Source organism: Lotus japonicus, chromosome 4 (genome assembly GCF_012489685.1).
Source record: "Lotus japonicus ecotype B-129 chromosome 4, LjGifu_v1.2".
In the NCBI taxonomy this organism is placed as follows: Eukaryota; Viridiplantae; Streptophyta; class Magnoliopsida; order Fabales; family Fabaceae; genus Lotus; species Lotus japonicus.
The window spans coordinates 52167298-52239386 of record NC_080044.1 but is presented as its reverse complement, the minus strand read 5'-3'; the positions used below and the strand labels follow the sequence as shown (position 1 = coordinate 52239386).

At 41.5% G+C, this 72089-nt stretch overlaps 1 protein-coding gene across 1 annotated transcript; it reads right to left on the bottom strand.

Annotated features, from left to right (window-relative positions):
• Nucleotides 1–33167: 33167 nt before the first annotated feature.
• Nucleotides 33168–57464, bottom strand: LOC130712926 (uncharacterized). The gene is made up of 3 exons (XM_057562738.1): nucleotides 56947–57464; nucleotides 33931–34122; nucleotides 33168–33729 (listed from the first exon to the last, which is right to left on the bottom strand). The coding sequence occupies exons 1-3, from the start codon at nucleotides 57462–57464 to the stop codon at nucleotides 33168–33170; spliced, it is 1272 nt and encodes a 423-aa protein (XP_057418721.1).
• Nucleotides 57465–72089: the final 14625 nt, after the last annotated feature.

The window sequence follows — 72089 nt, the reverse complement described above, 5'->3', positions numbered from 1 at the left end:
GTGATGGGAGAGGTAGGTTCTTCTGACCTAGAGGGTTGGTTCTGAAGCAAATTCCAGAGAGGTGCTTCAGTAGGGGAAGGGTGAAAGAATGAAGATCTTGGGGAATGTGGTGGAGAGGTGGTTTGTGCAGCTGGTTGGGATTCAGGAATAGGAGTGAGGGGATTTGAGGAGTGTTTGAGCATGGCAGATATAGGGAGTGCATCAAATAAATTCAAATCATCATCAGAAGCAAGTGCAGGCTTACTTGAATGTGCTGATGATCTAGTCACTCTGGCAGGAGGTTCAGTCCTTCTGACCACTTCAGCAGCTGGTTCCACCCGAGTAGGCTTCACCACGATTCTGACCTGCTTCTTCTTCTTCTTAGGAGGACCATCCTCATTATCACTATCATCACCATCATCAGGCTTTCTCTTCTTCTTCTTGACCAGAGGGACATCGGATTCCTCAGAAGATTCGTCCAGTATCATCTTCCTCTGAGCTTTCTTCTTGGGAGGAGAAGGAAACTCTGGAGCTGGTGGCAGTCTGCTGACGAAATCATCAAGATCAATTTCGAATCCTTGAGCCCTTAGGTCATCAACATAGCACCTAATGGCGTCAGGATTGTCTGCCTGAGTCCATAGAGGATAGTCATTCAGAGGCATCCTTCTGCTTCTGATCTCAGAAGATGTGTCTTCACGAGCAGGAGCAATCTTCTTCTGGACCAAACCCATCTTCTTCAGAGAATTTGCAGTGAAGACATCACTGACCATGGTGCTCAGATCCTCTACACATCCAGCATTGACCAGATCTTGCACCAGGTTGCTTTCAATGAGAAAGTCTGAGCGCAGTCTCCCAAAGGGGATATATTTGATTGCTGACTTGATGGAGGCAGTGGTGCGAGACTTCCGGATGCATTCCTTCAAGTAGGAGAACAGGAAGTAGGGAAGGCAGATCTTCTTCTGGTCTTGGATGAAGAACAACATCACCTTCTGGTTGAAGTTGATGTAGTCTGGAGAACTGCCCTTTGGTCTCTGGTTTATGCAGTGTAGCAAAATTTTGTGCCAGATCCTGAGCTTGGGATGAAGGTCCATCACCTTGTAACTCGTCTTGCCCGGTTTGAAGGTGGTGTACAGGGCCTGGTTGATTGTATCCTTGGTGCTGGGTTTCAGCTTCGATTCCGTGAGTTGGAAACGATACCCATAAGCAGTGTCTGCACCCAGCAAGGTCACGAAGGACTTCTCCGTGATGATGATCTTTCTTCCAAGAATATGAGATACCACCTGAATATCATCGCAGTCGGCGTGCTTCCAGAATTCCTTTACCAGTCTATCATACACCGGTCCTCGAAGTTTGTTGAAGTAATTTCCCCAACCTTGAGCTTGGACTTCAGGACGAAGATCATACCCATTTGTAGCCAGGTTGTCGAGGTCGAATCTCCATTCTGCCAGGACTTGGAGTTCCTCAGGAGCATATACACAGTGAACGGCACAGCCCCGTTCTGCAATTGGAAGAATCTGCTCTTGAGCTTGACCTTGATCTGGTGTCGGATTCTCAGGGCCCCTTTGACCCGTTGCTAGACCAACTACCATGTGAGGGAACTGAGGTGCATCTGCAGTAGATCTTCTGGTTTGACTCACCATCTTCGAAGCGGTTGAAGGTTTGAGGTAGAAGATGAAGGTTGAAAGATGAAGAGAGATCGAGAGAGAAATCGAGAAAAGCGGTTTTGAAAAGCAGAGAGAGCGAGAGTAAAAACCGGAAGTGAAAGAGATCGTGTGTGTATAGTGGGTTTTAACAAATAACCGTTGTTGATTCAAAAAGCACTTTAAGATCAACGGTTGAAAATTAAAGATAGATAGTAATAGTAAATACACAATCACACACAGGAGAGAAGCATATCTACACGCAATCATAACAGACTGTCACACGGGCACAAGGAACTATGCATCAGAAATACTGACACACGTGTTGTTGTCTCAGCTTCAGAGTCAGTACCAGTGGGTACACACACTCTGATTGAGTTACCTTCTGGACTAGACATCTTCTGATCAAGAAGTATCATAGTCAGAGGTTCTGATCCATCTTCACTCTGGACAAAAGTCCATGTTTAGATTTTTCAGAATAAAATTAAATCTATCCTCTGCTAAGGGCTTTGTAAAGATATCTGCCCATTGATGGTCAGTATCAACAAACTTCAGAAGAAGTACGCCCTTCTGTACATAATCTCTAATAAAGTGATACTTTACCTCAATGTGCTTTGCCCTTGAATGCAAGATAGGATTCTTACTCAATGAGATTGCAGCAGTGTTATCACAATAGATTGGGATATTGCTCTCAAGGATCTGATAATCCTCCAGCTGATGTTTCATCCAGAGCATCTGAGTGCTGCATATTGCTGCTGAGATATATTCTGCCTCTGCAGTTGATAGTGCAATGGTTGATTGCCTCTTGCTTGCCCATGAGACTAGATTGCTTCCCAGAAATTGACAATTTCCAGAAGTACTTTTTCTCTCTGTTCTATCTCCAGCATAATCAGCATCACAGTAACTTGAAAGCTTATACTCTGATGTCTTCTTATACATCAAGCCAAGGTTAGTGGTGCCTTTCAGATACCTTAGGATCCTCTTAACAGCAGTTAAGTGGGTTTCCCTTGGATCTGATTGGAAACGAGCACATAAGTGAACACTAAATAATATGTCTGGCCTAGATGCAGTTAAGTATAGAAGTGAACCTATCATGCCACGATAGAGCTTCTGACATACTTTACCACTTTTATCTTCTTTCTCCATAATGCATGTAGGATGCATTGGAGTCTTGGCCACTGTAGATTCCAGCATATTGAACTTCTTCAGAAGTTCTTTAGTGTACTTGCTCTGATGGATATATGTTCCTTCTGGTGTTTGATCAACTTGTATTCCCAGAAAGTACTTTAATTCTCCCATCATACTCATCTCAAATTCAGCCTGCATCATCTCAGAAAATTCTTTGCATAGAGATTGATTAGCAGAACCAAATATAATATCATCAACATAGATTTGCACAATTAAGATATCATCTTTATAAGTCTTGCAAAAAAGAGTTGTATCTACTTTACCCCTTACAAACTCATTCTCCAGAAGGAATGAGCTAAGTCTCTCATACCATGCTCTGGGAGCTTGCTTCAGACCGTAGAGTGATTTCTTCAATTTGAACACATGGTCTGGTTTCTTCTCATCTTCAAAACCTGGGGGTTGATGAACATAGACTTCCTCTGAGATATAACCATTTAGGAAGGCACTCTTTACGTCCATCTGATGTAGAACTATGTTGTGATTTACTGAGAAAGAGATCAACAGTCTGATTGCCTCCAGTCTTGCTACTGGAGCAAAAGTTTCAGTGTAGTCTATTCCTTCCTGCTGGCTGTAGCCTTGAGCAACTAGCCTTGCCTTGTTTCTGACTACATCTCCTTTCTCATTCAGCTTGTTTCTGAATACCCACTTCGTTCCAATAACATGGACACTCTCAGGCTTCTTCACTAAGCTCCAAACATCGTTCTTGGAAAATTGATTCAGTTCTTCTTCCATGGCCAGAATCCAATCCTTGTCCTGAAGAGCTTCATCTATGGACTTGGGTTCAATTAAGGACACCAATCCTTTCAGACTGAGCAAGGTCTCTTCAGAAGGTCTGAAGGCAGATCTGGTTCTGACTGGTTCGTCTTTGTTGCCCTGAATCAATTCCTTAGGGTGAGCTGCAGTGATTCTGCTCTTCTTCAGAGTTTGTGAGTTAGAGGGACCAGCTTCTTCCTCTGGTTCATCTTCCTCTGGCTCATCTTCCTCTGGAGCTTTGCCTTTGTCAGAAACATTAATGCTTAAATCTGCAAACTTTTCAACTAGCTTTGACTGGTCAGAGTCAAGCTTATCGTCAAATCTAACATGAATAGATTCTTCAATAGTCTTAGCATCAGTATTATAAAATCTAAAACCTTTAGATCTCTCAGAGTAACCGAGTAATAGACACTTAGAAGACTTAGCATCAAATTTAGGCAATCTATCCTTCGTATTGAGAACATAACAAACACAGCCAAAAGGATGAAAATAAGAAATGTTGGGTTTTATGTTCTTCCACAATTCATAAGGAGTCTTATTCAGAATTGGTCTCACAGAGATTCTGTTCTGAATGTAACATGCTGTATTTACTGCCTCTGCCCAAAAGTGCTTAGCCATGCCAGTTTCTTGGAGCATGGTTCTAGCCATCTCCTGAAGAGTTCTGTTCTTCCTCTCAACAACACCATTTTGTTGAGGAGTTCTGGGACAAGAGAAATCATGTGCAATTCCATAGGAATCAAACAGACTCTCAAACTTATCATTCTCAAACTCTCCACCATCGTCACTTCTGACACGCACAATCCTACAAGCCTTCTCGTTTTGCACTTGAGCAATGAAGGTAGAGAACACAGCATGAGACTCATCCTTGCGGGTTAGAAACTTTACCCATGTCCAGCGGCTATAGTCATCAACTGAGAAGGTTTAGCTTGCTCAGCTGAGAAATCTTTCTCATACTGGCATGCCCTAACCGTCTATGCCATACCCACTGCTCTTCATTAACAGACAGAAGGCACTTCACATTCTGAGCCTCCAACTCAGATAATCTGATCTTATAAATGTTGTTCTTCCTCTTGCTGTTAAACAGAACAGAGCCATCGATCTGACTTACAGCCCGGCAGGACTTTTGATTGAATATAACATCATAACCCTTGTCAGCTAATTGACTTATAGACAATAAGTTATGTGTTAAGCCGTCTACCAATAACACATTATCAATGCATGGACTACTATCTACACAAATAGTACCAGTACCAACAATTTTACCCTTTTCATTTCCTCCAAAGCCAACTTCGCCTCCAGGCTTAAGTTTCTGCTCTCGGAACATACGCCTTTCTCCCGTCATGTGACGCGAGCATCCACTGTCCAGATACCATGATTGGTGTTTCAGTGGAGCTATCAAGGATATCTGCAACATAGATAATCTTGTCCTTAGGTACCCACTTTCTGGGTCCTCTCTTGTTAGTTACCCCAGAGGTTCTGATCACCTTGGGTGTCTCAACATGATATTTTAAAGGAATATTTGCATGATATTTAGTCATAGAGAAAGATCCCTTTTTAAGAGGGTGTTTAGCAACTTCAGCAGGTAAAGGATCAGGCAATATGGTACCAGAGGGAACAAAGCATTCATACAAGGATTTAGCTTTAGATACAGAGGGCTCATTTCTAATTGGTTTAGAATAGCCAATGCCATGCATTCCATTTCTGCTTACGCCATAGATCATTGAAGCCATTAAGCTTCTATCCACGCTTTTAGTTAGGAATCTTTGAAAAGACTTTTCATACTTAGATTCATTTCTACAATCAGAGGCATCACAGGCAACAATTTCTTCTAACTTAGCAATCTGGTTCTTAAGCACAGAGTTAGAATTGATCAAAGCATGATTATCATTTTTCAAATCAGAAATAATTTTCTCATGTTCGGAAGGAGTTTTGGAAACAGCAGATAAGTTCTTTTTCAGCTTCTTATGCTTAGACAATAAGGAGTTATACTTATCCATGATATCAGACAATGCATGTTTCAGTTCAGAGGTAGAGAAAGAAGCGAATACCTCGTTTTCATCGTCTGAGTTAGGATCTCCTTCTGATTCTGAGTCAGAGTCAACAGCTTCCTTTGACTCTGCTTCCTTGTCTTTGACAATTGCCATGAGTCCTTGGACTTCACCATCAGAGTCAACATCCTCTGACTCTAATTCATCAAATGTCACCATCAGACTCTTCTTCGTCTTGAAGTGCTTCTTTGGCTTCTTGTCTTTCTTCAACTTTGGACAATCACTTTTGTAGTGCCCAGATTCTTTGCACTCAAAACATGTGACTTCCTTGATTGAAGACTTCTTCTGGCCTGAGGACTCATACTTTCCTTTTGCCTTTCCAGAGCCTTTGAACTTGCTCTGCCTGTGCTTCCAGATGCGGTTGAGTCTCTTGGAGATCAGAGTCAGCTCATCTTCATCAGAATCTTCTGATGCTTCTTCAGATTCCTCTTCTTCAGCTTGAAGAGCCTTTGACTTCTCAACCTTAGCCTTTTCAGATTTGGATTTCAAGGCTATGGACTTTTTCCTCAGATCTTGCATCTCTGAGCGCTTCAGCTCATGGCATTTCAAAATGCTGATGAGTTCTTCTAAACTCATATTCTCAACGTCTCTCGTGAGTTCTATTGAAGTCACCAAAGGCATCCAACTTTCAGGAAGACACCTGATGACCCTTATGACATGATCTTTTGTTGTGTAGCTCTTGTTGAGAGGTCGTATGCCAGCTACAAGCAACTGAAATCTGGAGAACATTTCTTCAATGGACTCATTTGGCTCCATGATGAAGGATTCATACTTTTGGATCAAAGACAATGCCTTTGATTCTTTGACTTTCTTGTTTCCTTCATGAGACATCTTCAGAGATTCGAAAATGCCTTTTGCAAACTCACGATCTGTAATCTTCTGGTACTCTTCATAGGAAATAGCACTTTGAAGAATTGCTCTTGCTTTGTGATGTTGTGAGTACAGCTTCTTTTGATCTGCAGTCATCTCTGACCTTGGGATCTTCTTGCCATCTGCATCAACTGGACGCTCGTAGCCATCCACAATAATATCCCAGAGATCTGCATCGAAACCCAGAAAGAAACTTTCCAGTCTATCTTTCCAATATTCGAACCTTTGACCGTCGAACATAGGAGGCTTTGCATTGTAACCATCTCTTTGAGTTTCACTGGTGGTGGCAGCCATTGTTTTTCACACCGGCCCGGATCACTAAACACTGTTAGGTGTGGTAATCAGAACTTGCGCTCTGATACCAATTGAAGGTATGAAAAACGGTAGAAAGGGGGGGTTTGAATAACGTTTTCAGTATAAAACTTCCACCTTAAAGATTTTGACAAATCTTTCGAGAACTTAAGTGCAAAAGATAAGAGATAGAAAAGCACACAAGGATTTTATCCTGGTTCACTTGATAAATCACTCAAGCTACTCCAGTCCACCCGTTAAGGTGATTTCTTCCTTCTTAGAATGAAGGCAATCCACTAATCAGGTAAGAGTTACAACTGCACTTGAAACCTACAAGTGACTAACAATTACACTGACTTAGCTCACACTAAGATTCACTCTCTTAGTCTTCTCTAGGATCCGATCAACCTTGATCTCCTAAAGGAACTAAACAAACTGTTTATCAAAGAATCGTTTACAAGAGATTTGCTTCTAAAAAGCTAATAGTAAACTCAATGAATTTCAGATGATAGAAAACTTAGAAGATTTTGAATATGTCTTGTGTATGTGAATGCTTCTAGCTTCTAGCCGTTTCTTTCAGTCTTCAGCCTCTTTATATACTCCAAGGATTAGGGTTGAGCGATGCATGGGAAATGCTACCGTTGGAGGGCAGTTCTGGAAAATCCTGCTTCTGCTGTGGCTGAGAACGTTAGGTAGGTCGTCAGGAAGGTACAGTTGCTTTTGTACTTGGATAGCGACGCGACCTTTAAACCTAGGAGACTTCTGATCAGAGGAATGCTTCGTATTGGAACTTGTGAAGCCGGTTGATCAGAGTCAGAGGGAAAGCACAGATCCTCTGACCATTGTATCTTCTGATTCTGAACTCAGAGGGAAGAACATGGCCTTCAGAGTTTCTTGCTTCTGGACTTCAGAGTTTCCACTATTCAGCTTCTGGATCTTCAGAGTCTTCTACACCATCAGAACATCTGAACCTTCAGTGTTTCTTGGTTATCAGAACTTCTGGATCTTCAGAGCTTCTAGCGACTGAGTCCACATCAGAGTTTGTATAGCTTCAGAACTTCTGAAGCTTTTCCACTGTTCATACTGAACATGGTAAATGCGAAAGCGTTGCTTGGGTCACTCTTTATACACAGTGCTTCTGATTTGTGTGAGATTGAGTTGAGGTCAGAACCTGCAAATAGCACACTCAGAAAAACACGTTAGAGTACCACAATTGTTCATATCAAAAGGTTAACTTGTAATCATCAAAACATAGAGTTGTACTACTAGATCAAAACTTGATCTTACATTCAATGGGATGGTTATCGTTGATGACTATAGCCGCTGGACATGGGTAAAGTTTCTAACCCGCAAGGATGAGTCTCATGCTGTGTTCTCTACCTTCATTGCTCAAGTGCAAAACGAGAAGGCTTGTAGGATTGTGCGTGTCAGAAGTGACCATGGTGGAGAGTTTGAGAATGACAAGTTTGAGAGTCTGTTTGATTCCTATGGAATTGCACATGATTTCTCTTGTCCCAGAACTCCTCAACAAAATGGTGTTGTTGAGAGGAAGAACAGAACTCTTCAGGAGATGGCTAGAACCATGCTCCAAGAAACTGGCATGGCTAAGCACTTTTGGGCAGAGGCAGTAAATACAGCATGTTACATTCAGAACAGAATCTCTGTGAGACCAATTCTGAATAAGACTCCTTATGAATTGTGGAAGAACCTAAAACCCAACATTTCTTATTTTCATCCTTTTGGCTGTGTTTGTTATGTTCTCAATACTAAGGATAGATTGCATAAATTTGATGCTAAGTCTTCTAAGTGTCTATTACTCGGTTACTCTGAGAGATCTAAAGGTTTTAGATTTTATAATACTGATGCTAAGACTATTGAAGAATCTATTCATGTTAGATTTGACGATAAGCTTGACTCTGACCAGTCAAAGCTAGTTGAAAAGTTTGCAGATTTAAGCATTAATGTTTCTGACAAAGGCAAAGCTCCAGAGGAAGATGAGCCAGAGGAAGATGAACCAGAGGAAGAAGCTGGTCCCTCTAACTCACAAACTCTGAAGAAGAGCAGAATCACTGCAGCTCACCCTAAGGAATTGATTCAGGGCAACAAAGACGAACCAGTCAGAACCAGATCTGCCTTCAGACCTTCTGAAGAGACCTTGCTCAGTCTGAAAGGATTGGTGTCCTTAATTGAACCCAAGTCCATAGATGAAGCTCTTCAGGACAAGGATTGGATTCTGGCCATGGAAGAAGAACTGAATCAATTTTCCAAGAACGATGTTTGGAGCTTAGTGAAGAAGCCTGAGAGTGTCCATGTTATTGGAACGAAGTGGGTATTCAGAAACAAGCTGAATGAGAAAGGAGATGTAGTCAGAAACAAGGCAAGGCTAGTTGCTCAAGGCTACAGCCAGCAGGAAGGAATAGACTACACTGAAACTTTTGCTCCAGTAGCAAGACTGGAGGCAATCAGACTGTTGATCTCTTTCTCAGTAAATCACAACATAGTTCTACATCAGATGGACGTAAAGAGTGCCTTCCTAAATGGTTATATCTCAGAGGAAGTCTATGTTCATCAACCCCCAGGTTTTGAAGATGAGAAGAAACCAGACCATGTGTTCAAATTGAAGAAATCACTCTACGGTCTGAAGCAAGCTCCCAGAGCATGGTATGAGAGACTTAGCTCATTCCTTCTGGAGAATGAGTTTGTAAGGGGTAAAGTAGATACAACTCTTTTTTGCAAGACTTATAAAGATGATATCTTAATTGTCCAAATCTATGTTGATGATATTATATTTGGTTCTGCTAATCAATCTCTATGCAAAGAATTTTCTGAGATGATGCAGGCTGAATTTGAGATGAGTATGATGGGAGAATTAAAGTACTTTCTGGGAATACAAGTTGATCAAACACCAGAAGGAACATATATCCATCAGAGCAAGTACACTAAAGAACTTCTGAAGAAGTTCAATATGCTGGAATCTACAGTGGCCAAGACTCCAATGCATCCTACATGCATTCTGGAGAAAGAAGATAAAAGTGGTAAAGTATGTCAGAAGCTCTATCGTGGCATGATAGGTTCACTTCTATACTTAACTGCATCTAGGCTAGACATATTATTTAGTGTTCACTTATGTGCTCGTTTCCAATCAGATCCAAGGGAAACCCACTTAACTGCTGTTAAGAGGATACTAAGGTATCTGAAAGGCACCACTAACCTTGGCTTGATGTATAAGAAAACATCAGAGTATAAGCTTTCAGGTTATTGTGATGCTGATTATGCTGGAGATAGAACAGAGAGAAAAAGTACTTCTGGAAATTGTCAATTTCTGGGAAGCAATCTAGTCTCATGGGCAAGCAAGAGGCAATCAACCATTGCACTATCAACTGCAGAGGCAGAATATATCTCAGCAGCAATATGCAGCACTCAGATGCTCTGGATGAAACATCAGCTGGAGGATTATCAGATCCTTGAGAGCAATATCCCAATCTATTGTGATAACACTGCTGCAATCTCATTGAGTAAGAATCCTATCTTGCATTCAAGGGCAAAGCACATTGAGGTAAAGTATCACTTTATTAGAGATTATGTACAGAAGGGCGTACTTCTTCTGAAGTTTGTTGATACTGACCATCAATGGGCAGATATCTTTACAAAGCCCTTAGCAGAGGATAAATTTAATTTTATTCTGAAAAATCTAAACATGGACTTTTGTCCAGAGTGAAGATGGATCAGAACCTCTGACTACGATACTTCTTGATCAGAAGATGTCTAGTCCAGAAGGTAACTCAATCAGAGTGTGTGTGCCCACTGGTACTGACTCTGAAGCTGAGACAACAACGCGTGTGTCAGTTTTTCTGATGCATAGTTCCTTGTGCCCGTGTGACAGTCTGTTATGATTGCGTGTAGATGTGCTTCTCTCCTGTTTGTGATTGTGTATTTTACTGTTACTATCTATCTTTAATTTTCAACCGTTGATCTTAAAGTGCTTTTTGAATCAACAACGGTTATTTGATAAAACCCACTATACACACACGTTCTCTTTCACTTCCGGTTTTTGCTCTCGCTCTCTCTGCTTTTTAAAACCGCTCTTCTCGATTTCTCTCTCGATCTTTCTTCATCTTCCAACCTTCATCTTCTACCTCAAACCTTCAACCTCTTCAAAAATGGTGAGACAAACCAGAAGATCTACTGCAGATGCACCTCAGTTCCCTCACATGGTAGTTGGTCTGGCAACGGGTCAAAGGGACCCTGAGAATCCAACTCAAGATCAAGAACAGAGTGTTCCAATTGCAGAACGGGGCTGTGCCGTTCACTGTGTATATCCTCCTGAGGAACTCCAAGTCCTGGCAGAATAGAGATTCAACCTCGACAACTTGGCTACAAATGGGTATGATCTTCGTCCTGAAGTCCAAGCTCAAGGTTGGGGAAATTACTTCAACAGACTTCGAGGACCGGTATATGATAAATTGGTCAAGGAATTCTGGAAGCACGCCGACTGCGATGATACTCAGGTGGTATCTCATATTCTTGGCAGAAAGATCATCATCACGGAGAAGTCCTTCGTGAACTTGCTGGGTGCAGATACTGCTTATGGGTATCGTTTCCAACTGACGGAATCGAAGCTGAAACCCAGCACCAAGGACACAATCAACCAGGCCCTGTACACCACTTTCAAACCGGGCAAGACGAGTTACAAGGTGATGGATCTTCACCCCAAACTCAGGATCTGGCACAAGATCCTGCTCCACTGCATAAACCAGAGACCGAAGGGCAGTTCTCCAGACTACATCAACTTCAACCAGAAGGTGATGTTGTTCTTCATCCAAGATCAGAAGAAGATCTGCCTTCCCTACTTCCTGTTCTCCTACTTGAAGGAATGCATCCGGAAGTCTCGCACCACTGCCTCCATCAAGTCTGCAATCAAATATATCCCTTTTGGGAGGCTGCTCTCAGACTTTCTCATTGAAAGCAACCTGGTGCAAGATCTGGTTAATGCTGGATGTGTAGAGGATCTGAGCACAATTGTCAGTGATGTCTTCACTGCAAACTCTCTGAAGAAGATGGGTTTGGTCCAGAAGAAGATTGCTCCTGCTCATGAAGACACATCTTCTGAGATCAGAGGTAGAAGGATGCCTCTGAATGACTACCCTCTGTGGACTCAGGCAGACAATCCTGACGCCATCAGATGCTATGTTGAAGACCTCAGGGCTCAAGGATTCGAAATTGACCTTGATGATTTCGTCAGCAGACTACCGCCAGCTCCAGAGTTTCCTTCTCCTCCCAAGAAGAAAGCTCAGAGGACGATGCTACTGGACGAATCTTCTGAGGAATCCGATGTCCCTCTGGTCAAGAAGACGAAGAGAAAGCCTGATGATGGTGATGATAGTGACAATGAGGATGGTCCTCCAAAGAAGAAGAAGAAGAAGGTCAGAATCGTGGTGAAGCCTACTCGGGTGGAACCAGCTGCTGAAGTGGTCAGAAGGACTGAACCTCCTGCCAGAGTGACTCGATCATCAGCACATCCAAGTAAGCCCGCACTTGCTTCTGATGATGATTTGAATTTATTTGATGCACTCCCTATTTCTGTCTTGCTCCAACACTCCTCAAATCCCCTCACTCCTATTCCTGAATCCCAACCAGCCGCACAAACCACCACTCCACCACATTCCCCAAGATCTTCCTTCTTTCAACCTTCCCCTACTGAAGCACCTCTCTGGAATTTGCTTCAGAACCAACCCTCTAGGTCAGAAGAACCAACCTCTCTCCTTACCATTCCGTACGACCCATTATCTTCTGAGCCAATCATCCATGAACAACCAGAGCCAAACCAAACAGAACCACAACCCAGAACGTCTGATCACTCTGTTCCCAGAGCATCAGAACGTCCTGCTGCCAGAACCACGGATACAGACTCTTCAACAGCCTTTACACCTGTATCCTTCCCAACCAATGTTGCTGATTCTTCTCCCTCCAATAACTCTGAATCCATTAGAAAATTCATGGAGGTTAGAAAAGAAATGGTGTCTACCTTAGAGGAATATTACCTTACTTGTCCAAGCCCTAGGAGATATCCTGACCCTAGACCTGAACGTCTAGTTGACCCAGATGAACCTATCTTGGCCAATCCTATCCAAGAGGCAGACCCTTTGGCTCAACAAGCTCACCCTGTCCCTGACCAACAAGAGCCTATTCAACCAGAACCTGAACCCGAACATTCAGTGTCTAACCAATCCTCGGTTAGATCACCCCATCCTCTGGTTGAAACTTCAGACCCTCACCTTGGAACCTCTGAACCCAATGCTCAACTGATTAACATTGGTTCTCCACAAGGTGCCTCTAAAGCTCATAGCAGCAATCACCCAGCCTCTCCTGAAACCAACCTCTCCATAATTCCCTATACTCACCTCCAACCCACATCTCTCTCTGAGTGCATCAATATTTTCTATCATGAAGCCTCTTTGAGGCTCCGCAATGTGCACGGTCAGACTGACCTCAGTGAGAATGCTGAATGTGTGGCTGATGAGTGGAACAATCTGGGCACTTGGCTAGTGGCTCAAGTTCCAATTATGATGCAGCTCCTGCATGCAGAGGGAAGTCAGAGCATTGAGGCTGCAAAGCAAAGGTTTGCTCGAAGGGTGGCTCTTCATGAACAAGAACAGAGAAATAAGCTTCTTGAAGCCATTGAAGAAGCCAAGAGAAAGAAGGCTCAAGCAGAAGAAGCTGCTAAACAAGCCAGACTTGAGGCAGAGCGACTTGAAGCTGAGGCTGACGCTCTTAGATGCCAAGCACTTGCACCAGTTGTGTTTACTCCTGCTGCTTCCGCTTCCATTCCAGATCCTCAAGCTGCTCAGAATGTTCCTTCCAGTTCTACTCAGACAAGCTCATCCAGACTCGACATCATGGAACAGCGTCTTGACATTCATGAATCCATGCTGATTGAGATGAAGCACATGATGATGGAACTTCTGCGACGATCTGACAAACCTTAGTTTTAGGATCTCTTAATTTTCCTTCTTTTTATTTAACGTTGTTTTATTTAAACTCTGTTTCTTTTTATTTACTTATTCTATTTTATTCGTTTGTGATTCTATATGCATATCTATATATATATTTGTGTCACATATGTTTGCAAAAATCTTTTTTATTCATCATATTTCTATGTTTACATCATATTTCTTTACATCATAAAATCTAGAATGGAGGATCCCTCCTCATTCTTCTGCACTCCTGGCGCTGCTCTGACCTATCTTTCTCCAGACGCTCCAGTACATGTTGGATGTTGCTGAGCCTGTCCTTTAGCTCATCCCTCTCCAGAATCTCTTCTGCAGTATTGAGCTCCTCTTCCAAACTTTCTTTTTCTTCCAGCAGCTTGAGTTCAAGCCGGCTGAGTTCTTGCACCTCCTCCACAAAGGCAAGAAATTCCTTCAGGTCTCTCTCCAACTCTGGACGCAGGTCCTCTTCCAGCAGTGTCCGTGTCAGCTCCGCGATGGTAGTTGTACCCTCTGGATGCCTGATGTTCAGGAACAAGTCCTCTTCAAAGGCCTTCTTCCTCAGCTCTTCTAGTGCTACGATGTATGATGCCATTTTTTTTCTTACTGAAAATTGTTCGAGGTGTGAAGCTTACCTCTCTCTCCAACGCTTTATATAGGCTTCACTTTATCTCTGAAAGTTAATGCTCCTACAGTTTCTCAAAGTTAAGTTCTTGGTAACTGACCCTTCTCTTTACTCACTTGACCGGTGGTAAACGTTCTTCTCTTGCATTAACTCTTCCTTGTACTTCAAGCTAAGTTTTTCACACCCCAAGCTTTTTGCTTATGACAAAAAGGGGGAGCAAACCCAGTTTTTGATGTGTAAGATGTGTTAGTGTGATTTATTTTTCTTTTGGAGATTTTAAGAGTTCCACCTTCATGACCATAGATGTGTCACTGGGCAAATACAAGGAATACATTTCACTTCTTCTGAAGTGATTATTGTAAGGCCCTAAGTTCAATTTGGAACAATTTTATGGAAGTTTGAATAAAATTGAAGTTTTTGGCTATGTTTGATAACTGGCAGATTAGAACTGTCAACTTGTGCGAATTTTTAGAGGGTCTTAACGACTTTACTTGGGAAAACTTCCTTCATGAGAGTTGTAGCCCGTCAAGTCTAGAAAATTCTCCAAGTGGTTTCGTGTCGATCCGATATCTGTAACTCCAGATATCCCCGTTTTAGTGAACGTAGTTCCGGCTGTACAGTGCCAGCGGGATTATTACATTGTTTTTCTTCTAAGTCCGAATTTAATTATGAATTTACCTTTGAGGGCTTAGGTTTTAGTAAGTTTCAGGTCTGATTAGGTAATTAGACTGGTGGGTTAAGGTTGGACTTGGGTCGGGCTTGTGGAAAACAAAACCCTAGCCCACTTGTGGGTTGCATGGGATTTTAGCCAAGGGGGGAAACCCTATTCTTCCACAATCAGAAAACAGAGATACACTACAGCACCTTCACGTGAAAAACAAAGAGAGAGCAGAAGAGAGGAAAGAGAGAACGTGTGAGAGAAGAGAAGGGAGCCGCCGCCCAAGCCACCACCATTGTCGCCGGTCACGCACGCGAGCAAGGGAGAGAGCGCGAGTAGAGAGGGATTCGCGAGGGAGAGGAAATAGAGAACGAGGACAGCAGCTTTTGAACCTTCTTTCCATCTCCAAACTTCTGTTTTTCCATCACCGAACAAGGTAAGGGCTGGTCTTAGGATCTTTTGGGTAGAATAGGGGTTATATCATGAGTTTTCTTGGAAAAATTATGATTCTTGCCATGCTTTGACATGATTTTATGTATGAACTTGATTGATGTGCTTGAGGTTTTGAATATGCGATGTGTGCTGGACTTTTCCAGGTCATATTGGGTTACACTGTGAACATGTTACTATATTTGATGCTGGTAGATGACTTAGAACCCTTAGAATAGAATGGCTTAAACGAAATTGATGGCAAATGCATTCTCTGTCAGATTTCTGTGCTGGACAGTAAACTTCAGGTCCTATTTTCACTTGTTTCTGGTCGTCAAATAAAGAAATGATTAAAATACAAATTGTAGATCTTCGAAAGAGCTTTCCAGGCATATAAAGATCATAAATTTTGGTCTAGTATTGTGTGTTGTAGGTCGTTTTGGGTAACTGTCATACTTGCTGTTTTTCCCTGTGTCGGACAGAAACTTTAAGGACTAATATCACCTAATTCTGGGACTCAAATGAACAAGTGTGTAACTAGAGAGTTGTAGATATTTAAAATAGCTTTCTAGAAAGGTATCATACGTGATTTTTGGTTGAAAGATGCATTCTGTGGCTCTATTTTTGTGAAAGTTGTTTCTGCTGTCAATATGTTGAAGTTGCGATGATATATTATGCATGAGTGAATGTTCTTGCGTTCCTTTACGTGGATTATATTTATTTTCTGAGTTAATGGTTCAAGGGTCGCTCACCTAGCCGTAATTCCCTTGTAACCCGTGAATGTTGTGTTGTGAAGGTTGTTGTATAAAGAGTATGATAAGACTCTAGGATTGATTTTAGAGACTTAACAAAGAGAAAAGTGTAATAAACTCGCTTGCAAGTAAATGTGAATAATTGGACATAGGTCTGGTGAGGACTATGGACCATGAGAACGATGGTACCTTGCACGCGAGGGTGTTTTGTGGGTTGTACGGTGAGTCCCCACGTGATTGGCTGACTGCGGTCGCCTTGTGATTCTGTGGACGGACGGTGAGTCTGGCGGACGGTGAGTCCCCCCACATGATTGAGGGTTGTACGGTGAGTCCCCTCCGAGATTTGTTCATCTGCGGATGATCGTGATTATGGCCATGGAAGTTTTGGTGGGTTGTGTGAAGTGAGATTCCGTTAGTAACTGACTCTTTCCCATAAAAGACATATAATGTACTTATATTATATATGTTGTTGTTGATTTTGTCATTATCATTCTTTTGTTGGACCTGACCCTGCTTGTTTGCTATGTGTTTGTTTGGGGGGGGTAGATGGTCGTGAAGATAATGGCGATGACTCATTCTTGGGAGTTGATGCTACGTGACGTGCCAATACTGGAGGACGACTACACTTTAGAGGAAGAGGAAGAGGCTAAGGAATAGGGTTTGGGTTGAGAGTCTTTTGTTTTCTGTTGGGGTTGAGAGTTTCCGAAGTGTTGGTATCGAACAATTTTATTGCTTAAATTCGAATGAACAAGTTTTGATGTAATCTTTATTTTCATTCAGGCCTTTGTTTCGTACTCTTTACAGTTGGTTATTTAAAAAGTTTTACGAAGTTGGTTACTTCCGCGTGTTCTTTTGGAAAGGTTATGTTTCAAGAGTTTTTGTAAAATGAAAGGTTTGTCATTAATTGAAGATTAATAAGTGAATCGACGAAAACTCTTTACGAAAATTGGTTAATTAGTTACTGTGTAACACTCGAGAAATCGGGGCGTTACATTGTGGTATCAGAGCTCCGGTTGAGAAACCAGAGCACTAAGGGTTTTGGGCTTACGAGTTTCCAAACTTGTGGTGTTTTGTTTTTGATAAAGGTGTTTTCAAAACTTCGCGGTGAGATTGGGTAGACTTGTGTGCTAAGATGTTTGCTTGACTGTGAGATTGTCTGATTAGTATCATTGCCGTGATACTTGAGACTAAGTGTTTGATTATATTAAGATGTTTGAACTCTGAGATCGATTGATGGAATGTCAATCGAAGGAAGAGTGGGCTTTGGAATCCCTTTTGCGCCCCAAGGTGTACGCCTGTGTGCGTTTATGTGCACCTGTGCTATTGGTGAAGAAGAAGGACGGGAGGTCCAGATTGTGTGTGGATTACCGACAGCTGAATAAGGTGACAGTGAAGAACCGTTATCCGATGCCTCGGATAGACGACCTAATGGATCAACTTAGAGGAGCGGTGATTTTCTCGAAGATAGATCTTAAGTCATGATACCATCAGATCCGAGTTAAGGAATCTGACATCCAGAAAACCGCATTCAGGACTCGATACGGGCATTATGAATATCTTGTGATGCCGTTTGGAGTTACTAATGCACCCGCAGTGTTCATAGACTACATGAACAGAGTGTTCAGACCATTCCTGGACAAGTTCGTGGTAGTATTCATCGATGACATCCTAATCTACTCGAAGAGTAGAGAGGAACAAGAGGAGCATCTGCGCCAGGTGTTGGGCGTGTTGCGAGGGAAACAACTGTATGCGAACGGCTCAAAGTGTGAGTTTTGGATGGAGGAGGTGAAATTTTTGGGTCATGTCATATCAAGTCAGGGTGTGGCAGTGGATCCTAGCAAGATCGAGACGATTCTGTCATGGGAGCAACCAAAGACAGCAAGCGACATCAGAAGCTTTGTTGGGCTTGCTGGCTATTATAGACGATTCGTCAAAGATTATGCAAAGTTGACTTCGCCGTTGACCCAGTTGACAAAGAAGAATCAACCGTTTGCGTGGACGGAGAAGTGTGAGGCTAGTTTCCAGGATTTGAAGAAGCGGATGACCACCGCACCCATACTAGCTTTACCTAAGGAAGGAGAACCTTATGACGTGTACTGTGATGCGTCACACAATGGTTTAGGTTGTGTAATGATGCAAGATAAGAAAGCAATTGCCTATGCTTCAAGGCAGTTGAAGACTCATGAGAAGAACTACCCCACACATGACTTGGAGTTGGCTGCCATAGTTTATGCTCTCAAGATTTGGAGACACTATCTCTATGGCAGTACGTTCACGATCTACAGCGATCATAAGAGTTTAAAGTACTTATTTGATCAGAAGGATCTGAACATGAGGCAGCGGAGGTGGATGGAATTCCTGCAGGACTATTAGTTCACTCTACAGTACCATCCGGGGAAAAGCAATGTCGTAGCCGACGCTCTCAGCCGGAAGGCTATACATGTGTCCTCAATGATGGTCAAGGAGTTAGAACTGTTGGAGGCTTTCCGAGATCTGAGCTTGAACGTTAAGCTCGCACCAGGAAGACTGAGTTTCGGAATGGTGACGGTGTCAAGTGGACTTTTGGAAGAGATCAAGTCTAGACAAGAGACTGATGAAGGGATAGCTGAGTGGCGAGACCGTGTGACTCAGGGAAAGGCACCAGAGTTCTCTATTGGGAATGACAATATTCTGCGATGCAAGGGACGGATATGTGTGCCTGACGATGTAGAGATGAGAAGATTGATCCTGGATGAAGGACACAAGAGTAGACTGAGTATCCATCCCGGAATGAACAAGATGTATCAGGACTTGAAACTTCACTTCTGGTGGCCTGGGATGAAGAAGCAGGTTGCAGAGTATGTTTCTACTTGCTTGACATGTCAGAAAGCGAAGGTAGAGCATCAGAAGCCCGCAGGGAAGCTGCAACCACTAGATGTCCCAGAGTGGAAGTGGGACAGTATTTCTATGGACTTCGCGACGGCGTTACCTTTAACTCGGAGGAAGTTCGATGCAATTTGGGTTGTTGTTGATCGTTTGACAAAGACCGCTCATTTTATCCCGATCAACCTGAAGTACAAGGTGGAGAAATTGGTGGAGATTTATGTGGCTGAGGTTGTGCGTCTACATGGTGTACCGACCAGCATCGTGTCAGACAGAGATCCGAGGTTTACCTCTCACTTTTGGGGAGCCTTGCAGCAGGCCCTAAGAACTACGTTGAGATTGAGCTCTGCCTATCATCCGCAAACCGATGGGCAGACAGAGAGGACAATCCAGTCACTGGAAGATTTGCTACGGGCCTGTGTGTTGGATCACAAGGGCAGTTGGGATGAGATGCTGCCATTGATCGAATTCACTTACAACAATAGTTTCCATGCGAGCATCGGCATGGCACCTTACGAAGCTTTGTACGGTCGGAGGTGTCGTACGCCCTTATGCTGGCATCAAGATGGAGAAAATTTGGTGATTGGCCCGGAATCGGTGCAACAGACCACCGAGGAAGTCAGGAGAATTCAGGAAAAGATGAGAACCGCGCAGAGTCGCCAAAAGAGTTACGCCGACAACCGACGGAAGGAGTTGGCATTTCAGGCTGGAGATCATGTCTTCTTACGGGTTACCCCGATGACAGGTGTCGGAAGGGCGATCAAGTCTAAGAAGCTTACTCCAAAATTCATTGGACCGTACCAGATAACAGAACGAGTTGGGCCAGTGGCGTATAGGATTGCGTTGCCGCCTTTTCTATCCAACATCCATGACGTTCTTCATGTGTCGCAGTTGCGGAAGTACATGGCAGATGATTCGCATGTGATTACGCCAGACGATATACAGCTGAAGGATGATCTAACGATGGTGATGCCACCCATCAAGATCGTCGACCGAAGCATAAAGCGCTTAAGAAACAAGGAGGTGCCTTTAGTGAAGGTCGTGTGGAACCAAGAGACTGGCGACGCGACCTGGGAGTTAGAGGATAAGATGCGGGAGTCACACCCCGATTTATTTGTAAACCCTTAAGTTTCGAGGGCGAAACTATTTTAAGGGGGGTGGTATTGTAAGGCCCTAAGTTCAATTTGGAACAATTTTATGGAAGTTTGAATAAAATTGAAGTTTTTGGCTATGTTTGATAACTGGCAGATTAGAACTGTCAACTTGTGCGAATTTTTAGAGGGTCTTAACGACTTTACTTGGGAAAACTTCCTTCATGAGAGTTGTAGCCCGTCAAGTCTAGAAAATTCTCCAAGTGGTTTCGTGTCGATCCGATATCTGTAACTCCAGATATCCCCGTTTTAGTGAACGTAGTTCCGGCTGTACAGTGCCAGCGGGATTATTACATTGTTTTTCTTCTAAGTCCGAATTTAATTATGAATTTACCTTTGAGGGCTTAGGTTTTAGTAAGTTTCAGGTCTGATTAGGTAATTAGACTGGTGGGTTAAGGTTGGACTTGGGTCGGGCTTGTGGAAAACAAAACCCTAGCCCACTTGTGGGTTGCATGGGATTTTAGCCAAGGGGGGAAACCCTATTCTTCCACAATCAGAAAACAGAGATACACTACAGCACCTTCACGTGAAAAACAAAGAGAGAGCAGAAGAGAGAAAAGAGAGAACGTGTGAGAGAAGAGAAGGGAGCCGCCGCCCAAGCCACCACCATTGTCGCCGGTCACGCACGCGAGCAAGGGAGAGAGCGCGAGTAGAGAGGGATTCGCGAGGGAGAGGAAATAGAGAACGAGGACAGCAGCTTTTGAACCTTCTTTCCATCTCCAAACTTCTGTTTTTCCATCACCGAACAAGGTAAGGGCTGGTCTTAGGATCTTTTGGGTAGAATAGGGGTTATATCATGAGTTTTCTTGGAAAAATTATGATTCTTGCCATGCTTTGACATGATTTTATGTATGAACTTGATTGATGTGCTTGAGGTTTTGAATATGCGATGTGTGCTGGACTTTTCCAGGTCATATTGGGTTACACTGTGAACATGTTACTATATTTGATGCTGGTAGATGACTTAGAACCCTTAGAATAGAATGGCTTAAACGAAATTGATGGCAAATGCATTCTCTGTCAGATTTCTGTGCTGGACAGTAAACTTCAGGTCCTATTTTCACTTGTTTCTGGTCGTCAAATAAAGAAATGATTAAAATACAAATTGTAGATCTTCGAAAGAGCTTTCCAGGCATATAAAGATCATAAATTTTGGTCTAGTATTGTGTGTTGTAGGTCGTTTTGGGTAACTGTCATACTTGCTGTTTTTCCCTGTGTCGGACAGAAACTTTAAGGACTAATATCACCTAATTCTGGGACTCAAATGAACAAGTGTGTAACTAGAGAGTTGTAGATATTTAAAATAGCTTTCTAGAAAGGTATCATACGTGATTTTTGGTTGAAAGATGCATTCTGTGGCTCTATTTTTGTGAAAGTTGTTTCTGCTGTCAATATGTTGAAGTTGCGATGATATATTATGCATGAGTGAATGTTCTTGCGTTCCTTTACGTGGATTATATTTATTTTCTGAGTTAATGGTTCAAGGGTCGCTCACCTAGCCGTAATTCCCTTGTAACCCGTGAATGTTGTGTTGTGAAGGTTGTTGTATAAAGAGTATGATAAGACTCTAGGATTGATTTTAGAGACTTAACAAAGAGAAAAGTGTAATAAACTCGCTTGCAAGTAAATGTGAATAATTGGACATAGGTCTGGTGAGGACTATGGACCATGAGAACGATGGTACCTTGCACGCGAGGGTGTTTTGTGGGTTGTACGGTGAGTCCCCACGTGATTGGCTGACTGCGGTCGCCTTGTGATTCTGTGGATGGACGGTGAGTCTGGCGGACGGTGAGTCCCCCCACATGATTGAGGGTTGTACGGTGAGTCCCCTCCGAGATTTGTTCATCTGCGGATGATCGTGATTATGGCCATGGAAGTTTTGGTGGGTTGTGTGAAGTGAGATTCCGTTAGTAACTGACTCTTTCCCATAAAAGACATATAATGTACTTATATTATATATGTTGTTGTTGATTTTGTCATTATCATTCTTTTGTTGGACCTGACCCTGCTTGTTTGCTATGTGTTTGTTTGGGGGGGGTAGATGGTCGTGAAGATAATGGCGATGACTCATTCTTGGGAGTTGATGCTACGTGACGTGCCAATACTGGAGGACGACTACACTTTAGAGGAAGAGGAAGAGGCTAAGGAATAGGGTTTGGGTTGAGAGTCTTTTGTTTTCTGTTGGGGTTGAGAGTTTCCGAAGTGTTGGTATCGAACAATTTTATTGCTTAAATTCGAATGAACAAGTTTTGATGTAATCTTTATTTTCATTCAGGCCTTTGTTTCGTACTCTTTACAGTTGGTTATTTAAAAAGTTTTACGAAGTTGGTTACTTCCGCGTGTTCTTTTGGAAAGGTTATGTTTCAAGAGTTTTTGTAAAATGAAAGGTTTGTCATTAATTGAAGATTAATAAGTGAATCGACGAAAACTCTTTACGAAAATTGGTTAATTAGTTACTGTGTAACACTCGAGAAATCGGGGCGTTACAATTATAAGTTGACTCTGATACCCAAGACTCTGATACCTTGTCCATGACTCTGATTACTTATGCGCTCTGATTACTCGAATTTCATCTATGTCATAAGTTTTTCACTCTGAACTCTTATATTATTTAGCTCAGAATCTAGACTTTACTAACGTTTTCATCAAGTATTAGATTCAGGGGGAGCTAAGCTCAGAATCAAGCAGTGACTTGAATTCAGAATGAGCAAGATAAACTATTCACATCAGGATAAGTATTATTCTATATCTCTAAACTCTGAGTGAATTCAGTTTAATGTTTAAGAATTGTTCATCAAAAATCTTAGTTTTGTCATCATCAAAAAGGGGGAGATTGTAAGATCAAGTTTTGATCTAGTAGTACAACTCTATGTTTTGATGATTACAAGTTAACCTTTTGATATGAACAATTGTGGTACTCTAACGTGTTTTTCTGAGTGTGCTATTTGCAGGTTCTGACCTCAACTCAATCTCACACAAATCAGAAGCACTGTGTATAAAGAGTGACCCAAGCAACGCTTTCGCATTTACCATGTTCAGTATGAACAGTGGAAAAGCTTCAGAAGTTCTGAAGCTATACAAACTCTGATGTGGACTCAGTCGCTAGAAGCTCTGAAGATCCAGAAGTTCTGATAACCAAGAAACACTGAAGGTTCAGATGTTCTGATGGTGTAGAAGACTCTGAAGATCCAGAAGCTAATAGTGGAAACTCTGAAGTCCAGAAGCAAGAAACTCTGAAGGCCATGTTCTTCCCTCTGAGTTCAGAATCAGAAGATACAATGGTCAGAGGATCTGTGCTTTCCCTCTGACTCTGATCAACCGGCTTCACAAGTTCCAATACGAAGCATTCCTCTGATCAGAAGTCTCCTAGGTTTAAAGGTCGCGTCGCTATCCAAGTACAAAAGCAACTGTACCTTCCTGACGACCTACCTAACGTTCTCAGCCACAGCAGAAGCTGGATTTTCCAGAACTGCCCTCCAACGGTAGCATTTCCCATGCATCGCTCAACCCTAATCCTTGGAGTATATAAAGAGGCTGAAGACTGAAAGAAACGGCTAGAAGCTAGAAGCATTCACATACACAAGACATATTCAAAATCTTCTAAGTTTTCTTTCATCTGAAATTCATTGAGTTTACTATTAGCTTTTTAGAAGCAAATCTCTTGTAAACGATTCTTTGATAAACAGTTTGTTTAGTTCCTTTAGGAGATCAAGGTTGATCGGATCCTAGAGAAGACTAAGAGAGTGAATCTTAGTGTGAGCTAAGTCAGTGTAATTGTTAGTCACTTGTAGGTTTCAAGTGCAGTTGTAACTCTTACCTGATTAGTGGATTGCCTTCATTCTAAGAAGGAAGAAATCACCTTAACGGGTGGACTGGAGTAACTTGAGTGATTTATCAAGTGAACCAGGATAAAATCCTTGTGTGCTTTTCTATCTCTTATCTTTTGCACTTAAGTTCTCGAAAGATTTGTCAAAATCTTTTAGGTGGAAGTTTTATACTGAAAACGTTATTCAAACCCCCCCTTTCTACCGTTTTTCATACCTTCAATTGGTATCAGAGCGCAAGTTCTGATTACCACACCTAACAGTGTTCAGTGATCCGGGCCGGTGTGAAAAACAATGGCTGCCACCACCAGTGAAACTCAAAGAGATGGTTACAATGCAAAGCCTCCTATGTTCGACGGTCAAAGGTTCGAATATTGGAAAGATAGACTGGAAAGTTTCTTTCTGGGTTTCGATGCAGATCTCTGGGATATTATTGTGGATGGCTACGAGCGTCCAGTTGATGCAGATGGCAAGAAGATCCCAAGGTCAGAGATGACTGCAGATCAAAAGAAGCTGTACTCACAACATCACAAAGCAAGAGCAATTCTTCTAAGTGCTATTTCCTATGAAGAGTACCAGAAGATTACAGATCGTGAGTTTGCAAAAGGCATTTTCGAATCTCTGAAGATGTCTCATGAAGGAAACAAGAAAGTCAAAGAATCAAAGGCATTGTCTTTGATCCAAAAGTATGAATCCTTCATCATGGAGCCAAATGAGTCCATTGAAGAAATGTTCTCCAGATTTCAGTTGCTTGTAGCTGGCATACGACCTCTCAACAAGAGCTACACAACAAAAGATCATGTCATAAGGGTCATCAGGTGTCTTCCTGAAAGTTGGATGCCTTTGGTGACTTCAATAGAGCTCACGAGAGACGTTGAGAATATGAGTTTAGAAGAACTCATCAGCATTTTGAAATGCCATGAGCTGAAGCGCTCAGAGATGCAAGATCTGAGGAAAAAGTCCATAGCCTTGAAATCCAAATCTGAAAAGGCTAAGGTTGAGAAGTCAAAGGCTCTTCAAGCTGAAGAAGAGGAATCTGAAGAAGCATCAGAAGATTCTGATGAAGATGAGCTGACTCTGATCTCCAAGAGACTCAACCGCATCTGGAAGCACAGGCAGAGCAAGTTCAAAGGCTCTGGAAAGGCAAAAGGAAAGTATGAGTCCTCAGGCCAGAAGAAGTCTTCAATCAAGGAAGTCACATGTTTTGAGTGCAAAGAATCTGGGCACTACAAAAGTGATTGTCCAAAGTTGAAGAAAGACAAGAAGCCAAAGAAGCACTTCAAGACGAAGAAGAGTCTGATGGTGACATTTGATGAATCAGAGTTAGAGGATGTTGACTCTGATGGTGAAGTCCAAGGACTCATGGCAATTGTCAAAGACAAGGAAGCAGAGTCAAAGGAAGCTGTTGACTCTGACTCAGAATCAGAAGGAGATCCTAACTCAGACGATGAAAACGAGGTATTCGCTTCTTTCTCTACCTCTGAACTGAAACATGCATTGTCTGATATCATGGATAAGTATAACTCCTTATTGTCTAATCATAAGAAGCTGAAAAAGAACTTATCTGCTGTTTCCAAAACTCCTTCCGAACATGAGAAAATTATTTCTGATTTGAAAAATGATAATCATTTTCAAAATCATGGTGATCAGCCACATTGATCAAAGCATGATTATCATTTTTCAAATCAGAAATAATTTTCTCATGTTCAGAAGGAGTTTTGGAAACAACAGATAAGTTCTTTTTCAGCTTCTTATGCTTAGACAATAAGGAGTTATACTTATCCATGATATCAGACAATGCATGTTTCAGTTCAGAGGTAGAGAAAGAAGCGAATACCTCATTTTCATCGTCTGAGTTAGGATCTCCTTCTGATTCTGAGTCAGAGTCAACAGCTTCCTTTGACTCTGCTCCTTTGTCTTTGACAATCGCCATGAGTCCTTGGACTTCACCATCAGAGTCAACATCCTCTGACTCTGATTCATCAAAGGTCACCATCAGACTCTTCTTGGTCTTGAAGTGCTTCTTTGGCTTCTTGTCATTCTTCAACTTTGGACAATCACTTTTGTAGTGCCCAGATTCTTTGCACTCAAAGCATGTGACTTCCTTGATTGAAGACTTCTTCTGGCCTGAGGACTCATACTTTCCTTTTGCCTTTCCAGAGCCTTTGAACTTGCTCTGCCTGTGCTTCCAGATGCGGTTGAGTCTCTTGGAGATCAGAGTCAGCTCATCTTCATCAGAATCTTCTGATGCTTCTTCAGATTCCTCTTCTTCAGCTTGAAGAGCTTTTGACTTCTCAACCTTAGCCTTTTCAGATTTGGATTTCAAGGCTATGGATTTTTTTCTCAGATCTTGCATCTCTGAGCGCTTCAGCTCATGGCATTTCAAAATGCTGATGAGTTCTTCTAAACTCATATTCTCAACGTCTCTCGTGAGCTCTATTGAAGTCACCAAAGGCATCCAACTTTCAGGAAGACACCTGATGACCCTTATGACATGATCTTTTGTTGTGTAGCTCTTGTTGAGAGGTCGTATGCCAGCTACAAGCAACTGAAATCTGGAGAACATTTCTTCAATGGACTCATTTGGCTCCATGATGAAGGATTCATACTTTTGGATCAAAGACAATGCCTTTGATTCTTTGACTTTCTTGTTTCCTTCATGAGACATCTTCAGAGATTCGAAAATGCCTTTTGCAAACTCACGATCTGTAATCTTCTGGTACTCTTCATAGGAAATAGCACTTAGAAGAATTGCTCTTGCTTTGTGATGTTGTGAGTACAGCTTCTTTTGATCTGCAGTCATCTCTGACCTTGGGATCTTCTTGCCATCTGCATCAACTGGACGCTCGTAGCCATCCACAATAATATCCCAGAGATCTGCATCGAAACCCAGAAAGAAACTTTCCAGTCTATCTTTCCAATATTCGAACCTTTGACCGTCGAACATAGGAGGCTTTGCATTGTAACCATCTCTTTGAGTTTCACTGGTGGTGGCAGCCATTGTTTTTCACACCGGCCCGGATCACTGAACACTGTTAGGTGTGGTAATCAGAACTTGCGCTCTGATACCAATTGAAGGTATGAAAAACGGTAGAAAGGGGGGGGTTTGAATAACGTTTTCAGTATAAAACTTCCACCTTAAAGATTTTGACAAATCTTTCGAGAACTTAAGTGCTAAAGATAAGAGATAGAAAAGCACACAAGGATTTTATCCTGGTTCACTTGATAAATCACTCAAGCTACTCCAGTCCACCCGTTAAGGTGATTTCTTCCTTCTTAGAATGAAGGCAATCCACTAATCAGGTAAGAGTTACAACTGCACTTGAAACCTACAAGTGACTAACAATTACACTGACTTAGCTCACACTAAGATTCACTCTCTTAGTCTTCTCTAGGATCCGATCAACCTTGATCTCCTAAACGAACTAAGCAAACTGTTTATCAAAGAATTGTTTACAAGAGATTTGCTTCTGAAAAGCTAATAGTAAACTCAATGAATTTCAGATGAAAGAAAACTTAGAAGATTTTTGAATATGTCTTGCGTATGTGAATGCTTCTTCTAGCCGTTTCTTTCAGTCTTCAGCCTCTTTATATACTCCAAGGATTAGGGTTGAGGGATGCATGGGAAATGCTACCGTTGGAGGGCAGTTCTGGAAAATCCAGCTTCTGCTGTGGCTGAGAACGTTAGGTAGGTCGTCAGGAAGGTACAGTAGCTTTTGTACTTGGATAGCGACGCGACCTTTAAACCTAGGAGACTTCTGATCAGGGGAATGCTTCGTATTGGAACTTGTGAAGCCGGTTGATCAGAGTCAGAGGGAAAGCACAGATCCTCTGACCATTGTATCTTCTGATTCTGAACTCAGAGGGAAGAACATGGCCTTCAGAGTTTCTTGCTTCTGGACTTCAGAGTTTCCACTATTCAGCTTCTGGATCTTCAGAGTCTTCTACACCATCAGAACATCTGAACCTTCAGTGTTTCTTGGTTATCAGAACTTCTGGATCTTCAGAGCTTCTAGTGACTGAGTCCACATCAGAGTTTGTATTACTTCAGAACTTCTGAAGCTTTTCCACTGTTCATACTGAACATGGTGAATGCGAAAGCGTTGCTTGGGTCACTCTTTATACACAGTGCTTCTGATTTGTGTGAGATTGAGTTGAGGTCAGAACCTGCAAATAGCACACTCAGAAAAACACGTTAGAGTACCACAATTGTTCATATCAAAAGGTTAACTTGTAATCATCAAAACATAGAGTTGTACTACTAGATCAAAACTTGATCTTACAGCTGTCATAGTACCCATTGTACAGTCATAGCCTGCCCGCCACCTACCTCGTTCAGTCTAGCAGTCTGATATTACAAGATTGTCACTCCAACGGACCAAACCCTAGGAACGGCTACATCAAATGTCTTGGAGTATATAAGGACTGGAGACAGAAGAAAGAGGTGAAGAAACTTTGCAGATATTCCTGAATTCATCTAACCAATCTCTTAGCAATATTTCTTCAGTATTCTTAAACATCTGAGTTTACCATTTGCTTTTCAGAAGCATTTACTGTAAACCCAAAACCTTTTACAAACACTTTGTAAAGTTCCTTAAGAGACCAAGGTTGGTCGAATCATGAGAGGACTGAATCAAGTTTGATTCAGTGTATAGCTAGTCTTGAGAGGATCGGTTGATCAGCTTCTTGAGAGAATACTAGTGAGAAAACCAGTGTACTGTTAGTCACTTTGCAGGTCGCAAGTGCAGTTGTAACATTCATTGATTTTATTGGATTGCCTTCATCAGAAGAAGGAAGAAATCACCTTCACGGGTGGACTGGATTAGCTTGAGCTTTTATCTCAAGTGAACCAGGATAAAATACTTGCGTGCTCTACTTTATATTCTTTAGCACCTAGTTCTTATCTTCAAGTTTGCCAAAACTTCAAAAGGGGAAACGTTTATCCAAAAACTCTATTCAAACCCCCCCCTTTCTAGTGTTTTCGCACCTTCACCTAAAACTCTGAATATTGGATCTCCTCAAGGTACCTCTGAAGCCACTAGCAGTAATCATCCTCCCTCACCTGAAACCAATATGTCCATCATCCCATACACTTACCCTAAACCAGACACTCTGCTTGGTTGCCTCAACCTATTTCATGATCAAGCATCAACACGCATTCACAACCTGTATGGTCAGACTGACCACAGTGAGAAACCCAACTTGGTTGTTGAAGACTGGAGTCGTCTGTGCAATTGGATGCATAACAAGATTGATGAGATGACGTTACTCTACAATGAAGAAAGAGAGGCCAGAATTAATGCTGGTAGACAAAGATTTGAAGCCGGAACCAGGAGAAGACGAGCTCTACATGAAAGACGCTTAAGGGAAAAGCTCTACACTAAAATAAAAGAAACAAGAAAGAAGAAAGAGGAAGCAGAAGTTGCTACAAGGCTTGAAGCAGCTCTACGTGAGTCTGCTAGGTTTGATGCTCTGGAACAGGCTGCAAAACTAGAAGCTGAGGCTGCAGCCCTTAAAGCTCAAGTGTTCGCTCCTGTTCCGGTTACAAACATCGCCTCATCCTCTGTACAAGCTCCTCACTCTGATCAAGCTGCTCCGTCTGCTCCAGTTCAGTCAGACTCCAGACTTGACCTCATTGAAAGAAGACTTGATTCTCAAGAAGCTCTTCTCTAGAGTCTTCAAGAGATGTGCGCAGAAATTCTGAAGAGGACAACTAAACCTTAGTTTAGGATCTCTCCTTTCTTCTGATTTTATTATTATGTTATTATCGTTTCTTATCTTTAACTTTGTTCCTTTTATCAGACTATTTTCTTTTCTTTCTTATGTGCTTGCATAATTACATGTTCTTTGCTACCTTAGTTTTTACACATATGCATTAATCAACAAACAAGCCTCTTTTATTAAAATCAGTCATACATTCAAAAAGGAGGATTTTTCCTCAAAGATCTACACTGCCTACGCATCGGTGCTTTCTCAAGCTCCAGACAATGCTGCCTATACTCTAATTGGACCAAGCTCTGGCGCACTTCCTGCCTCTCAGGACCCTCCGCCATGGTCTCTAGTGCAGTCTCCACCGCTTCTATCTAAGCAGAGTTATCCAGCTCCCGCTGGAAAAGATCTTGAAGCTCCTCTACAAACGCGAGGAAACCTCTGAGGATGTTGTCCATTTCTTGACTTAGGCCCATGCCTAATAGTTGGGTTGTCAGACTATAGACACTCAGATCCTCTGGATGCCGCACATTGATGAAGAGATCCTCATCAAAGGCCTCCTTCGTTAGTTCTTCGATGAAAGCTATGTAGGATGCCATTGCTTGTTTTATTGAAGAATTGTTGATTTTTGGTGATCTAGCTATTAAAATGAGTTTAAAAAAGAGATAAAGGCTAGAGATAACTATATTATCATATTTTGAATAGCTATGATTTAAATTTAATTTATATTCAAAATTTTATCAAGCGTGGATTTAATCATAAAAATTGAAATAAGTGCAATCTTGTGAAACAAAACTTGTCTATTGAAGTGATAAGATTAAAAAACAGAAAATGGAGAGGGTGCACGAAATTCTTAGTGATTATGGTAATATTTTCATTCTTTCTCACCCAACGCTATAAATAGAGGTTTTTGGTTGAGGGAAATCTCATTCACATGAAGTTGTTTCTCACCCTCACTAAAAATATACTTGAGGATTCATCAAACGTCAAGCTCTTTTTTCCTCCTATTTGGGAAAACATTTTCCTTCTCCCTCCCTCCTTGGAGTATCTTATTTGCTTGGTGGAGTTTTTCGTTTTCTTAGAGCAAGGAGGCTTGGATCTTTGCGGGTATAACGCCCCGATTTCTCCAGTGTCACACAGAAACCAAAACGTCTCAATTTTCATAAAGAATTTTCGTCGTTCAATTAATTAATCCTCAATTAGTGATAAAGATTCAATTTAACGAATTTCTTAAAATTTAACCATTTAAAACTTGCGGAATTAATAATCAACGCCATACTTCGAAGTTCAATACTCATAAGAAAAGGTATGGAATATGTGTCTGAACAAAACCTCAAAGTAAATTACATCAATTTAAATATCCAACTAAAAGCAAAAGAAATAGTTCAATGCCTAAACTCGGTGATCTCTGAAGGTATGAAAAACGGTAGAAAGGGGGGGGGGGGAGGGGTTTGAAAAACGTTTTCAAAATAAAACTTCCACCTTAAGATTTTAACAAATCTTTTCGAGACTCAAGAGGTGCTTAAGATAAGAGATAGAAAAGCACACAAGGATTTTATCCTAGTTCACTTGATGAATCACTCAAGCTAATCCAGTCCACCCGTTAAGGTGATTTCTTCCTTCTTAGAATGAAGGCAATCCACTAATCAGGTAAATGTTACAACTGCACTTGAAACCTACAAGTGACTAACAATACACTGACTTAGCTCACACTAAGATTCACTCTCTTAGTCTTCTCTAGGATCCGATCAACCTTGATCTCCTAAAGGCAAACTAAACAACTGTTTATGAAATTCTTGTTTACAAAGAGATTGCTTCTAAAAAGCTTATAGTAAACACAATGAATTCAAGATGAAAGAATGCTTAGAAAGTTTGAATATAGCTTGCGCGTATGTAAGTCCTTCTAGCCGCATCTTTCAATCTTCAGCCTCTATTTATACTCCAAGGATTAGGGTTTGAACGTTGCATGGAAATGCTACCGTTGGAGGGCAGTTCTGGAATTTCCAGCTTCTGCTGTGGCTGAGAATGTTAGGTTAGGTCGTCAGGATAGTACATTTGCTTTTGTACTAAAATTCTAGATCCCTTAGAACATATGTCCTGCACGATGCTGGGACAATCGATTAGAACATCATATGACTGAAAAGCATGAACACAAAAACAACTAAAAGAAACAAGACACAGAAAGTTGTTAACCCAGTTCGGTGAAACTACACCTATGTCTGGTTAGGTTTCGCCCTATGAAAAGGAATTCCACTATCTCAAGATCTAGGTATTACAGACACACAAGAACACATCAAGTTCATTGTTCTTAACCTAATCTACCCAGTGGTCTTCTACTTAGAACCACAGCCTAAGTATGAGAGCCCCTCTCACTTTTCCTCAATCACTGCCACAGTGATTGGTAACAACAATAACACAAGGTTTGTTTGACACTCAAACACAACACAGAACTCAGTCTCACTTTATAGAATCAGTGAGCAAGACTAGTTCACAACTTACAAAGACAGAGAACAACTTACACTCTTAAGAACACTTGATCTTCAAGGTGATTCTCTCGATATCCTCTCTACTTCAGGTCTTTGTCTATATATATATATTTCAGCAGAGGCGGCTAGGGTTTATTTGGGCTGAAGAACACTTTGATCCAACTCATATCAGTAGAGAATCTTCCAAGATCTGATATGAGTGATTAACAAATAAAATAGAAACAAATCTTTTAATCACAGATTTGTTCCAACAATAAACAACCCGCAATTGGCTCCCAACAATCAGTTACTTGATCTTCAAGTAAGCACAAAACATACCATAAAACATAACCATAAGGGAGCCACTTGCATGCCAGCAGGGGCGGATGTCCTGGCCTTCACCAAGGCAGATGTCACAACATCGGCTAGGACATCAGGTTGTTTTTAACAAAATTGATGACAACAAGGGAACAACAATCTCCCCCTTTGTCAAATTTTGTCTAAAAACAACTTCACTACCAGAGAGGGAAAAAAAACATCAAAAACATCAGAGTCAGCAGCAGAAATACTCCCCCTCAAACCAATGCATCCACAACAGCCAAAACATGGAGGAACTCCCCCTCAAAAGATGCATCCAAATAAACACTGCCTGAAGTATATAGAAACCATCTAAAACAACAACACTTGGTAACACTTGAACAGAAGCTAGCTTGAAGCACTTGAACATAGAAGATCTCCTGAACTTGTCTTCACAAAGCTTCATACTTATTACAGAACATTACCAGAATACCAAGGCTTCAAAAAAAAAAACACTACAACACAGAAAGAAACAAACAACACACTACTACTCCCCCTTTTTAGCACAAATTTGGCAAAGGTGGAAAGAATTTAAGCGCAGCCAAATAAAAGTCAACTAGCACACAGACTAGGACATGCACTAAATACCAGCAGAAGAGGAGTTTTCCTCATCATTTTCTGCAGATCCTTCCTTCTTAGCATCAGCTGCATGCTCACCCTCTTGACCAGCTTCCCCCTTGAGAGTTTGGATGAGAGCATCCACCTTAATCTTCCTAGCAGCAGCAATCCTGATGGTCTCTTGAAGTTCCTTGGAAATGGCCTCAAGTTCAGCAATGACACTGTGAGTTCCTGAGGCAGACACAGAGACAGGAACAGATGTCCTACTGGATGGCAGATCAATGTCCAGGACATGAGGTTCCAGGAACAACCGTTGGTCCAAAGTGATGGGAGTACCTTTGGGCACAGGAACATCATCAACAGTGAGAATATTAGCATGTTGTTTCAGAATGATAGCAGTCAGTAAAGAAGGAAAAGAGATGGGGAGTTTCACAGCACATGTCTCTGCATGCTTCAAGGTTTGGGAAAACACAAAATTGCCAAAGTCATAAGCAATTTCAGTCCCAATGCGATAGATAAGCTTGGCAAGCATAGTAGAAACAACAGAAGTATGGTTAGAGAGAACCCAATTCACCACTCCAATCCTATTCAAAATAGCATACTTCACACTTAGAACCCCAGTTGACAGAAACTTCTTAGCAGGCCACTTCTTTACTCTTCCAGCAGTCAATTCCTCAGCAACCGTATCCAGAGAAAGTTCTTCTTCAACAAATTCAACCACACTTCTTTCAAGAGTTTGGTTGATGATAGCAGGAGAGAAATTCACACACTTACCCCTGACAAACACTTTCCTGAATTCAGGACTGGCAGGATTATTAACATCATTAGAGAGATTGACAATAAACTCCTTCACAAGCTTGTCATAGCATTTTCCTATGTTCATCACAGTCTTCCTCAACCCTGCTTTTGCAATCAAGGCAATGATCTCTTTGCAGGCTAACACATCAGAAGCAATCTCCTTCTTTTTGGCAACACGCCTTTGATAGACATATTTCCATTTGAAGGCATTTTCTGGAGCATGAATAGACACATTATCTAGAGGAACATTAGGAACATCTGAGGGAATACGCTTACCAGAGAACATTTTCTTCTCAGAGGCAGTGATGTCCAGGATGAAGGTATGAAAAACGGTAGAAAGGGGGGGTTTGAATAACGTTTTCAGTATAAAACTTCCACCTTAAAGATTTTGACAAATCTTTCGAGAACTTAAGTGCAAAAGATAAGAGATAGAAAAGCACACAAGGATTTTATCCTGGTTCACTTGATAAATCACTCAAGCTACTCCAGTCCACCCGTTAAGGTGATTTCTTCCTTCTTAGAATGAAGGCAATCCACTAATCAGGTAAGAGTTACAACTGCACTTGAAACCTACAAGTGACTAACAATTACACTGACTTAGCTCACACTAAGATTCACTCTCTTAGTCTTCTCTAGGATCCAATCAACCTTGATCTCCTAAAGGAACTAAACAAACTGTTTATCAAAGAATCGTTTACAAGAGATTTGCTTCTAAAAAGCTAATAGTAAACTCAATGAATTTCAGATGAAAGAAAACTTAGAAGATTTTCGAATATGTCTTGCGTATGTAAATGCTTCTTGCTTCTAGCCGTTTCTTTCAGTCTTCAGCCTCTTTATATACTCCAAGGATTAGGGTTGAGCGATGCATGGGAAATGCTACCGTTGGAGGGCAGTTCTGGAAAATCCAGCTTCTGCTGTGGCTGAGAACGTTAGGTAGGTCGTCAGGAAGGTACAGTTGCTTTTGTACTTGGATAGCGACGCGACCTTTAAACCTAGGAGACTTCTGATCAGAGGAAAGCTTCATGTTGGAACTTGTGAAGCCGGTTGATCAGAGTCAGAGGGAAAGCACAGATCCTCTGACCATTGTATCTTCTGATTCTGAACTCAGAGGGAAGAACATGGCCTTCAGAGTTTCTTGCTTCTGGACTTCAGAGTTTCCACTATTCAGCTTCTGGATCTTCAGAGTCTTCTACACCATCAGAACATCTGAACCTTCAGTGTTTCTTGGTTATCAGAACTTCTGGATCTTCAGAGCTTCTAGCGACTGAGTCCACATCAGAGTTTGTATAGCTTCAGAACTTCTGAAGCTTTTCCACTGTTCATACTGAACATGGTGAATGCGAAAGCGTTGCTTGGGTCACTCTTTATACACAGTGCTTCTGATTTGTGTGAGATTGAGTTGAGGTCAGAACCTGCAAATAGCACACTCAGAAAAACACGTTAGAGTACCACAATTGTTCATATCAAAAGGTTAACTTGTAATCATCAAAACATAGAGTTGTACTACTAGATCAAAACTTGATCTTACAATCTCCCCCTTTTTGATGATGACAAAACTAAAATTTTTGATGAACAATTCTTAAACATTAAACTGAATTCACTCAGAGTTTAGAGATATAGAATAAGACTTATCCTGATGTGAATAGTTTATCTTGCTCATTCTGAATTCAAGTCACTGCTTGATTCTGAGCTTAGCTCCCCCTGAATCTAATACTTGATGAAAACGTTAGTAAAGTCTAGATTCTGAGCTAAATAATATAAGAGTTCAGAGTGAAAGACTTATGACATAGATGAAAATCGAGTAATCAGAGCGCATAAGTAATCAGAGTCATGGACAAGGTATCAGAGTCTTGGGTATCAGAGTCAACTTATAATCACTTCAGAAGAAGTGAAATGTATTCCTTGTATTTGCCCAGTGACACATCTATGGTCATGAAGGTGGAACTCTTAACATCTCCAAAAGAAAAATAAATCACACTAACACATCTTACACATCAAAAACTGGGTTTACTCCCCCTTTTTGTCATAAGCAAAAAGCTTGGGGTGTGAAAAACTTAGCTTGAAGTACAAGGTACTCCCCCTTAAAGAAGGTCTAAGTTTAAAGAAAATGAAAACGATGCAAGAATCAGAGTTAGGCGAAATAAATAGAGGAGTTAATGCAAGAGAAGAACGTTTACCACCGGTCAAGTGAGTAAAGAGAAGGGTCAGTTACCAAGAACTTAACCTCGAGAAACTGTAGGAGCATTAACTTTCAGAGATAAAGTGAAGCCTATATAAAGCGTTGGAGAGAGAGGTAAGCTTCACACCTCGAACAATTTTCAGTAAAAAAAAATGGCATCATACATCGTAGCACTAGAAGAGCTGAGGAAGAAGGCCTTTGAAGAGGACTTGTTCCTGAACATCAGGCATCCAGAGGGTGCAACTACCATCGCGGAGCTGACACGGACACTGCTGGAAGAGGACCTGCGTCCAGAGTTGGAGAGAGACCTGAAGGAATTTCTTGCCTTCGTGGAGGAGGTGCAAGAACTCAGCCGGCTTGAACTCAAGCTGCTGGAAGAAAAAGAAAGTTTGGAAGAGGAGCTCAATACTGCAGAAGAGATTCTGGAGAGGGATGAGCTAAAGGACAGGCTCAGCAACATCCAGCATGTACTGGAGCGTCTGGAGAAAGATAGGTCAGAGCAGCGCCAGGAGTGCAGAAGAATGAGGAGGGATCCTCCATTCTAGATTATATGATGTAAAGAAATATGATGTAAACATAGAATTATGATGAATAAAAAAGTTTTTTTTTTTTTTTTTTTTTTTTTTTTGCAAACATATGTGACACAAATATATATATAGATATGCATATAGAATCACAAACGAATAAAATAGAATAAGTAAATAAAAAGAAACAGAGTTTAAATAAAACAACGTTAGATAAAAAGAAATAAAAAGAAGAGATCCTAAAACTAAGGTTTGTCAGATCGTCGCAGAAGTTCCATCATCATTTGCTTCATCTCAATCAGCATGGATTCATGAATGTCAAGACGTTGTTCCATGATGTCGAGTCTGGATGAGCTTGTCTGAGTAGAACTGGAAGGAACATTCTGAGCAGCTTGAGGATCTGGAATGGAAGCAGAAGCAGCAGGAGTAAACACAACTGGTGCAAGTGCTTGGGATCTAAGAGCTTCAGCCTCAGCTTCAAGTCGCTCTGCCTCAAGTCTGGCTTGTTCAGCTTGAGCTGCTGCTAGACGTGCAGCTTCTTCTGCTTGAGCCTTCTTTCTCTTGGCTTCTTCAATGGCTTCAAGAAGCTTATTTCTCTGTTCTTGTTCATGAAGAGCCACCCTTCGAGCAAACCTTTGCTTTGCAGCCTCAATGCTCTGACTTCCCTCTGCATGCAGGAGCTGCATCATAATTGGAACTTGAGCCACTAGCCAAGTGCCCAGATTGTTCCACTCATCAGCCACACATTCAGCATTCTCACTGAGGTCAGTCTGACCGTGCACATTGCGGAGCCTCAAGGAGGCTTCATGATTGAAAATATTGATGCACTTAGAGAGAGATGTGGGTTGGAGGTGAGTATAGGGAATTATGGAGAGGTTGGGTTCAGGAGAGGCTGGGTGATTGCTGCTATGAGCTTCAGAGGCACCTTGTGGAGAACCAATGTTAATCAGTTGAGCATTGGGTTCAGAGGTTCCAAGGTGAGGGTCTGAAGTTTCAACCAGAGGATGGGGTGATCTAACCGAGGATTGGTTAGACACTGAATGTTCGGGTTCAGGTTCTGGTTGAATAGGCTCTTGTTGGTCAGGGACAGGGTGAGCTTGTTGAGCCAAAGGGTCTGCCTCTTGTAAAGGATTAGCCAAGATAGGTTCATCGGGGTCAACTAGACGTTCAGGTCTAGGGCCAGGATATCTCCTAGGGCTTGGACAAGTAAGGTAATATTCCTCTAAGGTAGACACCTTTTCTTTTCTAACCTCCATGAATTTTCTAATTGATTCAGAGTTATTGGAGGGAGAAGAATCAGCAACATTGGTTGGGAAGGATACAGGTGTAAAGGCTGTTGAAGAGTCTGTATCCGTGGTTCTGGCAGCAGGACGTTCTGATGCTCTAGGAACAGAGTGATCAGACGTTCTGGGTTGTGGTTCTTGAAGGTATGAAAAACGGTAGAAAGGGGGGGTTTGAATAACGTTTTCAGTACAAAACTACCACCTTATAGATTTTAACAAATCTTTTCGAGAACTAAGTGCAAAAGATAGAGATAGAAAAGCACACAAGGATTTTATCCTGGTTCACTTGATAAATCACTCAAGCTACTCCAGTCCACCCGTTAAGGTGATTTCTTCCTTCTTAGAAGAAGGCAATCCACTAATCAGGTAAGAGTTACAACTGCACTTGAAACCTACAAGTGACTAACAATTACACTGACTTAGCTCACACTAAGATTCACTCTCTTAGTCTTCTCTAGGATCCGATCAACCTTGATCTCCTAAAGGAAAATCAAACAACTGTTTGAGGTTGGTGTTTACAAGGGTTTGCTTCTGAATAAGCTGAGTGTAAACTAAATAAATTACAGGATGAAAGAAAGCTTAGAATATTTTGAATATCTTGCGCGTGTGTTGCTTCTCGTATATTTCTCCACCGCTTCTTTCAATCTTCAGCCTCTATATATACTCCAAGGATTAGGGTTGAGCGTTGCATGGGAAATGCTACCGTTGGAGGGCAGTTCTGGAAAATCCAGCTTCTGCTGTGGCTGAGAACGTTAGGTAGGTCGTCAGGAAGGTACACTTGCTTTTGTACTTGGATAGCGACTTGACCTTTTAACCTAGAAGACTTCTGATCAGGGGAATACTTCATATTGGAACTTGTGAAGCCGGTTGATCAGAGTCAGAGGGAAAGCACAGATCCTCTGACCATTGTATCTTCTGATTCTGAACTCAGAGGGAAGAACATGGCCTTCAGAGTTTCTTGCTTCTGGACTTCAGAGTTTCCACTATTCAGCTTCTGGATCTTCAGAGTCTTCTACACCATCAGAACATCTGAACCTTCAGTGTTTCTTGGCTATCAGAACTTCTGGATCTTCAGAGCTTCTAGCGACTGAGTCCTCATCAGAGTTTGTATAGCTTCAGATCTTCTGAAGCTTTTCCACTGTTCATACTGAACATGGTGAATGCGAAAGCGTTGCTTGGGTTACCCTTTATACACAGTGCTTCTGATTTGTGTGAGATTGAGTTGAGGTCAGAGCCTGTAACTAGCACACTCAGAAAAACACGTTAGAGTAACACAATTGTTCATATCAAAAGGTTAACTTGTAATCATCAAAACATGAGTTGTACTACTAGATCAAAACTTGATCTTACAATCTCCCCCTTTTTGATGATGACAAAACTAAGATTTTTGATGAACAATTCTTAGACAATAAACTGAATTCACTCAGAGTTTAGAGATATAGAATAAGACTTATCCTGATGTGAATAGTTTATCTTGCTCATTCTGAATTCAAGTCACTGCTTGATTCTGAGTTTAGCTCCCCCTGAATCTAACACTTGATGAAAACGTTAGTAAAATCTAGATTCTGAGCTAAAACATATAAGAGTTCAGAGTAAAAGGCTTATGACATAGATGAAAAACTAATAATCAGAGCGCATAAGTGATCAGAGTCATAGACAGGGTATCAGAGTCTTGGGTATCAGAGTCAACTTAGAATCACTTCAGAAGAAGTGAAATGTATTCCTTGTATTTGCCCAGTGACACATCTATGGTCATGAAGGTGGAACTCTTAAAATCTCCAAAAGAAAAATAAGTCACACTAACACATCTTACACATCAAAAACTGGGTTTACTCCCCCTTTTTGTCATAAGCAAAAAGCTTGGGGTGTGAAAAACTTAGCTTGAAGTACAAGGTACTCCCCCTTAGAGAAGGTCTAAGTTTAAGGAAAATGAAAATGATGTAAGAATCAGAGTTAGGCGAAAATAAATAGGAGAGTTAATGCAAGGGATGAACGTTTACCACCGGTCAAGTGAGTAAATAGAAGGGTCAGTTACCAAGAACTTAACCTCGAGAAACTGTAGGAGCATTAACTTTCAGAGAGAGAGTGAAGCCTATAAGAAAAGAAACGTTGGAGAGAAAGGTAAGCTTCACACCTCGAATAATTTTCAGTAAGAAAAAAATGGCATCATACAGAACGACATTAGAAGAGCTCAGAAGGAAGGCTTTTGAGGAAGATATGTTCCTCAATATTAGGCATCCCGATGGTACAAAGACCATACAAGAGCTGACGAAGACACTGCTGGAAGAAGATCTTGGTCCAGAGATGGAGAAAGATCTGAAGGAGTTCCTCTGCTTCGTGGAGGAGATTCAGGGGCTTTGCCAGCGGGAGCTGAATCTGCTGGAAGAGAAGGAGACTGTGGAAAAGAGACTTAAGACGACAGAAGATAGTCTAGAGAGAGAGGAGCTGAGCATCAGACTCGGCAACATAGAGTATACACTGGATCGTCTGGAGAAGGAAAGAGTGGAGCAGCGCCAAGAATGCAGAAGAATGAGGAAGGATCCTCCATTCTAGATATAGGGAATAATGTATGATGGAAAGAAGTATGATGTAAACATAGAACAATTATGAATAAACCAGGTTTTGCAAACATATGTGACACAAATATATATAGATATATGCATATAGAATCACAAACGAACAAATGAAAATAAGTAACTAAAAAGAATAAACAGAGTTTAACAAAAAGGAAAACAAAGTAAACGAAAGAAGAAAAAGAAGAGATCCTAAGACTAAGGTTTGTCAGTACGGCGCAGAAGTTCCATCATCATTTGCTTCATCTCAATCAGCATGGATTCATGAGTGTCAAGACGTTGTTCCATGATGTCGAGTCTGGATGAGCTTGTCTGAGTAGAGCTGGAAGGAACGTTCTGAGCAGCTTGAGGTTCTGGAATGGAAGCAGAAGCAGCAGGAGTAAACATAACTGGTGCAAGTCGCTCTGCCTCAGCCTCAGCTTCAAGACGCTCTGCCTCAAGTCTTGCTTGTTCAGCCTGAGCTGCTGCTTGACGTGCAGCTTCTTCGTCTTGTTCTTTCTTTCTCTTGGCTTCTTCAATGGCTTCAAGAAGCTTGTTTCTCTGTTCTAGTTCGTGAAGAGCCACCCTCCTAGCAAACCTTTGCTTTGCAGCCTCAATGCTCTGACTGCCCTCTGCATGCAGGAGCTGCAGCATAACGGGAAACTGAGCCACTAGCCAAGTGCTCAAATTGTTCCACTCATCAGCCACATTGTCAGCATTCTCGCTGAGATCAGTCTGACCGTGCACATTGCGGAGCCTCAAGGAGGCTTCATGATTGAAAATATTGATGCACTTAGAGAGAGATGTGGGTTGAAGGTGAGTATAGGGAATGATGGAGAGGTTGGGTGCAGGAGAGGCTGGGTGATTGCTGCTATGAGCTTCAGAGGCACCTTGTGGAGAACCAATGTTAATTATGGGAGCATTGGGTTCAGAGGTTCCACGGTGAGGGTCTGAAGTTTCAACCAGAGGGTGAGGTGATCTAACCGAGGATTGGTTAGACACTGATTGTTCAGGTTCAGGGTCTGGTTGAATTGGCTCTTGTTGGTCAGGGACAGGGTGAGCTTGTTGGACTAAGGGGTCTGCCTCTTGGATAGGATTGGCCAAGATAGGTTCATCTGGGTCAACTAGACGTTCAGGTCTAGGGCCAGGATATTGCCTAGGGCTTGGACATGTAAGGTAATATTCTTCCAAGGCAGATACCTTCTCTTTCCTAACCTCCATGAATTTTCTAATTGATTCAGAAGTGTTGGAGGGAGGAGAGTCAATCACATTGATGGGGAAGGATACAGGTGTGAAGGCTGATGAAGAGTCTGTATCCGTGGGTCTGACAGCAGGACGTGCTGATGCTCTGGGAGCAGAGTGATCAGACGTTCTGGGTTGTGGTTCTGTTTGGTTGGGCTCGGTTTGGTCATGGATGATGGGTTCAGAAGGTAATGGGTCGACTGGAATGGTAAGGAGAGAGGTTGGATCTTCTGACCTAGAGGGTTGGTTCTGAAGCAAATTCCAGAGAGGTGCTTCAGTAGGAGAAGGTTGAAAGAAGGAAGATCTTGGGGAATGTGGTGGAGAGGTAGTTTGTGCGGCTGGTTGGGTTTCAGGAATAGGAGTGAGGGGATTTGAAGAGTGTTGAAGTAAGGCAGAAATCGGGAGTGCATCAAATAAATTCAAATCATCATCAGAGGTAAGTGCAGGCTTACTTGTATGTGCTGATGATCGAGTCACTCTGGCAGGAGCTTCAGTCCTTCTGACCTCTGCAGCAGCTGGTTCCACCCGAGTAGGCTTCACCACAATTCTGACTTTCTTCTGCTTCTTCTTTGGAGGACCATCCTCACTATCATCACCATCATCATCAGCAGGCTTGCTCTTCGGTTTCTTGACCAGAGGGACATCAGATTCCTCTGAGGAATCTTCCAGAACCATCTTCCTCTTGGTTTTCTTCTTTGGAGGAGAAGAATACTCTGGAGCTGGTGGAAGTCTGCTGACAAAATCATCAAGGTCAATCTCGAATCCTTGAGCCCTGAGGTCTTCAACATAGCATCTGATGGCTTCAGGATGGTCTGCTTGAGTCCACAGAGGGTAGTTATTCAGAGGCATTCTTCTTCCTCTGATCTCAGAAGATGTGTCTTCATGAGCAGGAGCAATCTTCTTCTGGATTAAGCCCATCTTCTTCAAAGAGTTGGCAGTGAAGACGTCACTGACAATTGTGCTCAAGTCCTCTGTGCAACCAGCATTGATCAAATCTTGCACCAAGTTGCTTTCAATGAGAAAGTCTGAGAGCAGCCTCCCAAAAGGGATATATTTGATGGCTGACTTGATGGAGGCGGTGGTGTGAGACTTCCGGATGCATTCCTTCAAATAGGAGAACAGGAAGTAGGGAAGGCAGATCTTCTCCTTGTCTTGAATGAAGAACAACATCGCCTTCTGGTTGAAGTTGATGTAGTCTGGAGAACTTCCCTTTGGTCGCTGATTGATGCAGTTGAGCAGGATCTTGTGCCAGATCCTGAGTTTGGGATGAAGGTCCATCACCTTGTAGCTCGTCTTGCCCGGTTTGAAAGTGGTGTACAGGGCCTTGTTGACTATGTCCTTGGTTCTGGGTTTCAGCTTCGATTCCGTTAGTGAGAACCGATACCCATGAGCAGTTTCTGCACCAAGCAGATTCACGAATGACTTCTCCGTGATGATGATCTTCCTACCCAGTATGTAGGAGACTACCTGAGTGTCATCACAATCAGCGTGCTTCCAGAATTCCTTTACTAGCTTCTCATACACCGGTCCTCGAAGTCGATGGAAGTAGTTTCCCCAACCTTGAGCTTGGACTTCAGGACGAAGATCAAACCCATTAGCAGCCAAGTTGTCGAGGTTGAATCTCCATTCTGCCAGGACTTGGAGTTCCTCAGGAGGAAATACACAGTGAACGGTACAGCCCCGTTCTGCAATAGGAACAACCTGCTCTTGAGCTTGAGCTTGTTCTTGTGCTGGGTTCTCAGAGCCTTGTTGACCCGTTGCCAAACCGACTACCATGTGAGGGAACTGAGGTGCATCTGCAGTAGATCTTCTGGTTTGTCTCACCATTTTGAAGAGGTTGAGGGTTTGAGGTAGAAGATGAAGTTTGAAGGATGAGGAGTGATCGAGAGAGAAAACACGAAGGAGGCGGTTTTGAAAAACAGAGAGTGCGAGAGTGAAAACCGGAAGTGAGAGAGAACGTGTGTGTATAGTGGGTTTTATCAAATAACCGTTGTTGATTCAAAAAGCACTTTAAGATCAACGGTTGAAAATTAAAGATAGATAGTAACAGTAAAATACACAATCACACACAGGAGATAAGCATATCTACACGCAATCATAACAGACTGTCACACGGGCACAAGGAACTATGCATCAGAAATTCTGACGCACGTGTTGTTGTCTCAGCTTCAGAGTCAGTACCAGTGGGCACACACACTCTGATTGAGTTACCTTCTGAACTAGACATCTTCTGATCAAGAAGTATCATAGTCAGAGGTTATGATCCATCTTCACTCTGGACAAAAGTCCATGCTTAGATTTTTCAGAATAAAATTAAATCTATCTTCAGCTAAGGGCTTTGTAAAGATATCTGCCCATTGATGGTCAGTATCAACAAACTTCAGAAGAAGTACGCCCTTCTGTACATAATCTCTAATAAAATGATACTTTACCTCAATGTGCTTTGCCCTTGAATGCAAGATAAGATTCTTACTCAATGAAATTGCAGCAGTGTTATCACAATAGATTGGGATATTGCTCTCAAGGATCTGATAATCCTCCAGCTGATGTTTCATCCAGAGCATCTGAGTGCTGCATATTGCTGCTGAGATATATTCTGCCTCTGCAGTTGATAGTGCAATGGTTGATTGCCTCTTGCTTGCCCATGAGACTAGATTGCTTCCCAGAAATTGACAATTTCCAGAAGTACTTTTTCTCTCTGTTCTATCTCCAGCATAATCAGCATCACAATAACCTGAAAGCTTATACTCTGATGTTTTCTTATACATCAAGCCAAGGTTAGTGGTGCCTTTCAGATACCTTAGGATCCTCTTAACAGCAGTTAAGTGAGTTTCCCTTGGATCTGATTGGAAACGAGCACATAAATGAACACTAAATAATATGTCTGGCCTAGATGCAGTTAAGTATAGAAGTGAACCTATCATGCCACGATAGAGCTTCTGACATACTTTACCACTTATATCTTCTTTTTCCAGAATGCATGTTGGATGCATTGGAGTCTTGGCCACTGTAGATTCCAGCATATTGAACTTCTTCAGAAGTTCTTTAGTGTACTTGCTCTGATGGATATATGTTCCTTCTGGTGTTTGATTAACTTGTATTCCCAGAAAGTACTTTAATTCTCCCATCATACTCATCTCAAATTCAGCCTGCATCATCTCAGAAAATTCTTTGCATAGAGATTGATTAGCAGAACCAAATATAATATCATCAACATAAATTTGCACAATTAAGATATCATCTTTATAAGTCTTGCAAAAGAGAGTTGTATCTACTTTACCCCTTACAAACTCATTCTCCAGAAGGAATGAGCTAAGTCTCTCATACCATGCTCTGGGAGCTTGCTTCAGACCGTAGAGTGATTTCTTCAATTTGAACACATGGTCTGGTTTCTTTTCATCTTCAAAACCTGGGGGTTGATGAACATAGACTTCCTCTGAGATATAACCATTTAGGAAGGCACTCTTTACGTCCATCTGATGTAGAATTATGTTGTGATTTACTGAGAAAGAGATCAATAGTCTGATTGCCTCCAGTCTAGCTACTGGAGCAAATGTTTCAGTGTAGTCTATTCCTTCCTGCTGGCTGTAGCCTTGAGCAACTAGCCTTGCCTTGTTTCTGACTACATCTCCTTTCTCATTTAGCTTGTTTCTGCATACCCATTTCGTTCCAATAACATGGACATTCTCAGGCTTCTTCACTAAGCTCCAAACATCGTTCTTGGAAAATTGATTCAATTCTTCTTCCATGGCCAGAATCCAATCCTTGTCCTGAAGAGCTTCATCTATGGACTTGGGTTCAATTAGGGACACCAATCCTTTCAGACTCAGTAAGGTCTCTTCAGAGGGTCTGAAGGCAGATCTGGTTCTGACTGGTTCATCTTTGTTGCCCAGAATCAATTCCTTACGATGAGCTGCAGTGATTCTGCTCTTCTTCAGAGTTTGTGAGTTAGAGGGACCAGCTTCTTCCTCTGGTTCATCTTCCTCTGGCTCAACTTCCTCTGGAGCTTTGCCTTTGTCAGAAACATTTATGCTTAAATCTGCAAACTTTTCAACTAGCTTTGACTGGTCAGAGTCAAGCTTATCATCAAATCTAACATGAATAGATTCTTCAATAGTCTTAGCATCAGTATTATAAAATCTAAAACCTTTAGATCTATCAGAATAACCAAGTAATAGACACTTAGAAGACTTAGCATCAAATTTATGCAATCTATCCTTAGTGTTGAGAACATAACAAACACAGCCAAAAGGATGAAAATAAGAAATGTTGGGTTTTATGTTCTTCCACAATTCATAAGGAGTCTTATTCAGAATTGGTCTCACAGAGATTCTATTCTGAATGTAACATGCTGTATTTACTGCCTCTGCCCAAAAGTGCTTAGCCATGCCAGTTTCTTGGAGCATGGTTCTAGCCATCTCCTGAGGAGTTCTGTTCTTCCTCTCAACAACACCATTTTGTTGAGGAGTTCTGGGACAAGAGAAATCATGTGCAATTCCATAGGAATCAAACAGACTCTCAAACTTGTCATTCTCAAACTCTCCACCATGGTCACTTCTGACACGCACAATTCTACAAGCCTTCTCGTTTTGCACTTGAGCAATGAAGGTAGAGAACACAGCATGAGACTCATCCTTTCGGGTTAGAAACTTTACCCATGTCCAGCGGCTATAGTCATCAACGATAACCATCCCATATCTCTTGCCACCTATAGACTCAGTTTTCACTGGTCCAAACAGGTCGATATGAAGAAGTTCTAACGGCCTTGAGGTTGAGACAACATTCTTTGCCTTGAAGGGGACTTTTGTGAATTTGCCTTTCTGACATGCTTCACAAAGAGCGTCTGAAGCGAACTTCAGATTGGGTAAGCCCCTGACAAGGTTTAGCTTGCTCAGCTGAGAAATCTTTCTCATACCGGCATGCCCTAACCGTCTATGCCATACCCACTGCTCTTCATTAACAGACAGAAGGCACTTCACATTCTGAGCCTCCAACTCAGATAATCTGATCTTATAAATGTTGTTCTTCCTCTTGCTGTTAAACAGAACAGAGCCATCGATCTGACTTACAGCCCGGCAGGACTTTTGATTGAATATAACATCATAACCCTTGTCAGCTAATTGACTTATAGACAATAAGTTATGTGTTAAGCCGTCTACCAATAAAACATTATCAATGCATGGACTACTATCTACACAAATAGTACCAGTACCAATAATTTTACCCTTTTCATTTCCTCCGAAGCCAACTTCGCCTCCAGGCTTAAGTTTCAGCTCTCGGAACATACGCTTTTCTCCCGTCATGTGACGCGAGCATCCACTGTCCAGATACCATGATTGGTGTTTCAGTGGAGCTATCAAGGATATCTGCAACATAGATAATCTTGTCCTTGGGATCTTCTTGCCATCTGCATCAACTGGACGCTCATAGCCATCCACAATAATATCCCAGAGATCTGCATCGAAACCCAGAAAGAAACTTTCCAGTCTATCTTTCCAATATTCGAACCTTTGACCATCGAACATAGGAGGCTTTGCGTTGTAACCATCTCTTTGAGTTTCACTGGTGGTGGCAGCCATTGTTTTTCACACCGGCCCGGATCACTGAACACTGTTAGGTGTGGTAATCAGAACTTGCGCTCTGATACCACTTGAAGGTATGAAAAACGGTAGAAAGGGGGGGTTTGAATAACGTTTTCAGTACAAAACTACCACCTTATAGATTTTAACAAATCTTTTCGAGAACTAAGTGCAAAAGATAGAGATAGAAAAGCACACAAGGATTTTATCCTGGTTCACTTGATAAATCACTCAAGCTACTCCAGTCCACCCGTTAAGGTGATTTCTTCCTTCTTAGAATGAAGGCAATCCACTAATCGGGTAAGAGTTACAACTGCACTTGAAACCTACAAGTGACTAACAATTACACTGACTTAGCTCACACTAAGATTCACTCTCTTAGTCTTCTCTAGGATCCGATCAACCTTGATCTCCTAAAGGAAAATCAAACAACTGTTTGAGGTTGGTGTTTACAAGGGTTTGCTTCTGAATAAGCTGAGTGTAAACTAAATAAATTACAGGATGAAAGAAAGCTTAGAATATTTTGAATATCTTGCGCGTGTGTTGCTTCTCGTATATTTCTCCACCGCTTCTTTCAATCTTCAGCCTCTATATATACTCCAAGGATTAGGGTTGAGCGTTGCATGGGAAATGCTACCGTTGGAGGGCAGTTCTGGAAAATCCAGCTTCTGCTGTGGCTGAGAACGTTAGGTAGGTCGTCAGGAAGGTACACTTGCTTTTGTACTTGGATAGCGACTTGACCTTTTAACCTAGAAGACTTCTGATCAGGGGAATACTTCATATTGGAACTTGTGAAGCCGGTTGATCAGAGTCAGAGGGAAAGCACAGATCCTCTGACCATTGTATCTTCTGATTCTGAACTCAGAGGGAAGAACATGGCCTTCAGAGTTTCTTGCTTCTGGACTTCAGAGTTTCCACTATTCAGCTTCTGGATCTTCAGAGTCTTCTACACCATCAGAACATCTGAACCTTCAGTGTTTCTTGGCTATCAGAACTTCTGGATCTTCAGAGCTTCTAGCGACTGAGTCCTCATCAGAGTTTGTATAGCTTCAGATCTTCTGAAGCTTTTCCACTGTTCATACTGAACATGGTGAATGCGAAAGCGTTGCTTGGGTTACCCTTTATACACAGTGCTTCTGATTTGTGTGAGATTGAGTTGAGGTCAGAGCCTGTAACTAGCACACTCAGAAAAACACGTTAGAGTAACACAATTGTTCATATCAAAAGGTTAACTTGTAATCATCAAAACATGAGTTGTACTACTAGATCAAAACTTGATCTTACAGTTCTGTTTGGTTTGGCTCTGGTTGTTCATGGATGATTGGCTCAGAAGATAATGGGTCGTACGGAATGGTGAGGAGAGAGGTTGGTTCTTCTGACCTAGAGGGTTGATTCTGAAGCAAATTCCAGAGAGGTGCTTCAGTAGGGGAAGGTTGAAAGAAGGAAGATCTTGGGGAATGTGGTGGAGTGGTGGTTTGTGCGGCTGGTTGGGATTCAGGAATAGGAGTGAGGGGATTTGAGGAGTGTTGGAGCAAGACAGAAATAGGGAGTGCATCAAATAAATTCAAATCATCATCAGAAGCAAGTGCAGGCTTACTTGAATGTGCTGATGATCGAGTCACTCTGGCAGGAGGTTCAGTCCTTCTGACCACTTCAGCAGCTGGTTCCACCCGAGTAGGCTTTACCACGATTCTGACCTTCTTCTTCTTCTTTGGAGGACCATCCTCATTGTCACTATCATCACCATCATCAGGCTTTCTCTTTGTCTTCTTGACCAGAGGGACATCGGATTCCTCAGAAGATTCGTCCAGTAGCATCTTCCTCTGAGCTTTCTTCTTGGGAGGAGAAGGAAACTCTGGAGCTGGCGGTAGTCTGCTGACGAAATCATCAAGGTCAATTTTGAATCCTTGAGCCCTGAGGTCTTCAACATAGCATCTGATGGCGTCAGGATTGTCTGCCTGAGTCCACAGAGGGTAGTCATTCAGAGGCATCCTTCTACCTCTGATCTCAGAAGATGTGTCTTCATGAGCAGGAGCAATCTTCTTCTGGACCAAACCCATCTTCTTCAGAGAGTTTGCAGTGAAGACATCACTGACAATTGTGCTCAGATCCTCTACACATCCAGCATTAACCAGATCTTGCACCAGGTTGCTTTCAATGAGAAAGTCTGAGAGCAGCCTCCCAAAAGGGATATATTTGATTGCAGACTTGATGGAGGCGGTGGTGCGAGACTTCCGGATGCATTCCTTCAAGTAGGAGAACAGGAAGTAGGGAAGGCAGATCTTCTTCTGATCTTGGATGAAGAACAACATCACCTTCTGGTTGAAGTTGATGTAGTCTGGAGAACTGCCCTTCGGTCTCTGGTTTATGCAGTGGAGCAGGATCTTGTGCCAGATCCTGAGTTTGGGGTGAAGATCCATCACCTTGTAACTCGTCTTGCCCGGTTTGAAGGTGGTGTACAGGGCCTGGTTGATTTTGTCCTTGGTGCTGGGTTTCAGCTTCGATTCCGTCAGTTGGAAACGATACCCATAAGCAGTATCTGCACCCAGCAAGTTCACGAAGGACTTCTCCGTGATGATGATCTTTCTGCCAAGAATATGAGATACCACCTGAGTATCATCGCAGTCGGCGTGCTTCCAGAATTCCTTGACCAATTTATCATATACCGGTCCTTGAAGTCTGTTGAAGTAATTTCCCCAACCCTGAGCTTGGACTTCAGGACGAAGATCATACCCATTTGTAGCCAAGTTGTCGAGGTTGAATCTCCATTCTGCCAGGACTTGGAGTTCCTCAGGAGGATATACACAGTGAACGGCACAGCCCCGTTCTGCAATTGGAATACTCTGTTGTTGAGCTTGAACTTGATCTTGAGTTGGATTCTCAGGGCCCCTTTGACCCGTTGCCATACCAACTACCATGTGAGGGAACTGAGGTGCATCTGCAGTAGATCTTCTGGTTTGTCTCACCATTTTTGAAGAGGTTGAAGGTTTGAGGTAGAAGATCAAGGTTGGAAGATGAAGAAGGATCGAGAGAGAAATCGAGAAGAGCGGTTTTGAAAAGCAGAGAGAGCGAGAGCAAAAACCGGAAGTGAAAGAGAACGTGTGTGTATAGTGGGTTTTATCAAATAACCGTTGTTGATTCAAAAAGCACTTTAAGATCAACGGTTGAAAATTAAAGATAGATAGTAACAGTAAAATACACAGTCACACACAGGAGAGAAGCACATCTACACGCAATCATAACAGACTGTCACACGGGCACAAGGAACTATGCATCAGAAAAACTGACACACGCGTTGTTGTCTCAGCTTCAGAGTCAGTACCAGTGGGCACACACACTCTGATTGAGTTACCTTCTGGACTAGACATCTTCTGATCAAGAAGTATCATAGTCAGAGGTTCTGATCCATCTTCACTCTGGACAAAAGTCCATGTTTAGATTTTTCAGAATAAAATTAAATCTATCCTCTGCTAAGGGCTTTGTAAAGATATCTGCCCATTGATGGTCAGTATCAACAAACTTCAGAAGAAGTACGCCCTTCTGTACATAATCTCTAATAAAGTGATACTTTACCTCAATGTGCTTTGCCCTTGAATGCAAGATAGGATTCTTACTCAATGAGATTGCAGCAGTGTTATCACAATAGATTGGGATATTGCTCTCAAGGATCTGATAATCCTCCAGCTGATGTTTCATCTAGAGCATCTGAGTGCTGCATATTGCTGCTGAGATATATTCTGCTTTTGCAGTTGATAGTGCAATGGTTGATTGCCTCTTGCTTGCCCATGAGACTACATTGCTTCCCAGAAATTGACAATTTCCAGAAGTACTTTTTCTCTCTGTTCTATCTCCAGCATAATCAGCATCACAAGAACCTGAAAGCTTATACTCTGATGTTTTCTTATACATCAAGCCAAGGTTAGTGGTGCCTTTCAGATACCTTAGGATCCTCTTAACAGCAGTTAAGTGGGTTTCCCTTGGATCTGATTGGAAACGAGCACATAAGTGAACACTAAATAATATGTCTGGCCTAGATGCAGTTAAGTATAGAAGTGAACCTATCATGCCACGATAGAGCTTCTGACATACTTTACCACTTTTATCTTCTTTCTCCAGAATGCATGTAGGATGCATTGGAGTCTTGGCCACTGTAGATTCCAGCATATTGAACTTCTTCAGAAGTTCTTTAGTGTACTTGCTCTGATGGATATATGTTCCTTCTGGTGTTTGATCAACTTGTATTCCCAGAAAGTACTTTAATTCTCCCATCATACTCATCTCAAATTCAGCCTGCATCATCTCAGAAAAATCTTTGCATAGAGATTGATTAGCAGAACCAAATATAATATCATCAACATAGATTTGCACAATTAAGATATCATCTTTATAAGTCTTGCAAAAAAGAGTTGTATCTACTTTACCCCTTACAAACTCATTCTCCAGAAGGAATGAGCTAAGTCTCTCATACCATGCTCTGGGAGCTTGCTTCAGACCGTAGAGTGATTTCTTCAATTTGAACACATGGTCTGGTTTCTTCTCATCTTCAAAACCTGGGGGTTGATGAACATAGACTTCCTCTGAGATATAACCATTTAGGAAGGCACTCTTTACGTCCATCTGATGTAGGACTATGTTGTGATTTACTGAGAAAGAGATCAACAGTCTGATTGCCTCTAGTCTTGCTACTGGAGCAAATGTTTCAGTGTAGTCTATTCCTTCCTGCTGGCTGTAGCCTTGAGCAACTAGCCTTGCCTTATTTCTGACTACATCTCCTTTCTCATTCAGCTTGTTTCTGAATACCCATTTCGTTCCAATAACATGGACATTCTCAGGCTTCTTCACTAAGCTCCAAACATCGTTCTTGGAAAATTGATTCAGTTCTTCTTCCATGGCCAGAATCCAATCCTTGTCCTGAAGAGCTTCATCTATGGACTTGGGTTCAATTAAGGACACCAATCCTTTCAGACTGAGCAAGGTCTCTTCAGAAGGTCTGAAGGCAGATCTGGTTCTGACTGGTTCGTCTTTGTTGCCCAAAATCAATTCCTTAGGGTGAGCTGCAGTGATTCTGCTCTTCTTCATAGTTTGTGAGTTAGAGGGACCAGCTTCTTCCTCTGGTTCATCTTCCTCTGGCTCATCTTCCTCTGGAGCTTTGCCTTTGTCAGAAACATTAATGCTTAAATCTGCAAACTTTTCAACTAGCTTTGACTAGTCAGAGTCAAGCTTATCGTCAAATCTAACATGAATAGATTCTTCAATAGTCTTAGCATCAGTATTATAAAATCTAAAACCTTTAGATCTCTCAGAGTAACCGAGTAATAGACACTTAGAAGACTTAGCATCAAATTTATGCAATCTATCCTTCGTATTGAGAACATAACAAACACAGCCAAAAGGATGAAAATAAGAAATGTTGGGTTTTATGTTCTTCCACAATTCATAAGGAGTCTTATTCAGAATTGGTCTCATAGAGATTCTGTTCTGAATGTAACATGCTGTATTTACTGCCTCTGCCCAAAAGTGCTTAGCCATGCCAGTTTCTTGGAGCATGGTTCTAGCCATCTCCTGAAGAGTTCTGTTCTTCCTCTCAACAACACCATTTTGTTGAGGAGTTCTGGGAGAAGAGAAATCATGAGCAATTCCATAGGAATCAAACAGACTCTCAAACTTATCATTCTCAAACTCTCCACCATGGTCACTTCTGACACGCACAATCCTACAAGCCTTCTCGTTTTGCACTTGAGCAATAAAGGTAGAGAACACAGCATGAGACTCATCCTTGCGGGTTAGAAACTTTACCCATGTCCAGCGGCTATAGTCATCAACGATAACCATCCCATATCTCTTGCCACCTATAGACTCAGTTTTCACTGGTCCAAAAAGGTCGATATGCAGAAGTTCCAACGGCCTTGAGGTTGAGACAACATTCTTTGCCTTGAAAGGGACTTTTGTGAATTTTCCTTTCTGACATGCTTCACAAAGAGCGTCTGAAGCGAACTTCAGATTGGGTAAGCCCCTGACAAGGTTTAGCTTGCTCAGCTGAGAAATCTTTCTCATACTGGCATGCCCTAACCGTCTATGCCATACCCACTGCTCTTCATTAACAGACAGAAGACACTTCACATTCTGAGCCTCCAACTCAGATAATCTGATCTTATAAATGTTGTTCTTCCTCTTGTTGTTAAACAGAACAGAGCCATCGATCTGACTTACAGCCCGGCAGGACTTTTGATTGAATATAACATCATAACCCTTGTCAGCTAATTGACTTATAGACAATAAGTTATGTGTTAAGCCGTCTACCAATAACACATTATCAATGCATGGACTACTATCTACACAAATAGTACCAGTACCAACAATTTTACCCTTTTCATTTCCTCCAAAGCCAACTTCGCCTCCAGGCTTAAGTTTTAGCTCTCGGAACATACGCCTTTCTCCCGTCATGTGACGCGAGCATCCACTGTCCAGATACTATGATTGGTGTTTCAGTGGAGCTATCAAGGATATCTGCAACATAGATAATCTTGTCCTTAGGTACCCACTTTCTGGGTCCTCTCTTGTTAGTTACCCCAGAGGTTCTGATCACCTTGGGTGTCTCAACATGATATTTTAAAGGAATATTTGCTTGATATTTAGTCATAGAGAAAGATCCCTTTTTAAGAGGGTTTTTATCAACTTTAGCAGGTACAGGATCAGGCAATATGGTACCAGAGGGAACAAAGCATTCATACAAGAATTTAGCTTTAGACACAGAGGGCTCATTTCTAATTGGTTTAGAATAGCCAATGCCATGCATTCCATTTCTGCTTACGCCATAGATCATTGAAGCCATTAAGCTTCTATCCACGCTTTTAGCTAGGAATCTTTGAAAAGATTTTTCATACTTAGATTCATTTCTACAATCAGAGGCATCACAGGCAACAATTTCTTCTAACTTAGCAATCTGGTTCTTAAGCACAGAGTTAGAATTCATCAAAGCATGATTATCATTTTTCAGATCAGAAATAATTTTCTCATGTTCAGAAGGAGTCTTGGAAACAGCAGATAAGTTCTTTTTCAGCTTCTTATGCTTAGACAATAAGGAGTTATACTTATCCATAATATCAGACAATGCATGTTTCAGTTCAGAGGTAGAGAAAGAAGCGAATACCTCGTTTTCATCGTCTGAGTTAGGATCTCCTTCTGATTCTGAGTCAGAGTCAACAGCTTCCTTTGACTCTGCTTCCTTGTCTTTGACAATTGCCATGAGTCCTTGGACTTCACCATCAGAGTCAACATCCTCTGACTCTGATTCATCAAATGTCACCATCAGACTCTTCTTCGTCTTGAAGTGCTTCTTTGGCTTCTTGTCTTTCTTCAACTTTGGACAATCACTTTTGTAGTGCCCAGATTCTTTGCACTCAAAACATGTGACTTCCTTGATTGAAGACTTCTTCTGCTCTGCCTGTGCTTCCAGATGCGGTTGAGTCTCTTGGAGATCAGAGTCAGCTCATCTTCATCAGAATCTTCTGATGCTTCTTCAGATTCCTCTTCTTCAGCTTGAAGAGCCTTTGACTTCTCAACCTTAGCCTTTTCAGATTTGGATTTCAAGGCTATGGACTTTTTCCTTAGATCTTGCATCTCTGAGTGCTTCAGCTCATGGCATTTCAAAATGCTGATGAGTTCTTCTAAACTCATATTCTCAACGTCTCTCGTGAGCTCTATTGAAGTCACCAAAGGCATCCAACTTTCAGGAAGACACCTAATGACCCTTATGACATGATCTTTTGTTGTGTAGCTCTTGTTGAGAGGTCGTATGCCAGCTACAAGCAACTGAAATCTGGAGAACATTTCTTCAATGGACTCATTTGGCTCCATGATGAAGGATTCATACTTTTGGATCAAAGACAATGCCTTTGATTCTTTGACTTTCTTGTTTCCTTCATGAGACATCTTCAGAGATTCGAAAATGCCTTTTGCAAACTCACGATCTGTAATCTTCTGGTACTCTTCATAGGAAATAGCACTTAGAAGAATTGCTCTTGCTTTGTGATGTTGTGAGTACAGCTTCTTTTGATCTGCAGTCATCTCTGACCTTGGGATCTTCTTGCCATCTGCATCAACTGGACGCTCGTAGCCATCCACAATAATATCCCAGAGATCTGCATCGAAACCCAGAAAGAAACTTTCCAGTCTATCTTTCCAATATTCGAACCTTTGACCGTTGAACATAGGAGGCTTTGCATTGTAACCATCTCTTTGAGTTTCACTGGTGGTGGCAGCCATTGTTTTTCACACCGGCCCGGATCACTGAACACTGTTAGGTGTGGTAATCAGAACTTGCGCTTGATACCAATTGAAGGTATGAAAAACGGTAGAAAGGGGGGGTTTGAATAACGTTTTCAGTATAAAACTTCCACCTTAAAGATTTTGACAAATCTTTCGAGAACTTAAGTGCAAAAGATAAGAGATAGAAAAGCTCACAAGGATTTTATCCTGGTTCACTTGATAAATCACTCAAGCTACTCCAGTCCACCCGTTAAGGTGATTTCTTCCTTCTTAGAATGAAGGCAATCCACTAATCAGGTAAGAGTTACAACTGCACTTGAAACCTACAAGTGACTAACAATTACACTGACTTAGCTCACACTAAGATTCACTCTCTTAGTCTTCTCTAGGATCCGATCAACCTTGATCTCCTAAAGGAACTAAACAAACTGTTTATCAAAGAATCGTTTACAAGAGATTTGCTTCTAAAAAGCTAATAGTAAACTCAATGAATTTCAGATGAAAGAAAACTTAGAAGATTTTCGAATATGTCTTGCGTATGTAAATGCTTCTTGCTTCTAGCCGTTTCTTTCAGTCTTCAGCCTCTTTATATACTCCAAGGATTAGGGTTGAGCGATGCATGGGAAATGCTACCGTTGGAGGGCAGTTCTGGAAAATCCAGCTTCTGCTGTGGCTGAGAACGTTAGGTAGGTCGTCAGGAAGGTACAGTTGCTTTTGTACTTGGATAGCGACGCGACCTTTAAACCTAGGAGACTTCTGATCAGAGGAAAGCTTCATGTTGGAACTTGTGAAGCCGGTTGATCAGAGTCAGAGGGAAAGCACAGATCCTCTGACCATTGTATCTTCTGATTCTGAACTCAGAGGGAAGAACATGGCCTTCAGAGTTTCTTGCTTCTGGACTTCAGAGTTTCCACTATTCAGCTTCTGGATCTTCAGAGTCTTCTACACCATCAGAACATCTGAACCTTCAGTGTTTCTTGGTTATCAGAACTTCTGGATCTTCAGAGCTTCTAGCGACTGAGTCCACATCAGAGTTTGTATAGCTTCAGAACTTCTGAAGCTTTTCCACTGTTCATACTGAACATGGTGAATGCGAAAGCGTTGCTTGGGTCACTCTTTATACACAGTGCTTCTGATTTGTGTGAGATTGAGTTGAGGTCAGAACCTGCAAATAGCACACTCAGAAAAACACGTTAGAGTACCACAATTGTTCATATCAAAAGGTTAACTTGTAATCATCAAAACATAGAGTTGTACTACTAGATCAAAACTTGATCTTACACAGGACATCGCCTTCAACATCTGAATCAGTCTCCAAATCAATTCTGGAAACTTTCTGCTTTTTCCCAGTAGTCTTCTTGGCTTTCTTCCCAGACGATTCCACAGCTTTCTGCTTGCCTTTCCTTGACACATCGGTTGCCCTTGATTTTGAAGACCCAGTAGTGATCTTGTCTTTCTTCTTCTGGACAACAGGGGTTTCTTCAACAGATGCTCTTCTTCGTTTAAGCATTCTGGCAGAAACACTCGCCAGAGGCACATCCTCTGAATCTTCATCATCAGAGACATCATGAACAATGGCAGGGGTCTTCATCGACTCCTCTGACAAAACATCCGTTGAGTTTGCAGCCTTGGAATCAGAACTCTTGGATGAAGAGGAAGAATCCTTCGAGAGTGAAACTTCCTTGGCAGGCTTATCAGACAATGTCTCATCGGATCCATGGGAAGATGTCGCGACATCGTCTTCATCATTTGCAGAGACAGAAGTGTTTGAAACATCCTCAGGCACAGGGGCTTCAGGGTTTTGCATTGGGGTTGCACGAGACTTGTAGTGCTTCTTGGAAGGAGTTCTTGAGTTCTTCTTGGATTGAGTGGAAGAACTTGTGTGCAAACCCATAACCCTAGCACCACCAACAGTTCTCTCTATCTTTCCCTTCACAGACTCTTTCTTGCTTGAAGACATGATGAAATGGTAAAGCAAAAAGACAAATACAATCAATTGAGAAAAATGTAAGCGATGAGAAACAGAGATTGTTAGAGCAAGATTGGCAACTTGTTGTGAGATTGTGATGAAGCCATTGGTGATGATTATATAGCAGTTGAGTGAGAAGGAAGCAATGATGTCACAACAGCAGTTAATGGTAGTTACGAGGAAACTAGCCGTGAGACAGAAAAGGGGCTTTAATTGCTATGCTCCTTCGAAGAGGCAAATCCCAAGATTTCCTCTTAATTTGTCAAATGTAGCAGCATCTAAGGGCTTGGTAAAAATGTCAGCCAATTGTCTCTCTGTGGGGACATGTTCCAAAGTAACAATTTTATCCTCCACTAATTCCCTGATGAAGTGATGTCTGATATCTATGTGTTTGGTTCTGCTATGTTGAATAGGGTTCTTGGTGTAACACCCCGATTTCGGTGGCGTCACTTTAGTAACCAAAAGTAAACTTAATGCGGAAAAACGTGAAATATTTTTTTTTCGATAATAACTAAGACAAGACTGAATTAAATAAAACCCAAAAGCGAAAAGTAATAGAGCTAATATACAATATATAAACAGCCCCCGCTGTAAGTAACAACCTCGTCACGAGTAACCTCCAGTGACGGAAAGAAAAGTGTAGCGCCCGAAGGCAAAATGTACAAACCAAATCTAAAGGTAAGTGTCCGCAACACTATCCCTCAAAACTGAGAATAAGCTGGCCCATCGGCCTGAAACAAGACCTCCTAAGTCCAACCAACTCTCTGTGATTCCCGTAAAGAAACCACACAAAAAGCTATAGGTGGGAAACTACCCTGTCCCGAATGAAACAAATAATGTTCAGAGCTAAGACTCTACTCCTACACTAATCCCATCTCGAGGAGCTCACACTAACACTCAATCCTACATGCTAGCGTGATCGTCGTCCGAATCTGAATCCAGAACGACTAAGTCTAGGTACATCCTCCGTCCTCCGCTCGCTATCGCGATGCGCTCCTGTTCCAGCATCCCAACTCTAGTTTCCCCCGAAGGGTGAACCGTCGTGAACTAGTCCGCCAAAGACATCTGACAAAGGGCGTTTGTTCGCCAAAGCACACACAGAAGACGCGAGGGTCAACTCCAAAGAATTATGTAAATAATAGCAAGGATAGATACAGATAATAGGATAGCCACTTAGGCTTTTAGCTAGGGATAACATCCTAGGGTTGCATATCTCATGATGAATATAAACGACGATAAATCACAGTTAACATGTCTCAAATAGAATTAACAAGTATCAAACACACTCATCACTAAGTCAGTATGCATGTTGCATGAAATGATATGCAGGTTAACCCAGTTAACCACATGCATTCCGGAAAGGGATGGACATCAAACGGATCAGCCCTAACACCAGCCACGGTGGAACCATTTCGGCCCGCGTGCCTCTTACACCACACAAAGGTAGCCAGATCAGTAGTAAACCCGTAGGTCTGCCATTTCGGTCTGCTACAAGAGACGTCTATAAACGCACTTTCACGGCATTCCGGAGTACGTCCTGTGTTAATACCTCATTAATGTTGCATGTATGCAAAATGATTAGTCAAACAACGTCTCCGTCCTCACTCGACACGTCGCCACGTGTTCTAGCTAAATTAATGTCTCTAAAAGCTTACCCTAAGGTAAAGTCGATTCTGCGACAAAAGACACACTTCACAACAACACATAGCTGCTCCAACAGCACAACAACAAACGCTGCTCCAACAGCACAACAACAAACGCTGCTCCAACAGCACAACAAACAAACGCTGCTCCAACAGCACAACAACAAACGCTGCTCCAACAGCACGACAACAAACGCTGCTCCAACAGCACAACCACGACAAACTCAACACTTGGATCCGACGACACTCCTCGTTTTTCCAAAACTATGATTTGCATCGAAAGCCTCCTTTCGAGATTTATACCATTACTTAAAGATTTAGAGGTTATTTAAGGTCTTATGAATTTTCTTTATAAAATAGATTCCATTTTGTCTTATCGCAAGTCTTATACATTTTCAGGATCTCCCAATCCCAAGTCGCTTCCAGAGGATGTCTCGATCCACTAAACAAAATTAAGGCCCGAACCTCGTTCGTCCTATCAAACTTTCTCAAAACTCTCAAAATAAAATCGGCATGACCTGCCCGCTATTCTCCCCATTCAGAATCTCAGATTCCAGTACAGAGCATATTTAAATCATCACAATCAACAACATGTCATATATCAATAAATCGCATCATAAACACTTAGCACTTAGCATATAAAGCATGCACCACACATCCTAGATTACCCACATAGCACATAGCATGTAAGACAATCTCAAAAACATTCAGTAGATGAATCATCTACATTGTCAGCCGAAGCCTCAAAAAACATTTTCCAATCACACACAATTCCAGTGCATAAACAGTAAACAATGACGAAACATCGACCCTAAGCATTAACTAGAGATTCAGTGAGAAGCCCTCACCTGTAGATTCTCCAGGACGATCTCCTAACACTTGTTCACAATCAAAGGCTTGCTCTTCTGGGAATTCCTCAAAATCACCTTTAGAGCAAAACCATAGAAATACTACCAGAATCTATCGAAAACTAAGCTATCGATACTTACTAAGGTTACTCGAAGTAATCTATACTCTAAGGTACGATAATCTAGCGCGAAAAGACAAGTTTTCGGAAAAGGAAATTTCCTCCTCCCCCTTTAATAGGTTCGGCCACATTGTGCAATTATGGGGCTCGATTTTTCTTCGATCAAACTTGGTTCCTATGCTTTCATAAGCCGTAACTAAGGGTATTCTGAACTCGGAAAAATTATCGGATCAAAAACTGTCGCAGGGGTATTTTGGTCATGATTTTTAACTTAGAAATTTCAAAACTGAAATCCCAAAAACCAAATTTTGCAGGGACGTTACTAACGACGTTTATGACAACTAATCCTACTAACACTAAGCTAAGGCGATAGTTTTTAGCCTAAAGGTTGAAGCTTTACCTCAAAAACTCCAAAAATGGGTATTTAAGGCTAAAATTGATTCCGGCGGAATTCCGGCGACATAACGGAAAATCTAATCCGGCAGAAGTGATCTTGGGCACATATAGAAGAGGTTTAGAATCAGAAATGAAAGATTCAGGATAGTTTTGCAAAAACCCATAAACTATCCGCTCAGAAAACTCTACAGAAAAGCTATGGAAAAAGCGATCGGAGGTAAGGATTAGCGACTATACCTCGAAACCTTGAAGCAGCAACTGATTGATCGACGATCAAGCAAGGACTGAACAAAATCTCTTCCTCCTTCTTCTTCTTCTTGGCCACGGGTTTGGGTGGGGAAAATGGTGGAAAATTTGTGTTTTTCTTCCTTTCTTGGCTATATATAGAGGTTGGCAAAACGCGGGAAAATGAAAGTTTCGCGAATCTGATTTTTCCGGCGTCATTCTCCGTGAATTAATAGATATGTTTGGGCGAAAGAATTCCAAAACTATAAAGAGGTCTCCTTGTATTTTTGGCAACTAAAGCATAGTCGGTATAAAACTATTTTACCCGATACGTTGCTTTTTGCATCGAATGTCGGAATAGAAAACTTCCTTCTGAAGAAAGATTGAAATCATCAAGAGAAATGGGTGTACGCGTGTAGAATATTCATTTGAAGCTCTGAATAGATAAAGTCTTCATTGTCGAGAAATTCTAGGGTTTTGAAATACCAGGGATTCGGTTTCGGCAAACTTCCGATGATTGGAATCGGACGTTCGTAGATCCTAGAGTTTCGCCTCGAAATGATGGTGATATATGGAAAAAGAGAAGTTCTAACATTTCTCTGAAGATTTTTGGAATTAACTGCCAGCGTGCCTAAAAGTGAAAATTAGCTATATACTAGGGTTTCTGACCTAGGTTTAAGCGTATAACGATCGTGCTATAACTTTTATCGACTTCGATATGATCCTTTGGATTTTCCTGAACTTTCTCCTTCATAAATTTATTTCATTTGGTAAACTCTTGTTCAGGTTTCCTTTCACGATACATCAAGCCTAATCGTAAATGGAAATCTCTTCCACTTATTTTAAGCTTAAAAACTTGGGTCTTACATTACTACCCTCCAAAAAGAAAGTTTCGTCCTCGAAACTTAGGGTTCAGTAAAAGCTCTGACTATTGTTCTTGATCTTTTGACATCGTCTGTGTCTTTGTTCCAAATAACTCTTACTAAAGCACTCTGCTTTCCCTTCGATTGTTTCACTATTCTAGTCCCAATGTTGACCAACGGCGTCTCAACAGACATATCATCTTTCAACTTGCCGAGGTTTAACTACAATCATCAATGATAACACCACTAAAACTCTTACTCGAATATGATCTCCAGCTTCTGAAGTCAATCTTTACCCTAAGATTCTCATTCCACTTAGCAAAATTCACTCGCTAATCTCTAGCTTGTATCACCGAAATCCATAACGAGTTTCATTCACTCTTAGACTTTAAGCAACTTGTCCAAATATGACAACCTCAAGTGTTCATCTTAATACTAACACTTTCCTTCTTGTAACTTGATTACCATCTTGTCGATAAACTTCTTAATCTCCCAATCAAATTATGACAACTTCAAGTCCTATACACTTATGACAAGAATTAATAGACTTAAAACCTAAACCTTTTCCAAGTTTGGATCTCTGATGCTCTGTAGCTCTCCAACATTTCCTAAAAGAATATTCATCTCTTACAACGACAACTCCTTCCCAAAGAAAATCAATTACTTAACACGAACTTTCCTCCCAAATCCGACTAATCCTCGATCAAATCAAGTTAATCTTACCAATCCTTCTATCAAAGTCCATAGCCAGCTCTGATTCCGAATATCACCCCCTCAATATTAAGTTGATCAAGCCTAATACATCGAAGGTGAAATTTAGAAAAACCCACTGGAACAGTCAATGAGTTCCTATCATCCAATAGTCACAATTATCCTGACCTCACATCCTCAACGATTCCGCTACGGAACTACACGCCCTCGACATCATACGTATACTATCCATAAGAAATCTCTATGAGATTCATTCTTCAGCTTCTAGCTTCCTTTTAAACGCATCGGTAGAAGACTACTTTCTAAGCTTAGCGTGTTATTCTAAACCTCGTGTAACTTCTATAGCTAAAATACGAGCTACGGTCAATTAAGGTGGTAATAGGCGTAATAACTATAAGGTCAAAGCTCAAACAAACAGTTAGTACTCATCACAAGATAGTCTCTGGCATCACTATACAATATGAGTAAGCAATAACTTCAATCAATTTTTAAGCAAAAAAAACGCTTGCAGACAATCAATTTTCACTCTTTGCAGAGTCACACAACCTAGCACAGAAGACCTATTCCCCAACAACTCCCGAAAGACTCGACAAGCTCTGATACCACAATGTAACACCCCGATTTCGGTGGCGTCACTTTAGTAACCAAAAGTAAACTTAATGCGGAAAAACGTGAAATATTTTTTTTTCGATAATAACTAAAACAAGACTGAATTAAATAAAACCCAAAAGCGAAAAGTAATAGAGCTAATATACAATATATAAACAGCCCCCGCTGTAAGTAACAACCTCGTCACGAGTAACCTCCAGTGACGGAAAGAAAAGTGTAGCGCCCGAAGGCAAAATGTACAAACCAAATCTAAAGGTAAGTGTCCGCAACACTATCCCTCAAAACTGAGAATAAGCTGGCCCATCGGCCTGAAACAAGGCCTCCTAAGTCCAACCAACTCTCTGTGATTCCCGTAAAGAAACCACACAAAAAGCTATAGGTGGGAAACTACCCTGTCCCGAATGAAACAAATAATGTTCAGAGCTAAGACTCTACTCCTACACTAATCCCATCTCGAGGAGCTCACACTAACACTCAATCCTACATGCTAGCGTGATCGTCGTCCGAATCTGAATCCAGAACGACTAAGTCTAGGTACATCCTCCGTCCTCCGCTCGCTATCGCGATGCGCTCCTGTTCCAGCATCCCAACTCTAGTTTCCCCTGAAGGGTGAACCGTCGTGAACTAGTCCGCCAAAGACATCTGACAAAGGGTGTTTGTTCGCCAAAGCACACACAGAAGACGCGAGGGTCAACTCCAAAGAATTATGTAAATAATAGCAAGGATAGAAACAGATAATAGGATAGCCACTTAGGCTTTTAGCTAGGGTTAACATCCTAGGGTTGCATATCTCATGATGAATATAAACGACGATAAATCACAGTTAACATGTCTCAAATAGAATTAACAAGTATCAAACACACTCATCACTAAGTCAGTATGCATGTTGCATGAAATGATATGCAGGTTAACCCAGTTAACCACATGCATTCCGGAAAGGGATGGACATCAAACGGATCAGCCCTAACACCAGCCACGGTGGAACCATTTCGGCCCGCGTGCCTCTTACACCACACAAAGGTAGCCAGATCAGTAGTAAACCCGTAGGTCTGCCATTTCGGTCTGCTACAAGAGACGTCTATAAACGCACTTTCACGGCATTCCGGAGTACGTCCTGTGTTAATACCTCATTAATGTTGCATGTATGCAAAATGATTAGTCAAACAACGTCTCCGTCCTCACTCGACACGTCGCCACGTGTTCTAGCTAAATTAATGTCTCTAAAAGCTTACCCTAAGGTAAAGTCGATTCTGCGACAAAAGACACACTTCACAACAACACATAGCTGCTCCAACAGCACAACAACAAACGCTGCTCCAACAACACAACAACAAACGCTGCTCCAACAGCACAACAACAAACGCTGCTCCAACAGCACAACAACAAACGCTACTCCAACAGCACGACAACAAACGCTGCTCCAACAGCACAACCACGACAAACTCAACACTTGGATCCGACGACACTCCTCGTTTTTCCAAAACTATGATTTGCATCGAAAGCCTCCTTTCGAGATTTATACCATTACTTAAAGATTTAGAGGTTATTTAAGGTCTTATGAATTTTCTTTATAAAATAGATTCCATTTTGTCTTATCGCAAGTCTTATACATTTTCAGGATCTCCCAATCCCAAGTCGCTTCCAGAGGATGTCTCGATCCACTAAACAAAATTAAGGCCCGAACCTCGTTCGTCCTATCAAACTTTCTCAAAACTCTCAAAATAAAATCGGCATGACCTGCCCGCTATTCTCACCATTCAGAATCTCAGATTCCAGTACAGAGCATATTTAAATCATCACAATCAACAACATGTCATATATCAATAAATCGCATCATAAAAACTTAGCACTTAGCATATAAAGCATGCACCACACATCCTAGATTACCCACATAGCACATAGCATGTAAGACAATCTCAAAAACATTCAGTAGATGAATCATCTACATTGTCAGCCGAAGCCTCAGAAAACATTTTCCAATCACACACAATTCCAGTGCATAAACAGTAAACAATGTCGAAACATCGACCCTAAGCATTAACTAGAGATTCAGTGAGAAGCCCTCACCTGTAGATTCTCCAGGACGATCTCCTAACACTTGTTCACAATCAAAGGATTGCTCTTCTGGGAATTCCTCAAAATCACCTTTAGAGCAAAACCACAGAAATACTATCAGAATCTATCGAAAACTAAGCTATCGATACTTACTAAGGTTACTCGAAGTAATCTATACTCTAAGGTACGATAATCTAGCGCGAAAAGACAAGTTTTCGGAAAAGGAAATTTCCTCCTCCCCCTTTAATAGGTTCGGCCACTTTGTGCAATTATGGGGCTCGATTTTTCTTCGATCAAACTTGGTTCCTATGCTTTCATAAGCCGTAACTAAGGGTATTCTTAACTCGGAAAAATTATCGGATCAAAAACTGTCGCAGGGGTATTTTGGTCATGATTTTTAACTTAGAAATTTCAAAACTGAAATCCCAAAAACCAAATTTTGCAGGGACGTTACTAACGACGTTTATGACAACTAATCCTACTAACACTAAGCTAAGGCGATAGTTTTTAGCCTAAAGGTTGAAGCTTTACCTCAAAAACTCCAAAAATGGGTATTTAAGGCTAAAATTGATTCCGGCGGAATTCCGGCGACATAACGGAAAATCTAATCCGGCAGAAGTGATCTTGGGCACATATAGAAGAGGTTTAGAATCAGAAATGAAAGATTCAGGATAGTTTTGCAAAAACCCATAAACTATCCGCTCAGAAAACTCTACAGAAAAGCTATGGAAAAAGCGATCGGAGGTAAGGATTAGCGACTATACCTCGAAACCTTGAAGCAGCAACTGATTGATCGACGATCAAGCAAGGATTGAACAAAATCTCTTCCTACTTCTTCTTCTTCTTGGCCGCGGGTTTGGGTGGGGAAAATGGTGGAAAATTTGTGTTTTTCTTCCTTTCTTGGCTATATATAGAGGTTGGCAAAACGCGGGAAAATGAAAGTTTCGCGAATCTGATTTTTCCGGCGTCATTCTTCGTGAATTAATAGATATGTTTTGGCGAAAGAATTCCAAAACTATAAAGAGGTCTCCTTGTATTTTTGGCAACTAAAGCATAGTCGGTATAAAACTATTTTACCCGATAAGTTGCTTTTTGCATCGAATGTCGGAATAGAAAACTTCCTTCTGAAGAAAGATTGAAATCATCAAGAGAAATGGGTGTACGCGTGTAGAATATTCATTTGAAGCTCTGAATAGATAAAGTCTTCATTGTCGAGAAATTCTAGGGTTTTGAAATACCAGGGATTCGATTTCGGCAAACTTCCGATGATTGGAATCGGACGTTCGTAGATCCTAGAGTTTCGCCTCGAAATGATGGTGATATATGGAAAAAGAGAAGTTCTAACATTTCTCTGAAGATTTTTGGAATTAACTGCCAGCGTGCCTAAAAGTGAAAATTAGCTATATACTAGGGTTTCTGACCTAGGTTTAAGCGTATAACGATCGTGCTATAACTTTTATCGACTTCGATACGATCCTTTGGCTTTTCCTGAACTTTCTCCTTCATAAATTTATTTCATTTGGTAAACTCTTGTTCAGGTTTCCTTTCACGATACATCAAGCCTAATCGTAAATGGAAATCTCTTCCACTTATTCTAAGCTTAAAAACTTGGGTCTTTCACTTGGCAATATTGATAGCACTCAAATTGTCACAGTACAATGTCATGACATCTTGCTCAACTTCATATTCTTTGAGCATCTGCTTCATCCAAATAAGTTGAGTACAACTGCTTCCAGCGGTTATATATTCAGCTTCAGCTGTGGATAAAGACACGCAGTTTTGCTTCTTGCTAAACCAAGAGATTAAGTTGTTTCCAAAGAAGAAACACCCTCCAGATGTACTCTTTCTATCATCAGCACTTCCTGCTCAATCTGCATCACAATATCCTACAAGAGAAGAGTTAGTATCATTTGTATAAAGAATCCCATAGTCACAAGTACCATTTATGTACTTAATGATTCTTTTCACTTGTAAGAGATGACTGGTCTTTGGAGCAGCTTGATATCTTGCACAAGCAACAACAGCAAAGGTAATGTCAGGTCAGCTAGCAGTGAGGTACAACAGACTTCCAATCATGCTTCTATATAAGCTTTTGTAAGATCAAGTTTTGATCTAGTAGTACAACTCTATGTTTTGATGATTACAAGTTAACCTTTTGATATGAACAATTGTGGTACTCTAACGTGTTTTTCTGAGTGTGCTATTTACAGGCTCTGACCTCAACTCAATCTCACACAAATCAGAAGCACTGTGTATAAAGGGTAACCCAAGCAACGCTTTCGCATTCACCATGTTCAGTATGAACAGTGGAAAAGCTTCAGAAGTTCTGAAGCTATACAAACTCTGATGTGGACTCAGTCGCTAGAAGCTTTGAAGATCCAGAAGTTCTGATAACCAAGAAACACTGAAGGTTCAGATGTTCTGATGGTGTAGAAGACTCTGAAGATCCAGAAGCTGAATAGTGGAAACTCTGAAGTCCAGAAGCAAGAAACTCTGAAGGCCATGTTCTTCCCTCTGAGTTCAGAATCAGAAGATACAATGGTCAGAGGATCTGTGCTTTCCCTCTGACTCTGATCAACCGGCTTCACAAGTTCCAATATGAAGTATTCCCCTGATCAGAAGTCTCCTAGGTTAAAAGGTCAAGTCGCTATCCAAGTACAAAAGCAAGTGTACCTTCCTGACGACCTACCTAACGTTCTCAGCCACAGCAGAAGCTGGATTTTCCAGAACTGCCCTCCAACGGTAGCATTTCCCATGCAACGCTCAACCCTAATCCTTGGAGTATATATAGAGGCTGAAGATTGAAAGAAGCGGCCAAGAAACTAAGAAGAAGCAATACATACGCGCAAGACATATTCAAAATATTCTAAGCTTTCTTTCATCTTGAAATTCATTGTGTTTACTATAAGCTTTTCAGAAGCACTTTCTTTGTAAACAAGAACTTCATATACAGTTGTATAGTTTGCCTTTAGGAGATCAAGGTTGATCGGATCCTAGAGAAGACTAAGAGAGTGAATCTTAGTGTGAGCTAAGTCAGTGTAATTGTTAGTCACTTGTAGGTTTCAAGTGCAGTTGTAACTCTTACCTGATTAGTGGATTGCCTTCATTCTAAGAAGGAAGAAATCACCTTAACGGGTGGACTGGAGTAGCTTGAGTGATTTATCAAGTGAACCAGGATAAAATCCTTGTGTGCTTTTCTATCTCTTATCTTTAGCACTTAAGTTCTCGAAAGATTTGCCAAAATCTTTAAGGTGGAAGTTTTGTACTGAAAACGTTATTCAAACCCCCCCTTTCTACCGTTTTTCATACCTTCAATTGGTATCAGAGCGCAAGTTCTGATTACCACACCTAACAGTGTTCAGTGATCTGGGCCGGTGTGAAAAACAATGGCTGCCACCACCAGTGAAACTCAAAGAGATGGTTACAACGCAAAGCCTCCTATGTTCGATGGTCAAAGGTTCGAATATTGGAAAGATAGACTGGAAAGTTTCTTTCTGGGTTTCGATGCAGATCTCTGGGATATTATTGTGGATGGCTATGAGCGTCCAGTTGATGCAGATGGCAAGAAGATCCCAAGGTCAGAGATGACTGCAGATCAAAAGAAGCTGTACTCACAACATCACAAAGCAAGAGCAATTCTTCTAAGTGCTATTTCCTATGAGGAGTACCAGAAGATTACAGATCGTGAGTTTGCTAAAGGCATTTTTGATTCTCTGAAGATGTCTCATGAAGGAAACAAGAAAGTCAAAGAATCAAAGGCATTGTCTTTGATCCAAAAGTATGAATCCTTCATCATGGAGCCAAATGAGTCCATTGAAGAAATGTTCTCCAGATTTCAATTACTTGTAGCTGGCATACGACCTCTCAACAAGAGCTACACAACAAAAGATCATGTCATAAGGGTCATCAGGTGTCTTCCTGAAAGTTGGATGCCTTTGGTGACTTCAATAGAGCTCACGAGAGACGTTGAGAATATGAGTTTAGAAGAACTCATCAGCATTTTGAAATGCCATGAGCTGAAACGCTCAGAGATGCAAGATCTGAGGAAAAAGTCCATAGCCTTGAAATCCAAATCTGAAAAGGCTAAGGTTGAGAAGTCAAAGGCTCTTCAAGCTGAAGAAGAAGAATCTGAAGAAGCATCAGAAGATTCTGATGAAGATGAGCTGACTCTGATCTCCAAGAGACTCAACCGCATCTGGAAGCACAGGCAGAGCAAGTTCAAAGGCTCTGGAAAGGCAAAAGGCAAGTATGAGTCCTCAGGCCAGAAGAAGTCTTCAATCAAGGAAGTCACATGCTTTGAGTGCAAAGAATCTGGGCACTACAAAAGTGATTGTCCAAAGTTGAAGAAAGACAAGAAGCCAAAGAAGCACTTCAAGACCAAGAAGAGTCTGATGGTGACATTCGATGAATCAGAGTCAGAGGATGTTGACTCTGATGGTGAAGTCCAAGGACTCATGGCCATTGTCAAAGACAAAGGATCAGAGTCAAAGGAAGCTGTTGACTCTGACTCAGAATCAGAAGGAGATCCTAACTCAGACGATGAAAATGAGGTATTTGCTTCTTTCTCTACCTCTGAACTGAAACATGCTTTGTCTGATATCATGGATAAGTATAACTCTTTATTGTCTAAGCATAAAAAGTTGAAAAAGAACTTATCTGCTGTCTCCAAGACTCCTTCTGAACATGAGAAAATTATTTCTGATTTGAAAAATGAAAATCATGCTTTGGTAAATTCTAACTCTGTGCTTAAGAACCAGATTGCTAAGTTGCCTGTGATGCCTCTGATTGTAGGAATGAATCTAAGTATGAAAAGTCTTTTCAAAGATTCCTAGCTAAAAGCGTGGATAGAAGCTTAATGGCTTCAATGATCTATGGCGTAAGCAGAAATGGAATGCATGGCATTGGCTATTCTAAACCAATTAGAAATGAGCCTTCTGTGTCTAAAGCTAAATACTTGTATGAATGCTTTGTTCCCTCTGGTACCATATTGCCTGATCCTGTACCTGCTAAAATTGCTAAAAACCCTCTTAAAAAGGGATCTTTCTCTATGACTAAATATCATGCAAATATTCCTTTAAAATATTATGTTGAGACACCCAAGGTGATCAGAACCTCTGGGGTAACTAACAAAAGAGGACCCAGAAAGTGGGTACCTAAGGACAAGATTATCTATGTTGCAGATATCCTTGATAGCTCCACTGAAACACTAATCATGGTATCTGGACAGTGGATGCTCGCGTCACATGACGGGAGAAAAGCGTATGTTCCGAGAGCTAAAACTTAAGCCTGGAGGCGAAGTTGGCTTCGGAGGAAATGAAAAGGGTAAAATTATTGGTACTGGTACTATTTGTGTAGATAGTAGTCCATGCATTGATAATGTGTTATTGGTAGACGGCTTAACACATAACTTATTGTCTATAAGTCAATTAGCTGACAAGGGTTATGATGTTATATTCAATCAAAAGTCCTGCCGGGCTGTAAGTCAGATCGATGGCTCTGTTCTGTTTAACAGCAAGAGGAAGAACAACATTTATAAGATCAGATTATCTGAGTTGGAGGCTCAGAATGTGAAGTGCCTTCTGTCTGTTAATGAAGAGCAGTGGGTATGGGATAGACGGTTAGGGCATGCCAGTATGAGAAAGATTTCTCAGCTGAGCAAGCTAAACCTTGTCAGGGGCTTACCCAATCTGAAGTTCGCTTCAGACGCTCTTTGTGAAGCATGTCAGAAAGGCAAATTCACAAAAGTCCCTTTCAAGGCAAAGAATGTTGTCTCAACCTCAAGGCCGTTAGAACTTCTGCATATCGACCTGTTTGGACCAGTGAAAACTGAGTCTATAGGTGGCAAGAGATATGGGATGGTTATCGTTGATGACTATAGCCGCTGGACATGGGTAAATTTTCTAACCCGCAAGGATGAGTCTCATGCTGTGTTCTCTACCTTCATTGCTCAGGTGCAAAACGAGAAGGCTTGTAGGATTGTGCGTGTCAGAAGTGACCATGGTGGAGAGTTTGAGAATGACAAGTTTGAGAGTCTGTTTGATTCCTATGGAATTGCACATGATTTCTCTTGTCCCAGAACTCCTCAACAAAATGGTGTTGTTGAGAAGAAGAACAGAAATCTTCAGGAGATGGCTAGAACCATGCTCCAAGAAACTGGCATGGCTAAGCACTTTTGGGCAGAGGCAGTAAATACAGCATGTTACATTCAGAACAGAATCTCTGTGAGACCAATTCTGAATAAGACTCCTTATGAATTGTGGAAGAACATAAAACCCAACATTTCTTATTTTCATCCTTTTGGCTGTGTTTGTTATGTTCTCAATACTAAGGATAGATTGCATAAATTTGATGCTAAGTCTTCTAAGTGTCTATTACTTGGTTATTCTGATAGATCTAAAGGTTTTAGATTTTAAAATACTGATGCTAAGACTATTGAAGAATCTATTCATATTAGATTTGATGATAAGCTTGACTCTGACCAGTCAAAGCTAGTTGAAAAGTTTGCAGATTTAAGCATTAATGTTTCTGACAAAGGCAAAGCTCCAGAGGAAGTTGAGCCAGAGGAAGATGAACCAGAGGAAGAAGCTGGTCCCTCTAACTCACAAACTCTGAAGAAGAGCAGAATCACTGCAGCTCACCCTAAGGAATTGATTCTGGGCAACAAAGATGAACCAGTCAGAACCAGATCTGCCTTCAGACCCTCTGAAGAGACCTTGCTGAGTCTGAAAGGATTGGTGTCCTTAATTGAACCCAAGTCCATAGATGAAGCTCTTCAGGACAAGGATTGGATTCTGGCCATGGAAGAAGAACTGAATCAATTTTCCAAGAACGATGTTTGGAGCTTAGTGAAGAAGCCTGAGAGTGTCCATGTTATTGGAACGAAGTGGGTATTCAGAAACAAGCTGAATGAGAAAGGAGATGTAGTCAGAAACAAGGCAAGGCTAGTTGCTCAAGGCTACAGCCAGCAGGAAGGAATAGACTACACCGAAACATTTGCTCCAGTAGCAAGACTGGAGGCAATCAGACTGTTGATCTCTTTCTCAGTAAATCACAACATAGTTCAACATCAGATGGACGTAAA

Coding starts and splice junctions, on each gene's coding strand:
- LOC130712926 (XM_057562738.1), bottom strand. CDS start 57,464: ATGGGTTTGCACACAAGTTCTTCCACTCAATCCAAGAAGAACTCAAGA. Junction 34,123..56,946: donor AAGCAGAAAGCTGTGGAATC/GTCTGGGAAGAA, acceptor TGTCTATCAAAG/GCGTGTTGCCAAAAAGAAGG. Junction 33,730..33,930: donor AGTCCTGAATTCAGGAAAGT/GTTTGTCAGGGG, acceptor TATTTTGAATAG/GATTGGAGTGGTGAATTGGG.